We start from the raw sequence: 71338 nt of genomic DNA, 5'->3' as shown, positions 1-71338 counted from the left end.
GGAGGGCTCCACTCACTGTTAAATTAGGATCCCTAAAGGTTAAGGTGTTCCCGACATAAAAGGCACAGCATCATAAATGCACAACTAGCTGCTTTCTAAAAAGATTTATTTTTACTAAAACAATTTTTTTTATTATCTTAAGTTAGGTGCATGTGTGTCTCTGGGTGGCTATGTGCACCCAGGAGCCCACAGAGGCCAGAGAGGTTGGATCCCTGGAGCTGGAAGTATACAGGTAGTTGTGAGCTGCCTAACACAGAGGCAATACTCTTAACTGCTGCAGATCAGAATGTTTTGTGTTCTAATCTTCTGGCTCCTTCTCATTCTCTGGCTCATTCTGTGTCTGGCTTGCTCTCTCTCTCTTTCTCTTTCACCAACTGTCCCCCATCACATCCCACCTCTCTCTTCACTGCCCCTTATATAACTTCCCTTTCCTTTCTTTTCTCGTGAGAGTTGGGCTTATCCTGTTCTGTCAGATCTTTCTCTGATTCATCACTTTGTCTGCCACTCAATTAGACATCACTTTCAGACATGGGTGCTTCCTTCCACAAACTAACTTTGCCTTCATTATTTGGGATTAAAGGTGTGTACTAAGGGTGTATCTGTATTGCAGCCAGAGGGATTAAGGGTGTGTGTTAAGGCTGAGCTATACTGCAACTATAGACAAGTTTTTTTTTGTTTTTGTTTTTGTTTTTTTTTTGTTTTTTTTTTTCGAGACAGGGTTTCTCTGTGTAGCCCTGGCTGTCCTGGTACTCACTTTGTAGACCAGGCTGGCCTCGAACTCAGAAATCCGCCTGCCTCTGCCTCCCGAGTGCTGGGATTAAAGGCGTGCGCCACCACGCCCGGCTTTGTTTTTGTTTTTGTTTTTGTTTTTGTTGTTTGTTTTTTTGTTTTTTAAGTAAAGAAGACAATCTTGAGGCTAAGTGTGATCAAATATCATACAACACCCATAGGCTCATATTATTTGAGTCACCATGGAGTAGACTGTTTGAAAGGATTAAAAGGATTGGGAGGGGGTTGATCATGTTGGAGGGAGTGTGTCACTGGGGGTAGGCTTTGGAGTTTCAAAACACTCATAGAAGCCCCAGTCTCATATCTCTTCTTCTCTCTCTCTCTCTCTCTCTCTCTCTCTCTCTGTTTATGCATCATGATGTGGTTCTCAGTTGCTTTGTCAGTGCCTGCCTGCCTGCCACCCGTGCTTCCCACCACAGTGATAATGGAATAACCTCTAAAACTGTAAGCTCCCAACTAAATGTTTTCTTTTATAAGAGTTGCCCTTGCCCTGGTATCTGTTCATAGTAATAGAATGGTAACTAGAACACCATCTTTCATGAAAATCTTGCTCTTCGGGGAAGGACCTGGCTGTCCTCCATCCTTCCATCCCTCTTTTCCTCCCCCTCTTCTTTCTCCTCCTCTGCCCTTAAGGCAGTGAAGCCTCTGTCAGATGTTGGCATCTGGACTCTGTACTTCTCAGCCCTTAGAACTGTGGAAAAGGAGTTTTTGTTCATCATAGACCTGTGGCTGGTGTCATCCAGTGCCCTGTGCTCTAGGATCTGGCCCAGATCAGAAAAGGGAAGGGAACAGCTGCCTGGCTCCTGCCTTCTCTAGACCTTGAAGTCCCTTGCCCAAACTTCCTTTCCATTGAAAGTAGATGGTCCCTCTGCTGACCCAGGTGCTGGGGGTGGGGTGCTCAGAGGTATAGGAATGAACCGGGGCATGGAGAGACATAGACATGACAGCCAATGAGCCTAGATCTTGAGTGCAGCATGGGCAGGAGCCCTCCTCAGAGAGCCATCTCCTTCTTTGCCCAAGATCCACACTGTATTTTTTCTTTCTTCCTATGGCTTGCTGCTGGACCCCTTCCTCCAGTCACCTGGTCCCCTAACCGTGATAACTGACTGACTAGATGCAGGACCCCACACACCTTATTTCTGTTCTGGGCTACATAGGATTCTTGCTTTCCCAGGCTGGAGGGGCACTGTCTTCATTAAGGTTTCTTTCTATTCTTGCACAAACATCATGACCAAGAAGCAAGTTGGGGAGGAAAGGGTTTATTCAGCTTACACTTCCACACTGCTGTTCATCACCAAAGGAAGTCAGGACTGGAACTCAAGCAGGTCAGGAAGCAGGAGCAGATGCAGAGGCCATGGGGGGGGGGTGTTACTAAATGGCTTGCTTCCCCTGGCTTGCTCAGCTTGCTTTCTTATAGAACCCAAGACTACCAGCCCAGGGATGGCCCCGCCCACAATGGGCTGGCTCCATCCACTATGGGTCCTCCCACCCTTGATCACTAATTGAGAAAATGCCTTACAGCTAGCTGGATCTCATGGAGGCATTTCCTTAAGGGAGGCTCCTTTCTGTGTGATCACTCCATCTTCTTGTGTCAAGTTGATACACAAAACCACCAGTACAGGCACTAAGGCATAGTTTATGCCAGACTGAAGCCACCCAAGTGGACAATGGCAACCAGAGCAGGAAGCCAAGGGATGTTCTTCTTCCTTGGCAGAGCCAGTGCCAGGACACCTGCCTGCCTGGGTTGGCAAGGCTCACTATGGCAGATGGTATTCACGGACCTCAGCGCTCTGAGGGGAACAGTTAGATTAGGAGAAAGAAGTCCAGATGGGGACCCACATGCTCACCGGAGGCCGATCCTAGCAGGTCGGGTAGCCTCAGCAAACCTGCTCATTTTGTGTGGAACGAGGGTGATGGTGCTCTTCTGGGGGTACCGAGTGGATTTCTCCATTAGGAGGCAGTTATGGTGTCTCAGAGGAGAGGAACCCCACCCATGCCCTGGTCTTACTCAAAAACAGAACTGAGGAGACATCAGAAAGTCCAGTTTGCCACCGGGAGGCAAGAAAACTATTGTGGGAACAGTGACTGCCCCGCTCCCCCCCCCCCTCAGCAGCTGGCATTCATGTCCCATGTGACCTGTCCCACAGAAAGGCTTCTGAACAAGTCACAGGGCTGTTGCTTAGATTATACTGCTACACAAAATAAGGAGCTGAGGTAAGTAGGACTGACCAATGGGGACACAGATTCAGGTGCCCCCAAATTCCATGTTCCATTGGTGAAGTTTATAGTAAGAGAGCAAAGACATTAATAAAATTAGGCTACTTTTCAAATCCATTGGTAGAAACATTAGAAGCACTCGGTGGGCAGTTAGAGCAAAGCAGGCAAGTGGATTACGGCTCTCAGATCACATCTCTCCGCACCCAACCTTTTGGTTGGTAGAAGGTAGTGGTCTGTCTGTTAAATCAGTACATTCCAGAAGCACGTTTCACCTGCTAGTCACAAGGACATTAGGTCAGATTCAGACAGAGGTGGGCAGGAGGTCTATTTACAGGTCTTGAAGATAACCTAAGATCAATTGTAATTAAGCTCTGGACCAGCACCATTCCAACCTCCCACAATCACTGAAGGTCACGGTATGGTTCTTTCCAGGAACACTCACCTACATTTTGGCCCTTGGCACAAACTCCTAATCCCTTGCAGGTCTCCAAGGTTTAGCCTCGGCTTCTATCTTGAACCTCACTCACTGCATCCCACTCTCTGCCAGGGGGAGCTCTGCTGGGTCCTCTGTGAGACTTTTCTCACTGCCTCTCAGGCTTTACTATTCTGTTTCTCCGATGGCTCCCTGACCCCCTCTACCCGCCCCCAACCCCTCTCCTCGCCCCGCCCCACCCCTGCCCATCCCCACTCCATCCCAATCACTCCTCAGGGCTGTTTCCTGGTGGTCCAATCAGCGGAACACAGCTATTCAAACACCCTTGGCTGAAGATGGCCCTCCATCAAGGCGCACCACACTCTTTGATCTAAAGTGAAGTCGGGTTAGAGACTGCCTAGCTAGCCAGATCGCAGAATCAAGCCTGGTGAGCAGAGATGACAGATGTCACAGCCGGCTTGCTCCCACAGTCCCTCATCTACCATCCTTTACACACCAACCCTCCATGACGGAGTCAAATCAACTCCGTTGCTTTTGGTCATGGTGTGTGTCAAAGGAATAGAAAGCCAACTGGGACACCGTCCTTAGGGACCCTTTGGTCATCTACATCCTTTGAAGGAAGGCATCCCCTACCCCTGCAAATACCCTCAGAGCACCCGCCTGCTGTAATAGAATGAACCTAAGCCCGGGGCCTCATTTTTATTCACTATTGTAACCTGAGTGCCTAGCACAGAGCCAGGAAACCAGCGTTTTACTGCTGTGAACAGGCACCATGACCAAGGCAACTCTTTTTTTTTTTTTTTTTTGGTTTTTCGAGACAGGGTTTCTCTGTATAGCTCTGGCTGTCCTGGAACTCACTTTGTAGACCAGGCTGGCCTCGAACTCAGAAATCCGCCTGCCTCTGCCTCCCGAGTGCTGGGATTAAAGGCGTGCGCCACCACGCCCCCGGCTCCAAGGCAACTCTTACAAGGACAACATTTAATTGAGGGTGGCTTACAGGTTCAGAGGTTCAGTCCATTATCATCAAGGTAGGAACATGGCAGCATCCAGGCAGGCACAGTGAAGGAGGAGCTGAGAGTTCTACATCTTCATCTGAAGGCCGCTAGCAGAAGACTGACTTCCAGACAGCTAGGACGAGGGTCTTAAAGCCCGCACCCACAGTGACATACCTCCTCCAATAGGGCCACACCTCCTCCAATAAGGCCACGCCCACTCTAACAAGACCACACCTCCTAATAGTGCCACTCCCTGGGCCAAGCATATACAAACCATCAAAGTGCTCAATAAGCATCTACCGAAAGCACAGGTACTTAACACACCAGTCAGATTTATGCTCACGTTTGGTGCTTGAAGGTTGTGAATTTGTTCTGCTCGTCCCTCCTGATGCCTTTCACGGTCCCTCTGGAGTGTGGCATGGCCACATGCTTCTCTGAGGGTCTCTGCTGGGCGCTCCCTATATCCAAACTACAGCAGGTGTGTGCATGTGTGTATATGTGTGTGTATGTGTGTGTGTGTATGGAGGGACTTGGCTGAATGGCAGGACTGGGGGTGACAGAGAGAGGGCAGACTCAATGGTGGGACCCAAAAGCTTAAGCTGGGAGCAGGAAGGAGACAGAGCTGATTAGATGGGTGGAGTGCCGCTCCCACGCTGGCACAGAGGTGGGGTCATAACACATTCTTATTGAACTGCTTCCAGGGTCACTGTGACCCGAGGGTTACTGTGGCTAAGGACCCAGGCTCCGGACTCAGACAACCAGAACTTGAACCAGAACTCCTCCTGATGGAGAGACCTTGCCAGGCTTTGACCTCAGTACCCTCCATTGTCCGCAGCGGAAGAACAGTGCAGCTTGGGTCCTACACCCTGGGCTTCTTGTGGGAACTTGGAACTGGGAGCTGGGAAAAATCTAGAACTGGGCCAGCCACACAATGCTCAGGCATTGCTTGATAGATGTTGTCTCTTGTTTGTTTTTGACTTGGGTGACCAGCCTCATGCCACTATTACAGTCTTTATTCATTAGACATTGGTGAAGTGAAGCTGGTGAGAGATGGCTCAGTCTCAGTGAGCGAAGGCATTTGCCACCGAGAACTGGAGTTGCAGGTGGTTGTGAGCTGCCGTGTGGGTGCTGGTTCCTCTGAAGAGCAGCCAGTTCTTTCAACACTGAGTCTCTCTCAAGCCCCTTCATCCTATTACACATTTCGGAAGGATTTATTTATTTTTATGTGTGTGAGCGTTTGCCTGAGTGTGTGTGAACCATGCATGTGCCTGGTACCTAAAGACAGTTGTAAACCACCACATGGATGCTAGGGACAGAATCCAGGTCCTCTGCAAGAGAAGCAAGCTCTTTTAACCACTGAGCCATCTCTTCAGGGCCCTGCCTTAGTATTTTAAGATAAAAATCTCTCACTGAACCTGGAGCTCGGTTTTTTGCCTCTGCTGGCGCTTCAGTGAAGACTCAGGACCTGCCTGTCTCTGTCTTAGCCAGCACAGGGTTACAGGCATTTACTGTCATTACCTGGATTTTTATGTGGGGTCTGGGAATCTAGACTCAGAGTCTCGAGCTTCTACAACACACACTTTACCTATGGAGCCATTTCTGTAGCCCCTAACCCCTGCTTGTTGAAGGAGTTAACATGAGGGAAGTAGCTGGTGCTGTCCTGAACCGCCATCTTTCTCCACGTACCCAGAAGGGTGACTAGTGAAGCCCTCAGGGAGAAGGGGACTCAATTTCCTCTATAGCTCAAAACCAGGCCCATCTCCCACTGTGTCTCCCTGGCCTTGCAAGGATATGGGGCAAACACAAGACTCCTACAGTCAGTTGTCAGAGGACAGAGGGTGTGGCAGATGGCTGGAATGTCCTTACGGAGTATTTATGGGGCTGTTTACATGCTATTCTCCAGATTTTCTGGACCCAAGGTGAAGAGGCAATTTTGTACCAGCCATTAATCTTGCAAACAAATGCTGAGAACTGGTTCAGCTCCAGGGACGGGGCTGTGATCTGAGGTTCTGTCTGGGTTCTCGAGGCAGCTGCTGTTTGGCTCCCCATCACTGGTGTCTGGAACACCAACGGGGAGGGAACTGAAGCCATGGAGCTGGAGAAGGCAGGCTAGGGAGGCCCTAGAGTAGTCTGAGCACCTACCTGCTCAATCACCCATAAACCCATTCACTCACCCAGACAACTGAGGACCCAGTTAGAGAAACCAGCTGATTATTTAACGGCCAGCTGGCCAGTCGATCAATGGGCTGACTGTCCAACCTTAGTCAATTGCCCAGCCATCTACCTGAAGATCCAATGGAGCAATAGACCAAGTCTACCTCAATAGTCAGTCGAGTCAACTAGTCTCCTAAGAAGCAGACCCATCATTCCCCCACTGTTGCTAAAAAGAGACCTACAGCTGGGCAGTGGTGGCACACGCCTTTAATCCCAGCACTCGGGAGGCAGAGGCAGGAGGATTTCTAAGTCCAAGGCCAGCCTGGTCTACAGAGTGAGTTCCAGGACAGCCAGGGCTACACAGAGAAACCCTGTCTCCAAAAACCAGTGTGTGTGTGTGGTGGGGGGGAGGGGGGCGGGGCGGGCAGGGAGAGAGCGCTACAACCAGACTGGGCCTTGGCTGGAGACCAGTCTGTCTGTTAAGCAGGGGGTCTCAGAATGACATCCTTTACCCTTCCCTCCCTCCCTCCCTCCCTCCCTCCCTCCCTCCCTCCCTCCCTCCCTCCCTCCCTCCCTCCCTCCAGATTCTAGGACCAGGTGAGTTCTTTTCTGGGCCTGTTTTCCAGGTGTCTGGTACAGTGGTTTATAATATGGATTCTCTGGGGTTCTGTGGCTGCTTTGGGAGGTAAGAACAGAGTCATCTCAGACTGGGATTGTCACACTGTTTCTCTTCTTTATTGTTACATTGGGACTTTGAGAGAGATCTGGTTGGGGAATGATTTTGATACCTTAGTATCTAACTTAACCACCGGGGTTAGATTGGAAGTGTAGCTCAGTGGGTAGAGTGCTTGCCCAGCATGGGTAAGGCTCTGGGTTTGTGTAACTGGGTGTGATGGTAGCATTTGGAGTTCAAGGCTACCCTCTGCTTTATACTGAGTTCAAGTTCAAGGGCCATCTTGGGTTACATGAAAACACAAAACCAAACAAAAACACACAGCAAAGCCCCCACTTAGGTAAGTCTCTGTGATGGTTGGAATGTGAAGTGTCTACAGGTTCATATGTCTGGCTGCTGTGTCTCCAGTTGGTGACACTGTTCGGGAGGCTGTGGAACTCCCGGGAGCTATGGCCTGGCTGATGGAGGTTGGTCACTGGGGAGTCACTGAAGGCGATTCCTCCTTCTCTAGTCTCCATCGAAGTCCTTCTTTCTCTTTATCAGATGGACCAACTGCCTGGTGTTTAGGCCACTTCAGGATGAATCCCTCCCACAGCCATGCCACCGTGACTGGCTGAAATCCTCAGAGACCATGAGCTGAAAACCAACTCTCCCTTTCTTCGGGAGCTTTGTCAAACATTCTGTCAAAGATCACAGAGGCGCCTCCCTCTCAGCTGTGGTGGCCATGGCTACACCTGTGGGAATGGGGAGGCATGAAGGAACTGGACTATCTGGAGAGCCTAAAATAATGAGGGCTCAAGCAGTGATGTTTGTGTCTCGCTGGGATGCAGGCACATGGTGTCCTGAGGTGGGGTGAGGGAACACTTGCTCTGAGAGGCCCCCGGGGGACTGCTGTGTCTGTCTGGCATATCTCAAGACAGGCCTGCCCAGTTGGATTTCACCACTGGCTTCCAGGCAGAGACTTTAGAGCTTGCTCCTTGGAGACAGGTCCAGCTGGAGCCCCCAACTAGTCCTTGGCAGACCATTGGATGTGCTTGGACTCAGAACCCACCAGGCACCCTAGAGGGAATGTCCATCTGGGCTTGCTTAACTGCCTGTTTCCGGGAATCTCACAGAACAGAAGCAGAACCTGGGCACACACAGGAAGACGACATGAGTCACACACTCTTTGCAGTTCAGCCCACAGAAGGCCTGGGTGGGGCACATGCCTAGGACTTCCTCTCCAGTTCCTACGCGTGGTGGTTACATAGCCAACAGGACACAGGGGGTCAGCGCGTGGGAGAGAGAGCAGCATTGGAGTCCTGCCTTGTTGGCCTTAGTGTTTCCTCTGCAAGCCTCTATCTCTTGTGGATAGATGGAGTTGACTGATAGTCTCTAATGGCACATGGGAGGAGGCTCCACGTAGAAAACCTCTGAACTTCTACCTTACAAATGAAGAAAGGCGTGGAAAATGTAATTGTTTAAAAATGTTGGGATTATAATTGAGGTATTTGAGTCAATATCTATTTATTTTAGCACTGGGGTCTTCTTGTTCTCCCCACAACCCCACCCTGAAGGAGTGTGGGTCTGATTCTGTCCAAATTCCTGGCAGCTTTCTGCCTCTCAGTTCCCTGTTCCCACCCCTAGCAGGAAAGGGTTTCACTTTTTCCCAGGGTACATTAAACATCCTGCAGCCAGCCTGCCCACCGAGGTGAGCAGCCATCATTTATCCAGAAGTGTCTCTTGGAGTTTGTGATTTATTGGCGATGGGTCATCTCTGTTCTCTAGGCGGCTGATGGTTGTGCCATTACAGTTTCAGAGATTAAGAGAATCCAGAGTTTCAGTGGATCCTGGAGAGGATTTCTGGGGACGGGATCAGAGCACATTCATACTCACCTGGCAAGAACCCGGTCCCCAGATTGGGCTTTTGCGAAGGTTACTGTGTGAGTCTTCTGTAGTTATCTGGGGAGGAGCCCTGCTCCCAGGAGGGGGAATGCCAGGGGTATCCCCATACTAGAAAGACCAGATGATTGGGGTTGCTGAGATGACTCAGTGGGTAAAGGTGCTCACTGACAGGACTGGTCCCGGGATCCATGCCCTGTCCTATATGGTAGAGAGAACTGATTGTCACAAGCTGTCTTCTGCCCTCCACAGGCATGCATGGTATGCTTTTGTATGTGCACACACACACACACACACACACACACACACACACACACACATACACACACATATACACACACAGATGCAGACATACACCCAGATATATACACTCAGACACATACATTCACACACACATGCACACAGACACATATACAGATACACACACACATGCACACACATATGCATGCATACACAGATATGCACAGACACATATGATAAATATTGAAACATTAGGAAACAATTGTTTAATTGGAGTGTTGGATTGGCGACTACTAGAAGATGACGTCTTTGGAATCAGGCAGCCATGACTTACTCATTAAGAAACTGAAGGTCAGACTGGGTTAGAATACACACCCACACCCACCCACACACACAAATATACACACACAAACATACACAAACACATACAAACATACAGAAACACACATACACATGCATACACACACACACACACACACACACACATAAACATACAGAAACACACACAACCTAATGGTGGGGGTGATCAATGTACCTCTGTGCAGCTCTCCTTGTAGAAAAACGACCAGGGCATCAACCATATTTGATCTGGAGTTATACTTCAAAGCCATCATAATAGAAACAGCACGGTTCTGACACCAAATGAGACAGTAGAATAGAACCAAAGTCCCAAATGTAACTCCATGCAATTACGGGCACCTGGGCTTTTTACAGACAGCAAAAATACATTTTGGAGAAAAAAAAAAATCACCTCAACAAATGACACTGAGGAACTAGATGTCTACATGCAAGAACAAACCCAGATCTTTATCTTGCAACCCACAAAAACCAACCCCCAAAGCATCAAAGACCTCACCATAAAACGGGAAACTCTGAAAGCCCTGGAGGATGTGGGGAGCTGTGTGCACACAGGATCACCACAGTCTCTCTCAACGGGACTCCGACTGTCGAAGAAATAAGGCCAACAACTGACAAAGGGACCTCCTGAAACTAAGAAACTCTTGTACAGCAGAGGGATCCGTTGATAACAGGGGCTGGAGAGATAGCTCAGCGGTTAAGAGCACTGACTGCTCTTCCAGATGTCCTGAGTTCAAATCCCAACAACCACATGGTGACTCACAACCATCCGTAATGCGATTGTATGCCCTCTCGTGGGTCTCTGAAGACAGCTGCAGTGTATTCACATATATAAAATACATAAATCTTAAAAAAAAAATCAGATAACAAGTTCAGGAGAGGATTCAGGGAAATGAAGCCCACACTCACTGTTGGTGGGATTGCAAACTGATGAAGCCACTACGGAGTCAATGTGGAGAATTCTCAAAAATCTGTAAGTAGTAATGCCATGTGACCTAGCTATTCTACTCCTGGCATGCATCCAAAGGGTGTCCTGCTCGCTTACAGAAAAACTGCCCATTCATGGTGACTCCTGTTCCATTCACAGCAGCAATGGAAGAAGAATACATTTACACACTGCACTTTTTGCTCAGCTGTAAAGAAAAATAAAATTATGAAATTTGTAGATAAGTAGAAACGAAAAAAAACAACAATAAAAAAAAAAAAACAAAAAACAAATCGAGTCACCCAGGCTGACAAAGAGACAATGGCTGCATGTTCTCCCTCTTGTGTGGGGTCTGGTATTGTGTCTCTCCGTGTGGGTTCAATCTAGAGAATCAGTAGAAGCCAGAAAACTAGAGAGAGGCTGTGGTGGTGGTGGGGTTTGCTGGGAGGGAGGACAACAGAACACAGGGGATATGACAATCAAGAGGGTGACAGGATTAAGGAGGGAGGGGTGGAGGTGGGAAGTGAGAGACAGAAAGAAATATGAAAATTTACTACATGTAATATATATGTATATATATGTGTGTGTGTGTGTGTGTAATAACTGGATATATATACATACATATGTACATGTATGTATGTATATATATCCAGTTACCTACCTACATACCTACCTTTTGTCTATCAATCTATCATCTATGTATTTATTAATGTATCTATCAATCTATCAACTATCTATCATCTATCTATCATCTGTCTGTCTATCATCTATCTACCTATTTACCTATCTTTCATCTATCAATCTATCATCTATGTATCTACTAATGTATTTATCTATCAGTCAATCAATCTATCAGCTATCTATCATCTATTTATCTATCATTTGTCTATATATCATCTATCTATCTACCTACCTACTTACCTATCTTTCATCTATCAATCAATCTATCATCTATCTATGTATCTATCTATCTGTCAGCTATCAGCTATCTATCACCTATCTATTTATCATCTGTCTATCTATCTATCTATCTATCTATCTATCTATCTATCTATCTATCTATCTATCTATCTAATCTGTCTATTTAGAAGAGACTATGACAGGAGATTCCATGAAAAGCTTCTCCCAGAAGCTATGGATCATTAATCAAAATTCTCAGTGCCAAGGGTGGGATATATCCTTATGACTCATTGGCCAATGAGGCCCCAGAGGCCCCCAAATAATACAGGGTCCTGTCATTCCTCTAGGTTGCCTGTCAGAACTACATGGCAAGGTCTTACTCTAAAGACACTACACTTCTTGATTTGAAATATAGATTAAGTCAGATGAAACTTCTCATTGCTGCCTAACTGACTGGGTTTTATAGTTCTGGAAGATGTTATACAGGTTATAGGGGAGAAAAATCCTCCACAGTCATACCCACTGTCAGAACCTATGAATTATAATAAAAACACGACATGCAAGATTCGCACACTGGTGTGCTAGTGGCACGTCCGTTATGGGGCATGGAGGTAACCAATCACTCTCTTCTCTGATCAAGGCCCACAGCACAGGAGGGGATTAGAACTACTCTCGTACTGTAAATGCCTTGCACTGCATGTTGGTTAGTACCTAGCACTCGTGATGTGATCTTAGGAGCTTTATATCCGGGGCGTGCCACTCTAGTGAATGACATGGACATGCTTGTGCCCATGTGTCAAGCCCAAGGGACAGCATTCAGCATGGAACCTGGGGGCTAGTGGCTCAGTTCATGCTATCTGAGTGAATGGATTTGGTGTGTTCCTGAGGAGTCTGATGAGAAGTCTGTTTATTGTAGCTATAACAAAATACCCCAGGCAGAGCACTTTATAAGGAAAAGAAGGTTATTCAACTCATAGTTTTGTGGCCTGAAAGGCCAAGATTGAGCATCCTGATCAGTTTAGCCTCTGGTGAGGCCTCATTGGCTACATTACATGTGCTGACAGCATCCTGAGAGATTCAGGATCTAGGCTCCCTTTCTTCCTTCTTGTTTTAAACTCTAGATCTGCTTCCAGGTGAACGGGATTACACGAGTGTGCTACGTTGCCCAGCCGAGCTCTGCTCTTGTATAAAGATGCACATTTCTCTTTTTTTCAAATATTTTGGTTTTAATAGTGTGTGTGTGTGTGCGTGCACGTGCGCACGCATGTGCATGCACACTCATGTGGGTGCATGCGCACTCAAAGACCAGAGGCACTGGATCCCCTGGAGCCGCAGTCACAGGCAGCTCTGAGCAGTCCCAGGTGTACCTGGGACTGAAATCAGGTCTTCCATTGCCCCCAATTGCTGAGCATCTCCAGCCCCAAGACATACTCTATCAAAATCCAGCCCTCTGTGGGAGCAAAATACCAGTGACTGGTACCTGCACTAAGTTCCTCCTCCTCCTCCTCCTCCTTCTCCTCCTCCTCCTCTTCCTCTCTTCTTTCTTTCTTTCTTTCTTTCTTTCTTTCTTTCTTTCTTTCTTTCTTTCTTTCTTTCTTTCTTTCTTTCATGTATGCAAGTACACTGTTGCTGTGTTCAGACACACCAGAAGAGGGCATCCAATCCCATTACAGATGGTTGTGAGTCATCATGTGGTTGCTGGGAATTGAACCCAGGACCTCTGGAAGAGCAGTCAGTTCTCTTAACCACTAAGCCATCTCTCCAGCCCCCAAGTTCCACTTCTTAAATGTCACTGCACTGAGGTCCAGTGTTCAACACACTGACATCTTCTTTCAGGTCAATACAAGCTGTACCAGAGGTGCAGGGACTTAACACGAATAACTTGATTCTCCAGGCAGTTCCTCTAGTCTCCCATCTGGAGGCTCCACACTGCCACATTGGTGCTGTAGACCCCACACATGGCTCTCAGATGTATTTGGGTAGAAGGTGGAGGCTTTCAAAAACAATTTGAGCCACCTCCTTTAAGTCTAAGTTTAGTTTTTCCTTCTCCAGGCAGGATCTCAACTGTATAGCTCTGACTGGCCTTGAACTTCACTCTGAGACCAGGCTGGTCTCAAACTTGCAGAGATCTGCCTGCCTCTGCCTCCCAAGAGCTGGGATTAAAGGTGCATGCCGCCATGCATGCTAACATGTTTTAAAGATTATATTCTGAAGGATGGGAATGTGGCTCTGTGGGTACAGCCCTTGCTGAGCAAGCAGGAGGGCTGGAGTTTCAATTTCCAGCACTTGAATAAAAATAACCAGGAGTGCCGTGCTTGCCTGCAACCTCAGCATTGGGAAATAAGCATGCAGATCCCAGGAGCTTCCTGGCCAAGCTGGAAAAAAACCAAGCTTTGGTTCATTGAGAGAACAGGATTAGGTGATGAGGGTGGGAGAGGGACTCTCCTGGTGTCCTCTGGTGGCGTCTGCATGTGCACACCCACACACATGAGTGAATGTGCCACACACACAGCATGTACCATAGAAACCATACACATCCACATGACATAACTAAATAACATAAATTAAAATTTATTCACTCATTTACTCCTGTGTGTGTGTGTGTTTGAGTGTGTGTGTGAGACACCATACACATCCACATGACATAACTAAATGACATAAATTAAAATTTATTCATTCACTTACTCCTGTGTGCTTGTATGCATGTGTGTGATTGTATGTGGCTGTGTATGTGTTTGTGTGTGTCTGTATGTGTATATGAGTGTATGTGTGCTGGGAAGAGGGAGCTAGGCTCTGAGAGATTTCCTTTGGGATCCGGCTGCTCCGGTACAGTTTGGGTCCGGTGACTTTATGGATACCACCTTGGAGCTTGTCGGAGACGTAAACTCTTGAGTCCTGTGATGCTTTTAGCTTTATCACTTGGGCAGGGAGTCTCAATGAGGGACTGTCTAGGTCAAGTTGGCCTCTGGACATGTCTGTGAGGGTTGTCTTGATTACCCTAATTGAGGTGGGAAGACATGTACACTGTGGGTAGACCATCCCCTAGGAAGGGGGAATTTCAGTATAAGAGTGAAGGAAGCAGGTTGGAGAGAGGCTCAGCTGTTAAGAGAACTGGTCGTTCATCCAGAGGAACTAGGTTTGATTTCCAGCACTCACATGGTGGCTCAAAACCACCTGTAACTCCATTTTGAGGGGGGTCCAATGACCTCTTATGGCCTCAGTGGGCACCAGGCACTCATGTGGTGCACAGACATATATGCAGGCAAAACATCCGTACACTTAGAAATATAAGTAAATGTGTGTGTATGTGTATATGTATATATATATACACACACATTTACTTACACATACATACACATACATACATACACACACACACACACACCACCACCACCCATACATTATATATATGTGTGCATGTGTATTGAGTGTTGTCATACATATATCCATTCTATCTGTGCTTGGTTGTGGACGTGCCTGCTGCTTCCTGGCTCCACCACTTTGACTGCTTACAATCTTACAATGGTGGGCTGCCATCTGGAAGTGCTGGCTGACATAAACCCTTTCTAGGGCCTGTGAGATGGCACCTGGTGACCCAAGTTCAATGCCTGGAACCCACACAGTGGAGGGACAGAACTGACTCCTGCAAGCTGTCTGTCCTCCGACCTCCACATCTTTATGTAGTATGTGTGAAAGGTCCCCCCACTCCAAATGCATCAGCAAAATGTAAAAAATAGAAAACCTAAGCCCCGTTCTCCCCTTGCTGTTTGTCAGGGTGTTTTCAGGGTATTTTGTGATGTGATCAAGATGCGTGGTGATAATTTTCATTGTACATATTTACGTGTGCGTTGTGCTGTCTCCACACGTGAACACAGTGCGGTGGTCACATGTAGGTAATTAGTGAATACATTACTCTTTGTGGAGAGGTGAGGGCCCCCAAATCTTCCCTTTTAGCTGCTTTGAAATAAACGATATAAAATGGCTAATTACAGTCTTGGTTATGTAGCCAGTGGGTGACTTGGTCCTCTGGTTTGCTTGCTGCTTGTTTAAGGCAACTTCTCGCTGTGTAGTCCAGTCGGACTTCAAACTCTCCATGTAGCCTTGGCTGACCCTGAACTCATGTTCCTTCTGCCTCTGCCTCCCAAGTACCCATTATCCTAAAGCAACTGTCAACACAGCCAGCTTCTTCCTCTTGTCTGACTGCAGCTGAATGGAGCTGCTTCACTGGCCTTTCCCCATTCCTGGTCCTTCCCAGGCGGCTCAGTAACTGCCAGGGGTTTTCTCTACCTCAGTGTGACAGGTCACTTTAATTCCCAAAGTTAAGTGAATCTGTGTTGTCTTTCTGTGCCTGGCTTGCTGCACTTCACAGGTCGCACCCACATGGTCACCAACAGCAAGCAGACTTTAAGAGACCTCTGTGTGTGTCTGGGGCCTGGCCTGGCCTCTCTGACTAACTTGGAGTTGGGTGTGGCTAAGGCAGGAGGTGGGCGTGGCCTGGTTGTAAATAGGGCGGGGCTTACTTGAAGCTGGGCACGGCTAAGTCACAGCATGGGTGTGGCCCGGGTTGGACGTTTGGGAGTTCTGTGTTGACCTCAGTTGAAAGTCACTAACTAGGTCAGATCATGAGTGCCCCTGGCTGGACGGAGGTCGGTCGGCTGCAGACTCACTGTTGACTCTGGGGAGGTCCTGCCTGGTGGATGAGCAGGCCATGACTGGCTTGGGCTTGGTGGACGTGCATATGAATTACGGACTTGGAAGCCCAAGGACGATACTCTCCCGGGAAGATGCTGTTTCGGGTGGGGTTTCTGGGCGAAGCATCTACATTATCCCAGAAGTGTGTACTGTTCCTTGCTTCCTGTCCTCTCCCACCAGCTGTAGCTAAAAACTACTGGTTTTCTCAAGAGAAAGTCTCACTCTGTGGCTTTGGCAGTCTGGGAACATTTTTTTTTTTTTTAAATAAGTTGTTGAAAATTTCGGTGAGCAAGTGGATGGCTGGGTGGCTGAGTCCCGGAGGGTCTTGGAGATACCGGTAGGTCTCAGCACGGGTGCTTTCCTGAGTCCTTCACATAGATGTGGTTTGTTGAATCATCACAAGGGCTTTGGGCAACCCTCAGCGCACAGCGAAGTGCAGGTCTATGATTTTCCAGTAATTAGACATTCTTGCACATGTATCCTGTGGCTGCCTCGTGGTTCACTGTTACCCTTGCTGCTAAAGCAACAGCCTACGTAATCCACGAAAGCCCTCAGAAATCTTCCTCAGTCCACCTGGGCTGCTGTAAATGGCCCCTCTTTAGCCAACTCACAAACGACACCAAGAACATGCAATCCCTTGGCTGGGTTATTTTTAATTTCCTGGGGCTGTGTGGTTCGGGCTTCTTCCCTCCCAGAACCACCTCTCTCATCCTGCAGAGCCACCTCCTCTGTGACGTCACAAACGTAACGCTCCCCTCGAAACCCACTCACGTAAAATGGTAGTAAAAATAAGTTTTTTAAAAAGCCAGAAGGGTAGGCAGCCCTCATGGTCAATGTAAAATAGAGAACCAGTTGTCACTGCAAAAGAAAAAAAAAAAAATCAACCAATCAATCAAGCAAGCAAGCAAGCTGGGGCTGGAAAGGAGACTGGGCTCTTCTACAGGACCTGCATTCAGTTCCTGGCTCCCAATTACGAGAAACTCCAGCCTCAGGAGATCCAACACCTCTGGTCTCCAAGGGCGTCTGCAACTGTGTGTGTACACTTGACCATATAAACATTGTAGTAGAAATTACATCAATTGCGGCCCAGGGTTTCTACCCTACCTTTGGTTATTGAATTCTTGGATAAAAAACACACTTGCGGTACTTATATTTACAATAACTTTTAAGCAGCACAAGAGCTGCCTACCCTCCATGCTGTTAGAATCTACTTTCCTATCAATATCCCTGAGTTATCACTTACTATGGTTTATCTGGGCTTCTCTTAACTATAATTGGGCAGCCCTCAGGACAACACTCTCCTCTTAACCCATGGCTGCTCCTCTCTCTCCTCCTATACTTTCTTCTTTGTGGTCCTCTCTCCCCAAAGCCCATGAAACCTAAACCCCACCAGTGTGTGTCTTCTGCCCAGCTATTGACTGTTGGCATTGTTACTTACCAATCAACATTAACTTGGGGGCAGGGTCCAGGTCTTGAGGGCTTTACAATAGCCAGAAAATGACAAAACCTCAACCTCAACAAAACAACTAAAAGTAAAATGAATCTAAAAAAATAAAACAAGAAGAAAATAAAAACCCTAGACATTCCTTGAACAAAAAGTAGACACGAAACACCTACATCAGCATAAACAATGGTCTTAGAACAATTTACCAAATGTCTAGAGCATGCTTAGTGGGTTAGGGCACAGCAAGTGTGAGTGTGGGCCCCAGCACCCTCATAAAAAGCCAGTCATGGCTGCATAGGCCCCTGAAACCCCAGTGCTGTGAGGAGTGGAGATGGGTGTCACCGGGGTTTGCTGGCCACCAACCTAGCTCCAGATCACTTCAAAGGAGTCAGGTGAAGAATGGCAGAACAGGACACCCCATGTCCTCTGGCCTCCACCATGTGTGCACCTGCGCATACGCACATCCACCGACTGCACAAAGCGTGTTGCATTCTGTCCTGACATAGCAAGGTTTGAAGGCCTGCTCTACCCCATGGATATGCGTCCAAGAAAGTGTTTAAAACCTGCTAGCAAATCTAGAGTCAGAAGACCAGATGAGAGTAGGAAAGAACGACTTTTGCCTGCGGCGACGTCATATTTATTCAAAATCTTGTCCTTGTGGGAGCGTGATGTTTGGTCTCACAAACCCACGTGTGAGCTGCGGTAAGTTTGAGGCTTGGGCTTGGGTAGCAAGTGAGCTGCTTGGGCAATGGGCTTTCTGCTGTTTCTCTCCAGGGTTTATTTCTAGTAGCCAAATGCAAAGGGCAGAGATGGTTGGCTGCTTTACCACAGCCCAAATTGTGAAGGTAAGAGGTACTGACCAGCCTGGCGGGCTTCGGTCTTGTCCCAGTATATAGCCTAGGAAGCCCAATGAGAGCCTGCCTGGAAGTAAGTGAGAGAATGAATGAATGAATGAAATATACATAAATGGACTAGGGATGTGGCTCAGTTGCAGAGCTAGCCTGTCTGAGGCTTTGGATTCAATGTCTTGCTCTGTAAAGCAAACACATCAGAAAGAAAACTCAGAAACAAAACCACAAAAGGAACCAGAGACAAGTCCAGCCGTCTTTGTGGGGAGTCTGGCCAGAGCTCGATGGGTCTGGTTTCGACTCTTCTCTTTGTTTTATTTTGACCCTGTGCATAGTGTGTTCTCACCCCCGAGCCAACACCTAGGATGTCTCAGACTCAGACTGTGAGCGAGTGTCCACCTCACAGGGTGGGCACAAGGAAAGCGCTGCACCTGGTTGGCTTCTGCTTCTCGAAGAACAGGTAGGGCCTCCCTCCCTCATGGCTGGTCATTCCGAGAGCAGAAAGGAAGCTGCTGCTCTCCCACAGCCCCAGGAACCTGGCCGAGGCTCAAGGAGGCTCTTATGGTGGTGCTAAGGAGTGGGAGTGGACAGGAATTGGCTTCCCATACTGCCTTGCGCTACCCATACTGCCTTGCAGTTCTGTTTGTAGACCTCCTCGCGCCCAGTCTAGGTTGGCTTTAAACTCTGTGGCCTCCTGTCTCAGCCTCCTGCGGGCAGAGATCACAGGTGTGCATGGCCAGGCCTGGCTTGTGCTGCTTTCTGGAGAAATCGTCTGCTATTAGTTGAGGGGAATGAGCATCATCTTGTCAACACAGAGATTGGCTTTCGGGGGCGCATGGCCATTGAAGGTAGGATGGGGTTCCTAGCAGTCTCTGAAGAGCTTCAGACAGGTCTGTGGAGGGCGGAGCTGAAACAGCAGGTCCAGTACAGAGGATCATAGACATTACAGTAGGAGAGCTGTGGGGAATCTTTGTGTAGGGGAAACTGAGGCCTGGAGAGATAGCCGACCCAACTGATATAGTCCGTCTAGCTTGAAGCAGAGCAGAAACTATTTAGCCATGTTTTCTGGCTCTGTCCTGTCCCCTCACGCCTGGCAGTGTTCGCCTCCTCCAGCTGTGCTCCGAGCATCTGTATGGTTTTCTTCCATGAGCTTTGCGAAGGGTCTGTCTGGCTTCGTCTCCTCCTTGAGCACCTGCAGGAAGCAAGGCTGCTGGCAAGCTCTCGGGAATTGGGTGGGGGCGGCATGAGATCAGGGTGTGTGCGTCGGCCAGGGGACTTTGCCAAGCCATCTCCTCAAAGATTGGGAGGGCTCCGTTCTCCCTCCAGGGTCTCCAGCTGCAGAAAGCCATGTTTATTTTTAATGTTGTGCAACATTAGTGAGGGTTTTGGCAGCCGGACATCTCTCAGCTGAAGAAAATGTGAGACAGCAGCAGCCCCTTCTTCCCACAGTCCCTCCAGTTTCCTCTCTCTGAGCATCTATTCTCCTGGCGTCTACATTAAAATCCCATCCGTTCCTCTCTCACCCCCTGGTCGACTTCCGTTCTGCTCACAGGCGTTTTTTGCTTGACTTTCTCATTTGTCATCAAACGGAGGGGACTGCTTCTAATTTCATTAAATATTTTCTCCCCCCCCCGCCCCCAGCATCAATTTTATTCATGGGTTCGGAGAAAAAGAAAAAAAAAACCCATAAGATATTAAGGACTAAACTCATGATCTGGGTATGTCCGGCAAGCAGACCAAACACCGAGCCACACCCTTAGCCTGATCCATTATTTTTTAGATTAAAATGAACAAGGCCACACTTTGAAGTAGAAGGTAAATATACCTGGATTATGTAAATGGGCTACAAATGTGCCTGGATTATGTAAATGAGCTATAAGGCTTCAAAGAAAAATGTACCAGTGGTGTGGGCTATATCTCAGACACAAGATCTGGGGGGAGAAATCTCCCACATCAGAATGTCTCTTTCTATCACACTCACCAGGCAACGGGCACTGGAGAAAAGCCCACCTGCATGTTTTGATTAAAGATTTATTTTATTTTGAATTGTGTATGCACGCACAAAGGTGTCATGCCTGTGGAGGCCAGAAGAGGGTGTCAGATTCCCTGGAGTTACAGATGGTTGTGGGATGCCATGCGGTGCTGGGAACAGAGTTTGGGTCGTTTGGAAGAGCAGCCAGTAGGTGCTATTAATTGCTGAGCCATCTCTCTAGCCCCTGCCTTTATGCTTTGTAATAGGCAATACACTTCACACATCGTATAATAGCTTTACTGCCGTGTGATTGATGCATTTACACAATTTGCCCAAGGAAAGTACACAATTCAATTGTTTTTTTTATCGAGTTCTCAAAATTGTACAACCAGCATCGCAATCAATTTTACAACATTTGTATTATTTTAGAAAGAAACCTTGTATATATTAGCAGTCCATTCCCGAGTTCTCCCCAGCCCCAGGCAGCTGCAAACCTCTTTTCTTTCTTTATGAACCCACCCAATCTCTTCCCCTAAATAGAACTATACATTTCATGGCTGGCTAGTTTATTTATTTTGGAACATGCATCACTACTTTGTCACCCTTTATGCTCAAGTAATACTCTACCATATGGATATTTTGTCTATTCATCTATTGATAGTCATTTGCGTTCTTTCTTCCTTTTGACTATTTTTAGTAATTCAGCTGGAAACATTTGTTTGTTTGCCTGTTAGCCTGATCATATACTTTTTTAAAAAGAGTGCAATTGCTGGCCATTGTTATTTTGTTTTTGTTTATTATTTATCTTTATCTGCCTGAGGGGGTCACACCATTTTCCGGTTACTTTGACAGGGAGCGGGAGTTAAGTGACTTCGTTATTGTTGCCACAGCATCTTGGTGAGGTTGAGGTGGTGCCTCGCTCTGAAGAAGCCGATTGGCAATTCCCTGGTGACCCGTGACATGGAATGCCCGAATGCTAATGAGCTGTGAGCCCTTATTCCATCTTCCCAGCAGTCTGTTTCCAGTGTTTGCCCACTTGAAAACTGAGCTATTGGCATGTTCTATCCCTCCCCCCACTCTTGTTGAATTTTGAGCTATTATTGGCTTACTTATTCTATTGTTTCCCACCCCCCCATCCCCGTTGAGTTTTGAAAGACCTTTATACAGTCTCCGTAGGAGCCCCTTAACAGATATACAAATTGCAAATATGTTCTTCAAATCTATGGGTTGTCTTTTCTGTTTTTTTATTTTATGTTAATTAATTAATTAATTAATTAATTAATTTATTTATTTATTTATTAGTTCTCCAGGGTAATTTCAGGCATGGTTTTGAGCTCTTACTTCATATTTCCCAGAGGAATGGAGCTGGGACACAAAGATGCAGCCGAGATTTTACTAACGTTTGTCATTTACCACATCATTTCTGGAGTCTTTGCTATTATTTGCATATCAAGTAATAGATTAGTAATAGTTTCTAATAGCATAATAGGGTTCTATTGTGAATACATCTCTGTGAATCAGTCTTTTGAGGTGGGATGGAGGTCGTGGTGGGGGTCACACTGGACAAGCACTCCACTACTACGGATACCCCAGCCCTCCACAAATGAATCTCAACGCACCAATCTGGTGGCTTCCTCGGAATAGTGTTCTGGAAGTGTAGCTATACAGCCTGAGCGAGTGCTGGAAGATTCCTGGCCCCAGAGCCTCCTCCGTCCACCCACCTGGACTGTGGCAGGGATCGATGGCTGCCCCCTTTGGTGCTTCTGTTTACAAAAGAATATTCTTTAATGACCCTTCCTTCAGACCTTGGGTTTTATGTTTTCTGGCTGGGCTAGGCCCAGCTGTCATTATGGCATGGAGGAGACAACACAGGCTAATCACAGGCTCCTCTAGGCAGAGGCGCTGGCCGAGTGAGGTCCCAGGATTCCCTTTGAGAGATAGTTTTTTTGGTTTTTTTTTTTTTTTTTTTTTCTGCTAAGAAGCAATCCCCGGGAGTGAGGAAGCCCCAGGAGAGCCACATTCTGCAGGGAGCCTGCTTATCTCACAGGTCATGGATGTCAGGTGCACGCTCTCTCCTGCTGCCAAAGGGCGCCTTCAGCTCTGAGTGCTGCCCATTCTTGTCTGCAGCATTAATTTGCCTCTTGCATTCTAGCAATAGGAGGTATTTTGAGAAAAGTTTACTCCTAAATGCTGGCATGGAAGTGGCTGACCATACAGGGACTGTCCTGATCACTGCACAGGCAGAATTCCCATGCTATTATTGATGCATCCACCACTCAGTTATCTATTCATTCATCCATCCATCAATCCATCTACCCATCTGTCCATCTACTCATCCTTTTACCCAGCCAACCATCTAACCACCCACTCATTTATTTACCCATCCATCTACCCTCCAACCCACCCACTCATCCACAATCTACCCATCCATTTATCCATCCACTTATTACCTATACATACACACACCCATCTACCTACCCTTCATCTACCCACCAACCAACTCATCTGCCTACCCATCCATCCATCCATTTGCCCACCATCCATCCATCCATCCATCTATCCACTCATCTATTCGTTTACCCACCTACCCATCCACCCACCCACCTACCCATCCATTTGCCCACCATCCATCCATCCATCCATCCATCCATCCATCCATCCATCTATCCACTCATCTATTCATTTGTTTACCCACCTACCCATTCACCCACCCACCTACCCATCCACCCACCCATCCATCCATTCACCCATCCATCCATCCATCCACCCACCCACCCATCCTTTCATTCATCTACCCACCCACCCATCCTTTCATTCATCTACTCACCCACCCATCCATCCACCCACCTATCCACCCACCCACCCATTCATCCACCCACCCACCCACCTATCCACCCACCCATCCATCCATCCATCTATCCATCCATCCATCCATCCATCCACCCATCTACCCATCCACCCATCTATCCATACATATCCACTGCGTTAGGTAGGATTTCTTTTGCTATAATAAAGATCATAACCAAATCAACTTAGAGAGCAAAGAATTTATTTCACTTATTATAGCTCATCAAAGGCAGGTCAGAAACCTGGAGGCAGGAACTGTTGCAGAGGCCATGAAGGGGTGCTTCTTACTGGCTTGTTTGCTATGGCTTGTTCAACCTGATTTCTTTTAGAACCCAGGGTCACCAGCAAAGAAATGGCACTGTCCACAATGGCCTTGGCTCTCTCACATCAATCCTTAATTAAGAAAATGCCCTACAGGCTTGCCTACAGCTCAATCTTGTGGAGGCATTTCCTCAGTTGAGGCTCCCTCCTCTCAGATGACTCCAGCTTGTATCAAGCTGACGTATAATGAGCCACATACTCACCCACCCATTTACCCATCTATTTGTTTATCCATCTATCTACCCACCTACCCACCCATCCATTCATCGATCCACTCACATGACTACCCAAACATCCAACCGTCAAACCAAGCAATCAAAAAACCAAGAACCTGTGTAAAAGGCTGGACCTGACATCAGACACATGAGTCCCCAGTGTTGATAGGTAGAGGCAAAGGTGGGGTAGTCTTAGCTAGGAACCTGGATTGAATGAGTCTACCTGGGAACAAGTATCCTGGGAAAACTGAGTGTACAGTTCAACACAGAGCCTCACCAGGCAGCCCAGGCTAACCCATGAACTCCTGATCTTTCTGGTTCAGTCTCCAGAGTGCCAGGGGTTACAGGAACATGCCACCGGTTCCCCAGTGAGTGTGTTGGTCTACACAGGGGCTGGCTCTTCATCTATCTAAATACTTGGGGTTCTGACTCTCCCACAGGTCCCGAGGAAGCTCCCTATGCCTGTCTGTAAGCAATCTAAGACCACACAGTTCAATCATGGCTGGCAGAGGTTTTTATGAGAGGCAAGCATAAATTTGTATTGCTCATGAGGGGGATTTGGCGGGGGGAGGGGGGAATAGGTCATAAGGCTAGAATCCTGAAAACTGGAATTAGTGCTGTTTGTTATAAAGGAGGCCCCAGAGAGTCTTTTTAACACTATCTCCCATGAAGGCACAGATAGAAGCTAGGCATCTTTGGGAAAATGGCCTTCAGAGGACCCAGCATCTGCCAGCACTTGATCTGGGGCCTCTCAGCTTCCAGGGCTATGCTAAGACATGAGTGCAGTGTGTAAGCACCTAAGCCCACCGCTCATCATCCTAGCAGTCAATACAGCCCACAATTTGTTTGCTTTTATCATTACCGCCACAAAGGAACTCAGGCCCAGAGAGGTGAAGTCATTTGCCTAAGTTACACAGCTAACAATGTGGTGGGGCGAGATTTGAACCCATGCTCTAAATTGGGATTCTGGTCTTCCTGCTGCCAGCTTTGCCCTGTTAGCTCCCGGGTTTATACCAAAGGGGAGGAAGGTGCTGCTGGAGCAGTCTTTCTCAATGGCTAGGCCATTTTAAAATCAGTTCTTTCAGCAGGCCATCTGAGTGGGGTAGGTTAGAGTCAACATAGGCAGGCTAGGGGCCTGGGGTCTGCTCTCCTGGCCTCCAGCCGGTGTCCTGAAGGCCCCATCTCCTGAGCTCTGCCTTTGGCCAAGGCAAGAGAATTCACCCACTGTACCAAGGGCGAGAAGCAATCTGCTCAGTTTTCAAAAAATAGGAAAAGGCAGCCCGTTGCCATGAAGATACTTCATGCTTTCAAAGTTTAAAAAAATTTTTTTTAATGACTCACATAAAAGCTACACACAGCCTCTTTGTAAAATACACAGAAGAGCCTCTGGCTCATGCCCGTTTTGAATGGGGACCAGAAGGCCAGGGGCCAGGACGGCTTGTCTGTAGCCTTTGAAGGCTCTGGAGTGGCTGGCATTTGGGAACCACACCGCACGCACGTCACAGGAGAGTTTCCAAGATGCCCCTTACGTCAGCAGCAAAGGTGTGTTCTTACACACGAACGAACAGGAAAGGCTTTAAAAACGTAGGTACGCCTGTGCTCTAATGAGGATTAAATTATCCCCCCTGTCCCTGTGCTTTTGCATCTTTCTGCTTCTGAGGACGTGAATCAAAGCTGACTCACAGTAGGCATTGAATCGGACATCGATTAATTTGATCTGGCCACTTCCTCCTGTGTCCTGGTCTCAGTTTGTTCATGACTTATTCTCCCTCTCCCGCTTTCCCTCCCCTCCCCCTCCTTTCTCTCTCTCTCTCTTTCTCTCTCTCTCTCTCTCTCTCTCTCTCTCTCTCTCTCTCTCTCTCTCTCTCTCTCTCTCTCTCTCTCTCTCTCTCTCTCTCTCTTTGTCTCTGGCTGTCCTGGAACTCACTCTGTAGCCCAGGCTGGCCTTGAACTCAGAAATCCGCCTGCCTCTGCCTCCCAAGTGTTGGGATTAAAGGCCACCACTGCCCAGCTACGATTTCTGATTTCCATTTTTTAAGTAGCTTTTAGGGTCAGGTCTGACCTGTGGACCCTGCTCTGCGCTCCTGGGGGCGGAGCCTGGGCTCCTGGGAGGGCGGAGCCTGGGACGATCTGGGTATCTGCAGAATCCTTCACACAGGGGAAGCAAGGTAGCTCTACCACACGTGGCTGTGTGTCATTGGGGAACTGACTTCAGTCTCTGTGCTACTTCTCACTCGGGGATAGAAATGGTATTTGCCCCATGGCATCTGTGATACCAAAGTCCAACAGTGGGACAACGATGCCTGTTTCAGTGTTCGAAGGTCCTCTCCAGCTTCTACCTGCTCCAGCCTGATCTCCTCTCCCTCAGGAAGGCCTTGCCCCCCCAGGAACTGTGACTCTCAAATTAAATGCTTTCTCTTCTAACTCGCCTTGGTCATGGTGTCTCTTCACAGCGGTAGAACAGTAACTGAGACCGAAGGTGATACCAAGGAGGGAACTGTTGGTGAAAGGCCTGACCATGAGGAATTATGGGGGATGTGGGAAAGTTTGGGACTTTGGACTAAGAAAGTGGTTGAAAGCTGTTAAGCAGAACTTGATGGGCCGTCGTATTAGGAACGTGGAAGATCTCAGTGCTGAGAGCACTGTGGAGTCCCAGCTCCCGAAGTTTCCGAGGGGAGCAATATTAGCAGCTGGGTTAGAGATTAACCTTGTGATATTTTGGCAAAGAATATGTGGCTGATTTTTGTTTGTTGGTGGTTTTTTTGTTTGTTTTTGGTTTTTTGTTGTTATCGTTTTTGTTGTTACTCTTATCCTAAGAATCTGCCTGAAGAATTTTGGAGTAATTTCATTGGCAGAGATTTGGAGACAGCCTCCTAGTGACTGCGTCATGGGGTCATCAGCAATCACAATGTGCTACAATGAAAAAGAGCAAGCAGGATGAAAAGAAATCTAAAGCGTAGTTTGATGAGGAGAACAGCAGAGTGTAATATTGGAGGCGAGTCTTGCACTTCAGGAGTTGAGCCTTCTAAAGACTGGCCCGTGCTAAGTGGAATAAAGGGATTGATGCCTTCAGAGCAAGATCCCACACAGCTAAGCTGGCAGAATTTGGCAGCATTGAGCATGTAGTTCTGACTTTAGAGCCATGGAGGATACGGGAGTAAAGGCGTTGGGTGAAGGGTGTATGTCCGGGATGTCCTGCGTGGAGGGGGTCATTTCCTGAGAGTGAATACTAGGTTACGCTGGAGACCCCAAGATGTTGGAGATGCTGCAGACAAGGCGTGGAAGCAGCACAAGAGAGTGAGGTGTGTTGCAGTGTGTCAGTCAGTAAGGCTTGAAGGGCAGAGCCATCTAAGCTCTTTGACATTGGACATGGAGCTACAGGATTTGGAATTTGGGGTTTGGTCTTGCTCTGGTCCAGTTTTTCCCTCGCTACCTTTTCTCCCTTCCATAATGGTGCTGTATATTCTGTGTCATTGTGTACAATGTATATAACTATAATGTGTACATTGTATGCATTGGAAGTATGTGATCTGCTTTTTGAACTAGCAGAGGGGAAGAGAGAGATGTGGATTTAGATAAGCTGGTCCTCTAGGGTACTGTGTTGTATACAATGTATACAATTACAATGTATATATTGTGTGCATTGGAAGTATGTGATCTGCTTTTTGAACTAGCAGAGGGGAAGGGAGAGATGTGGACTCATACAGGCTGGTCCTCTAGGGTACTGTGTGACCCTGGGGAACTGACTTAATGGCTCTGGTTCAAGCAGTTATATGGGGAACGGAAAGGTCAGGGCAGTTCTGCCTTCTGTGTGCTAATGTCACTGACTGACCAATTGGGAATGGCACGTAGCGCTCTGAGGGGTCAGGCATTGTGGTGCTTTGAACCTGTCCCCATTGTGTAGCTGCTGGGAACTTTATCCCCCACCCCCACCCCGTGTTACAGTAAGGAGGGGTGGGGCCTTTAAGGGATGAATCTGTCTTAAGTGGTTTTAGCAGACTAAGGCCATTGCTGCTGACAGGCTGACAGACAGAGCTCAGCCCTCTTCTCCCTGCTCCTGTGTGGCTTCACCTCCTGTTTCCCACCACAGGCAACAGGAAGCCCACTAGACACCAGCTTCCGGGCCACTTCCCACCTCCAGAACCCAGATCTACAGAAACTCCCGCTTGTGAACTAATGTAGTCTTGGGTGTCCCGCTATAGCTGCAAAGACAAAGACAGGTGGTGACAGATACAGCCCAATTGTCTAAGACTTTGAGGCTGGGCTGAGAAGGTACCCCCTCCCTGCCTTTGTCTTTGACCTCCCCTTCCCCCGCTCCTCCTCCTCTTTATCCTTCCTCCATTCTTCTCTTGTCTTTATCCTCATCTCTCTATCTTTCTTCCCCTCCCTCCCCTCACTCTTCTTTCTCCTCCCCTCCTTCTTCTTCTCTCTCCTCCCACTTTCTTCCCCTCCCCTCCCTCTTCTCTCTCCTTTCCTTTCTCCCCCTCCCCTCCCTCCTCTTCTCTCTCCTCCTCTTCCTTCCCTTCCCTCCATTCTTCTCTCCTCCCTCTTTCTTCCCCTCCCTCTTCTCCTCCCCTCCCTTTGTTCTCTTCCCTCCTCTTCTTTCCTCCTCCCCTTTATTCCCTCTCTCCTCTCCTCTCCTCCCCCTTTTCCCCCCTCCCCTCCCTCCTTTTCTCTTTCCTCCTCTTCCTTCCCCTCCTCTCCCTCTTCTCTCTCCTCCCCCTTTCTTCCCCCCTTCTTCTCTCTTCTCCCCTTCTCCATTACCTTTCCCCTGCTTCCTTCCCTTCTTTCTCTCCCCTCTCCTCACCTGTAAGTAGCTTTAGGCAGCAGGGCTTCCAACCATGACAGACCTCAGCTGTGAGCCCGAGCCGGCTGCCTGGGCACAGATTCCGGTCCACGGCCTCAGCATCTCCATCCGCCGTGCGTGATCCAGCCCCGTTGCAGCAGGCATGGTGATGCATGACACTCTCAACCAAAGCACTTGCTATGGATCACACAGGCCAAGGACTGTTATGTCTTCCTTCTAGAGGCTGAGGACTGGGGTCTAGCCTGGTTGGGCCCCAGCTCTGCCATCTCTTAGCTGGGTAGCATTGGGCAAGAAACTTAACCTTTCTGTGCCCCAATTTCCTTACCAATAAACAAGGGTAATAAAAATACCTGTCCACAACCACCACTGTAGGGAGGATGTAGTATCAAGTTCCTAGCACTGTGAAGGTTGTGTACTGAGTGCCCAGTACCCTGCCTGGTTCTTGGCTACTTCAACAATTCTGTTGCTGTTGGTGCCAATAAACTAGGCAATATATCAGGTGGTGGGGACAGACTGGGGAAGACACGCAGCAGGCAGGACAGCCTGGTACCCCTGTCAGTGCTTGCTGTGATGTGGGAACCCAGAGTAGTCTGTCAGGGGAGGTTTCTTCATCACGGAGGAGCTGGAAGCCATCTGGCCACACCAGGGGCAGGAATAGCACTCAGAAGTAGGGAACAGCAGGCAAGAGGCCATAGGGCTTGCTACCGGCCCTACCGCGGGCAAAGATAACCAGCTGCGGGTGGGTCTTCAGGTCAGTCAGGAGTAACTTCCCCAGCAGCCTGGTTTCAAGGCTCCATTTGCGGCTCCAGCTGTGCGCCCAGCCAAGGGGCGGGTCTTTCCTAGTGGGCCGCTACCACCCAGGAGCCCAGCCTGGCTGGCAGGCGCAGCCTCTTCTGGGGGAGTGGCGGGGGGGGGGCCCACTCCACACAGCTGGCGCCCCCGCCCTCCCCAGGCTGCTTCCTGCTCCTCCCTCCCCTCCCCGCTCCCAGCTGTTTCTCAGGCTGAGTTCTATCCGTGTCCCCACACAGAACACAGGACAGAGCGAGGCTTTTAGGATGTTGCGCTCCGCGGGGCTCAGACGAAATCTTCTGTGAATGGAAGAAATGCTTCCAAGCAAACAGCCACTACCAGAACAACTGTGTGACCAGGAGAAAGAGGCCAGAGTGCGAGTTCTCAAACCCTGAAGTCGCAGGAGCCCGAGGGGGACATTGGAGAGAAGGTATAGCAATTGGCTCTGAGTCCTGCAGAGGGCGGGAAGGGAATCGCAGGCAGCTCCTCTTTGGGTGTGTGTCAAAGGAAAAGTTTCTAGCATAGAATCAGACCTAAAGAGCGACGCTGGTGTTTGTGAAAACCAGCGTGGCCACCGCAGGCCATTCGTGAGGATGAATCCTTCCTCGACTCAGCGCAAAGCCCACTTGTGCCGAGCCACAGACCACCCCCATCAGGCTCTCTGTGCGCCCCAGAGGACAGTTCAGTGGCTGCTGACAAAGGCTGGCCTTGGGGCATGTAACTGCTGTCAGGTCCACTTCTCTTTTTGTTTTTTATTATTCTGAGTGACCAGTGCTGCCATGAACACTTTGCGGGATAGTTTTGCTTTGTGTATTAGTCCCGTGGATATATTCCCATAGGTGACCCCATATCACTATGTGTGTGTGTGGTGCTCTGCGTGATGTCCAGATGTGCAGGCAGAGAACGTGGGGTGTCTTCTTCTGTCACTCTCTGATTATCATAAGCCTTGTCAAGGTCTCTCATAGACCCAGAGGGAGGCAGAGGCAGGAGGATCTCTGTGAGTTCAAGGCCAGCCTGGTCTACAGAGTGAGTTCCAGGAGAGCTAGGGCTATACGGAGAAACCATGTTTCAAAATTATTTTATTTTTAATTATATATATATATATGCATGCCAATATCAATGTGGGTCTGTGCATGTGAGTGCGTGTGAGTCCCGGACAAAAGAGGATCAACTTCCCCTACAGCTGGTGTTACATACAGATGCTGACAAAGCCATGTCAATGCTGGGAATTGAACCTGGGTCTTCTGGAAGAACAGCTGGTACTCTTAACCACCAAGCCATTGCTCCAGTTCTTCACTACCCTTTTTTAAAGAAATATGAGCTGTCTGGTCATGGCAATTTCTTCCTGCTGACGCTGTACATGGCATGGCATAGGGGTGCAATAGCCTTGAAGCCTTCTTAACACTAGGGCTGCCTGCCTCTGCCTGAGATGCTTCCGCTTGCAACTCTTTATGTGATGGGGCAGGGTCTCTGGCTGGGACCCTGAGCTCACTGACTAGGCTTAGCTGGCTGGGCAGTGAGCCCTAGGGATCTTCCTGCCTCTGCCTCTCCAGCTCTGGTATTACAAGGATGTACCATGTTGTATGGGTTTGTGTGTGTGTGTTCTAGGTATTTGAACTCTCTCACACTCAAGCCATCTCTCCCCACTGAGCCATCTCTCACTCACTGAGTCATCTCCCTGGTGGCCTCTGTGTGTCATTATTCATGCTGATATAGTTGGTCTGTGGTGCCCTTGCTCTCTCTGACTCTTCTGTGTAAATCTGCCCCCCGCCCCATATTTATGGTTTTTTTTTTTTTAAATATCTAAAAGTTCTTTCCATATGGAAGACCCTTTGGCCAGGCTGTCTGTTGAAAGCGTAACTCTCCTTCTGCTTCTATCCTAAGGCATTTAAGACTAGGGATCCTGGCATAGATAATCAATACCTACAGTGACTCTGGAGCGGCTACTTGAGAGTTTGACGTGATATGTATGTGGCTCAGAGAAGGCAGGCCACAGGTCTGAGGTCACACAGTGAGGAAGTGGAGGAGGAGGAGGTCTTGTGTTTGCTGTGTCTTAAGAAAGCCTTGATTTCCCTTTAACTCTCCCTCCTTCCTCTTTCCGAAGGGATCTGTGGTTCTGGCTTCTGTCAAGGGCAAGGCTGGCTTGTCTCAGGGCCTTGCTGCTGCCAGTGTGTGTGTGCCTGTTCACAGTTCACTCGGGCTGCAGAAGGGGCTGGCTCGGGACTCTCTTCTGAAAGGCTTGGCTTAAACTTGTGGGGTGTCTGGCACATGGGAGGTCGAGATGTCATCTGAGAGCCAGGGACAAGTGGCTCTGGACTCGCCCAACTCTTTGAGGAGCAGATGAACCCCATACGGGCTTCTATCTACCTCAACCCAGTAGAGAGGTCTCTGCACCCCCACATAGCTGCTCCCACATGGTCTTATAATCTGTCACTCATCTATTCTGTCTCCTGGCAACCTGGGGTTCACTGAGGCACAGCTTAGTGTTATGTCCCTGGGGACCTCCATCCCCTCCCTAAGAGCTTTGGGCCCCAGTTTTAGCATCTGCAGAATGGGCTGGGAGACTGGACTGTAGTCCTGCCTCTTAGACGCCTGATTACGAATGACATCTTGAGGTGGTTTTCTGGACTCTACCATGCCTCACGATGAGGGTTCTAGTAACGCCCCCAGTTTGCATATTAGAAACCCGAGGCCTTTTAGGGCTCCAGAGATAGACCACCACAGACTCCATAGGGCCCCGCAGCTCCAGATCTGGGTTTGTGCCTCAGTTTCCACATCTGTGAGACGGGGGTTCTGAACAGGAGCTACCCAGTAGGATTTTTACAAAGAAGAAATGAGATGGGACCTCCCTGGCAATAATGCTTGGCAGACAGTGGTCCACTAGGCTCTGAATGTCAGTTATATCCAGGGTACTGAGACCCTGCCTGTGTGCGTGTGTGTGTAGTGTGTGTGTGTGCAGTATATGTGTGTGCAGGTGTATGTGTGTGTGCATGCAAGTTCATAGGAGAACAGACCTCTGCCTCCCCAGCACTGGGGTCAAGTGTTCACTGCCACCTCCGGCTTTTACATGGTTGCCGAGGCTCAGACTCCAGTCCTTGTGCTGGCTTGGCAAACGCTTCAGCCATCTTCCCAGACCTTATCATGGGGTTTTCAGGTTATTAACGTGGGACTTCTTCCCTGAACCACAGACACCTGTGACATTGTGACTGTCAGCGACAGAGTTCCAGGGGAGACTCTGAGCTGGGATCTCTGTCTCTGTCTCTCCGTCTTAGAGAGACAGAGAGAAGCAGGGCCCTGGGTATCTTCCTCTGTCACTGTCTACCTCAGTGCCGTGAGACCAGGCCTCTTGCTGAATCAACAGCTCACTGTTTCTGCTATAGTCTGACCATCAAGCTCCCCAAATATACAAGTCTTCTCCCCTCAATGCTGGAGTTCCAGGCACACACACACTCATCCCCGGCCTTTAATGGGCAAGCTCTCTCACCCCCCAGCCACCTCCCCAGCCCTCGCAGGCATTTCTTAGAGTTCCAGTGTTTATGAATCACGCTGCCTGAAGGTGAGCCTAGGCCATCTCTGTGCCAATGGGCTCTTCAGAAGGTTCGATGCCCTTCCTACTTGAGAGCGGCTGACTGGCGCCCACGAGGATTTTCCTGTTTCCCTCTGCCCAGGCTCCTGATGCTTTGCTGTACACTTGAGTTTCTTTTTCCTTCCTAAGCAAGTATTGGTGGACCTCTGTGAAGCCACATGCCCTGTGTCAGCAGTTGAGGCCAGAAGGCTGCGTGGAGAAGTGAAACTGCCTTATGGGACACAGCATGTTCCATCTCACCAGGTTACCCCTGGGTGGGGGCTTTGCAGCTCCTTGAAGCTACAGAGTCTGTTTGTCAAAAAACAAAATGGCCCTGGTGGTTCATGCCTTTAATCCCAGCACTTAGGAGGCAGAGGCAGGCGTATTTCTGAGTTCGAGGCCAGCCTGGTCTACAGAGTGAGTTCCAGGACAGCCAGGGCTACACAGAAAAACCCTGTCTCAAAAACCAAAAAAGCAAAACAAAACAAATACGAAAAACAAAACAAAACAATAACAAAAAACCAGACAGAAAGATGCAACCTAAAACCAAAAAAAGAAAACAAAAAACAAAAAAAAAAAACCCTGCTCCTCCAGGAAACAGCAGGGCAGCCTACCAGACTCCCTTCCTAGAGTCTCCATAGCTTTAGGGTGGGCTGCAAACTGCAGACCTACTCCAAGATCTCAAGAGATGAATGTTCAAGACGTTTGTTGGACTTGAGCCATCGAAGGAGAGGCGTTCTGATTCTCCTGCTGTTCCCTGCAGTAGGAGGTTCGAGCTGCTGAAGACTGTGTGAGCTTCAGGAACAAATAGGCCCGAGAGAACTTACTTTCCCAAACATGAAAAAGGCAGGTCTTTATTTTATTTTTTTCGTGAGTCTTATACCATGTTTCCCAGGCTGTCTCTAAACTTCTGGGCTCAAGCAATTCTCCTGCCTCGGCTACCCATGTGCCTGGGGTTGAGGGTGCCCGGCACTGTTCCTGGCTTACAGAAGGTATTTCTAAGTGGCCGGTCCCTATGCCCTAGTGACTCAGTGACCCAGCTTGCAGTCTGATTCTCCCTCCTGGCAGAGTACCTGTGGGCTCAGAGGTAGATAGGAAAGTGGGAAGGCGGGCACTGGGCCTTGGTGGGGAAGCCCTGTGCATCTGGCGTGTGAGATACAGCCCTGTGGGCCAAAGAATTCTGGGATTTGTAGTCTGATGTGTTACAAAGGATGCGAGGATTCGGCATTTTGGTGTGGGCAGCTCTTGCCCAGCCACAGCTGTGTCTGGGTCAGAAGACAGGACCTTTACCGATAGTTAAGTGTCTCTGCCACAAATATGGTGGCCCCTCGGCCCTCTTATTGTCTTTAGTTGTTCTCACAGTGATGACTGACTGACCACTACACTCACTGCGACTCCCAGGTTCTCAACTTCTAAATGCAGATCCTTCTGGAATGCAGGCAATGGCTGTTCTTGTTCCCTTCCAGAAAAAAAGAGATAGGGATAACCATGTCACTCCATGCTATGTAAGAGTGGACCCGTTTCACATCCACACTCCCCTCCCACAATCTGTGTTAAAAAGCCCCAGGTTAGGACAACCACCTTGTAGTGGGGGAAGATGGAGTTCAGAGAGAGAGGCACAAGGTGTCTTTCCTGTGCAAGGTCACACATTTCACAAAAACTGGAACTCACGAAACCTTATTCATGTCCAGTGGTCCCATTGCACGTGGGAGCACTCACAGATGTGTGTGCATACATGCCAGTGTGTGTGGAAGTGTGGCTAGGGTGGAGATGTTTTTGGCTGGACTACCTCAGGACTCAGCATAGGGAAGTGACCATTGTTCCAAGTGTCCAGCACGACTGTCCCAGGCACTGGTCACGCAGAGATGGAGGTGTTGTGGCTGAGGCTGTGACTGGGCTGGGCTCATGGGGTGAAGAGAAGAAACCCTGGAAGATCGAGAAGCCAGAGCAAGTCAGGCCCAGTTCCTGTCCATCAGACCCTCAGGAAGGGGACAACTTGAAACATAGACTTGCCAGGCAGTGGTAGTGCACGCCTTTAATCCTAGCACTTTGGGAGGCAGAGGCAGGCAGATTTCTGAGTTCTAGGCCAGCCTGGTCTACAGAGTAAGTTCTAGGACAGCCAGGGCTACACAGAGAAACAATGTCTCAAAAAAACAAAGAAAGAGAGAAAGAAAGAGAGAAAAGAAACAGACTTTTGTTCATTAGCTCAACAAGCATTTTCTAGTACAAGCTCTGTGTCAGCAAGAGCAAAGCAACATTCTTCCCACTAGGAACCTCCATGACTTAGTGGAGTGCTGATCTGCAGAGGGACATTCCAGAGGTGCTTGATAGAACATTTCCCACAGGTGGATCTTTCTGTGCTACCTCTAAGAGGGAGCCCTAAGCCAGCCCCGGGATGCAGGGCAAGGACCTGTTCATGGCAGCCACTTGGTGGTACTTCCGGACTCTGGGGCCTCTCGATGTTTCTGGTTCCAGGCAATAGTGGGAAACCAGACAATTTGTTTCTCTTGGTAGCTCAGCATTTTGCAGGGAAGGTCTCAAGTAATATTGGAAAGAGTGGAGATTTTGGTGCTGTGGGGTGGAGCTGAGAGGCAATGGGTTTCCATGGGGCTGCCAATGAAAGAAATGTTCTCGACAGAAGAACAGCAGTTGGCAGTGGCCAGTGACCCCAAAGCCAGCTGCTCTGTCCAGGGAGTCGGCTCCCAGCCTTGCCCCTTGGCCTCCTCATCCCAGCCTCCTTCTATCTGCTTGGGCAGATCTGAGCAGCCTTTGGCTGCAGCCTGGGTCCTATGTCTTAGCTCTGGTGGGGGTGCCTGGGCATCCCCTGTCCATGTGCTGTGTAAATGTTGGAAGTACCCATTGCTGATTCAGCAGGGCCCAGGGTCACTTCTGCTTTCTCAGGATACAGGTTCTGAGATCTCATCCCAGGCTGGTGATGCAGTAGTTCTTGGGCAAGGAGGTGTGTGGTCAGGGAGACTGAGCGGAGGGCACACGCAGTGTTCCCTGGGTGGCAGGGGCAGTGAGCAGACACGGAGAGCCTGCTGAGTCACGTGGGACAAGCCCCGCAGCTGTGGTTCGGCTCCTGAGTCTCCTCAGTCCCTTCCTCTCTCAGAGTTGCGTAGGACGTTGTGGTCTTTGGCCTGTAGTCCGTGCCCAGTGAGTGTCAGGGTTGTGGTTAAGGACAGATGTTCAAAGCTCTATCCCTGTTGTATGACCTTGTCTGAGAGTCTGCGGAGTCTCCGAGTGTCTTGTGTGAGAGGGACAAGTTCACACTGGGCTAGTTTCCTTTCTGTCACTGTGGACCACAGCCTGACTAAAAGCCGAGGAGAGAGTTTGTTCAGCTCACAGTTCCCGTCACAGTCAATCACTGAGGAGAAGTCAAGGCAGAAACTCAAGCACCTAGTCATGTCACAGCCGCAGTCGGGAGCAAACAGTAAAGCTGTCCTTGCTGCCTGCAGGCTCCCGCAGTGGAGCTAGATGGTAAGATCCTACTGCTGAAAACAAAGCTCACTTTGGATGCAGAACTTAGAGAAATCAGGGTGGAAACTTCCTCCTTCCACCTAGCATCAATTACCAATCAGGACAATGGCCCACAGATGCGTTCACAAGACAGCCTGCCCTAGACAATCCCTCAGGAAGGTTTTCTTCTCAGGGCTGAAGAGATGGCTCAGTGCTTAGGAGTGCATCTGGGAAGACTCCCAGTATTCACCTGGATGTCTCAGAACCACCTATAACTACACACACACACACACACACACACACACACATGCTACTACAGCTTCAGGATTACATCCTCCCCACCCCCACGCAGTTCCCGTAATTTTCTCATTGATCACAAATATTGAGTGACTTTTCGCTGTGTAGATTCTGGGAGCCAGGATGCGGCCATCTTTGAGGGTCTGTCTATCATTGCAAGCTACAGTGAGGGCAAGTGCACGTGTTGAGAGGGTCAGACCATTTCTCTTCCTTGTGATTGGCTCTGAGGAACACAGTATAGACCAATGAGCACAGATGTGGGTGTGGCTAACCAGCTGCGGGCTGTGCCAGGCTTAAGAAGTCATCCGGTCTGGTCTCAGCCCTGCACGCTGGCATTGTGGAGGAGGGTTCAGGTACCTGATTTAGCGCGTCAGGGGGTTGCTGACAGCAAGTGACTGCGCTGCTGTGGAAGGGGATGGCGATAAGGCCCCACAGGGCTGTCGTGAGGATTACAGTGTGTAGAGCCGGGGTGGGGGGTCTGAAGAGGCTCAGCACGCTCACAAGAGGGCCCAGACAGCCTCATTCTCTAGACTGAGAGTCCCTCTGTGGCAGGCGTAGGTAACTTCCACGCACGAGATGCCCAGTGTCAGCTCCATGCTGGCAGCCAAAATTGCTGGTAGGTTTGCCGGTGAGGCCATGTGTGCCAGCTAGGGTGGGAACCAGCTGCCCAATCAGGCTTGTTCTCTGACTCTCAGATTCTGTCCTCTCGGTGCAAAAGCATGCAGCTCTAGGGTCTGCTACCTGCCACATTGGCTGTCTCCTCGTCCTGCCTCCCCAACCCCTAGGACTGGAGCCTAGGACATCTTAACGTGTAAGGCAATCACTAACGCTGAGTCACACCTCTGCCTCAGCCCTTGTTTTTCTTTCTCCCTTTATTTCAGGGGATTGGGTGGGGGTGGAGGCCCAGGCTGGCCTTGAACTTGAGATTCTCCTGCCTTAGCCTCCCAAGTAGCAGGGCTTACAGGCCGATGCCACAAGGGGCTCTTCACACCAGCACAGAATCACCCCTGCTACCTTCCGAGGGCTAAGGCTGGGTCAGGCAGGTCCAGATTCAGAAGGAGGGGAAATAGAATCGGCCTTTTAATTGGAGGATTGACTTGCCACACTGTCAGGGGCTATTATGGTGCCTTTAAGACTTTCTAACAGACTTACCCTTAAAAACCAATGGAGACAACACCAGATGGGGGTGACCACTTTACTACCCGAGATTCTCCACACTCCCATTTATCAGATGGGAAAAATAAGCCAGGGAGGCTGTGAGCGAGCTGAGAGGTAGCCTCTGTGCTTGGGCATCTATTAAAAACCTGCTTTGCTGTATGCTCATGGCAGAAGATTCTGAAGGAGTCAGCCCTGCCTGGAGAGCTCTTGGCTGCGCAGGAAGACAGCTGAGTGAGGAGACAGAGATTGGGCCCCGAGAGGTCAGAAGGCAGGCTTTCCCCCCTGGGATGCTTGAAGCACACCACTCCCAGGGCAGAAGCACTATCCACCCAGTTGGCAAAGCCAGTGGGTGCTTTTATTTTTTTTGACCAAGGGCAAATTGTCAAAGACACACACACACACACACACACACTCTAATGTCTTCCGGAGACACTGGGTGGCCGAGGGCTATAGGCACAAAGAGAAGATGGCTTTCATAGGAACGACTGGAAATAAATCCTCAGACAAGAAGCCTGCCTTTGAGCTGGGTTCAAAGCATGAGCTGGCCTCGAGTTGCCCAAAGGAAAGTTGGCAGGGATAGGAGCCGTGAAGCAGGGAAGAAAGCACGGATCAGGGGTCGAAGGCAGATGACTATGGGGTCTGTGGCACAGGGAGAGTCTGCAGGGCTCTGCAGGACCCCAAAGGCCACACCCAGTTTCCTGGGTGGCCGGACATGCTCCATTTTATCAGCGTGTGGTATACCCACCCTCTCCGGACTCAGCACTCAAGTGTGAAGTTTCGAAAGTGGAAGATTTCAAACAACCACAACTAGTTGAGTTTGTAATTCAAAGTCTGGGGCCTTATGTCCTGGGTTGTTTGGCCATTAAACCGGGTTGTCAGGAGGTCCCAGGAGCACGTTAGAGAGGGGCTTCAGGATTTGAACCCTGATCTTCCTCTGGCATGTGTGCTGATTCCTTCCTGCAGAGTCAGGCTCCACCACACATGCTACATGCAGTATACATGCCACATATACATGCCACATATACACTCCACATATACACTCCACATATACACGCCACATATACAGGCCACATATACACTCCACATATACAGGCCACATATACACTTCACATATGCACTCCACATATACGCAGACCCAGCAGGCACCACAGGATCCTATCGACGGGAAGGAAACCAAACCACAGGAGGTTCTTGAGGGGATGTGGGCGGGTTCAGTGTTTTGTGACAGGCCTGGGATCTGGGTCATGAAGAAAAGGGACTCTCTTTTCCATCCTGTCTGAAGGGACAGCAGCCTCCTGGTCCAGATCCTTCCCCAATCCCACTGCCTCCCCACAAGGTCACACCTTGGGGCCGTCCTGACAGTGTTGTCTTCTGACACCGGTGGATGGGAAGCCTGGGAGGGAGGGCATGCTCCTATTCTACAGCCAGGGAAACTGAGGCCCGGGTGGGGTGGGTGCTTTTCTGCCCTCCCTCTCTCCCTCCCTCTTAACTCATGGGGTCTTGATTACTCAGACCCAGAGTCTGTTCCGTGTCTACACTGACACCCACAGCCAGCCTCTCAGACAGAGCCTGGGGACCACGGTGGTTCTTCAGCAGCAGCCTGCCTGCCTTAGCAGGTGTGACAGTGGGCACTGGGGGGCAGGGGAGGTTCTCAGTGGGGCTGGTGTGAGGAGAAGAGAGCTCCAGCCATGCTGGGGTGTGGGAGAAGACAGATGAGGCACTTAGCCCTCACTGGGGAGTGTAGTCAGGCAGCCTCTTAGTGAGACAGCCTCAGTTTCCTCATCTGAGAAATGAGTTGTAACAATGGTTTTGAAGGATTTTTTTTTGGGGGGGGAAATGTTTTAAAAAATTAATTGGGCTGGAGAAATGGCTCGGCAGTTAAAGAGCACTGGCTGTTCTTGTGGAGGACCTGGGCTCAATTTCTAGCACCCACACAGCAGCCCACAGCTGTCTGTAACTCCAGTTCCAGAGATCAGACATTCTCTTAGACACACGGGCATAAAATAAATACATAGAATTTATTTAAAAATCAACTAATTATTTATTTATCTGTATTTCCAAAGCCCATTCAAAGAGGTTGGATCTGGGCCAGTGGGAATCGGGCTAATCATGTCAGCAGGAATGCAGGGTGCTGTCCCTGAGTGCTTGGCTCTGGCTGCTTTGGTGAAGGCCTACCTCAGAAGGGCTTAGTTTCAGCGTTGGCTTGGCCCTGCTCTTTGTATCCTGGTAACTGCCTGGTCCTTAGCCACAGGCATGGATTCAGTTAGACAGGATGTGGTGGGCAAACTGAACCACCTTTTTAAAAAAAGAGAGACACTTGCAGGCTGGGACAGTGCTCTGTGGCCTTAGGTGATAGGAAGGGGCTGGTTAGGGAGAAGGTGGCCGGTCCCCTAGATGCTCTGGAGCCCCCAGGATGGCTGGCCAACCCTGGGGAAGGGAGCACCCTGCTTGTTCTCCTTGGGATGCTGTGTGAAAGCACTGAAGCCCCCTGCAGATCTTGGGCTCCTTAGGGCTAGGGTTCTCTGGAGAAGGGTGCAGAGTGTGGAGTGCTTGCCTTTGTCTTGGTGCCCCTCCCCCATCGCCTACCCACTCTTGCTCTTTCTCTGCCTCCCTTCCTCTTCTCCCACCCTCCCCACCCCCCACCCCCCACCCCCACTCCTGGGAAAACCAGGGCTCATGTCTGACCACAGAGGAAGGGGTCTGGGTGGCTCCTCCTCTCTGGAGCTGACTGTGGTGAGCCCCTGCTACCAGGTTGTGGGAGGGAGTGTCTGGGCTGCCTAAATACACACACCCAGTAGCTCCACCTGGCAACCACCACATCCTAGTGCTCAATAGACCCTCGGGCTGAGTGAAGGAGCAAACCTAACAGCAGAGGGACAGTTGGGGGCAGGATCTGGAGAGTCACTCAAGCCCCTCCCTCCCCCATCTCTCTCAGGAAGAGCAAACTTAACCATAATTATTGTGAGGGCATGTGGTGTTTTATTTTGAAAGCACATAACGTTATTTTGAGGACGTGTGTGTGTGCAGGCCTGCATCGAACACTTTGCGAATCCTGTGTCCCTTGGCGCAAGTCTTTGTGCTTCAAACATTGACACGGCTCTTGGGCTGGGCACAATGGTACGTGCGTGTCACTCCAGTCCTCAGGAGGCTGAGACAGGAGGGTAAGGAGTTCACTTGAGGTCACTCAGGTTAGACTCTACCTCCGAAAACAAACAAAAAGGAACGGAAAATAACTTCAGGCCTCCGTAAGCCTCCGGGAGAGGTGGAGGCTGAGGTGGCCTCACATCACTATCACGTGGCTCGTGAGAAACTTGGAGAGTTGCCCTGTGGTCATACGGAGTCCCCAGCAGATAACAGGTGTCTTCCTTGTGCCTTTACCCCCCCGCCCCCCCCTCGAGGTAGCAGGGGCTAAGAGGTTAAATAACTTGCCCGAGACACACGGTCAGTTTTGCCCTGTGTCGGAGTTTGAAGCCTTAACCACAGGGTCACAAAGGTGTTACCACTCCCATCTGTCATCTCACACGTGTGGCAGGGCAGCTGAGATCAGTTTCCTGGACAGTGTGACAAATCCTTCCTTGCAGAGCCGAGGGAGGAACCTGATAGGGGATATAAGCGAGTTGGAGGATATTCTTGGAAGTTCTACTGAGGACTGTGGCTCAGATACCCATCTTGGATGACCCCAGAGGTAAAGACTGAGATGGGGGTTTAGGTGGTCTTGATGTGTTGAGAGGGTATGTCTCTCACTCAGGCTTGTGGCCAGGATACTTTAAAAGTGGGTACTTTTTGCATTGTGAATTTTTTTCCCTCTAAAATGTAAAGCTGGCTGAGAAATTGTTATGTTTGGTTAGAGAGTTTGGGGATACCCTTCTCCCCTAAATTTGTGGTCCAGGCCAGCATCTCGCTCTCCCAGCTCTGTGTGTGAAAGAGGAGAGCATCCTAGGATATTTTCTGTTGCTGATAACTCCATTCGGAGGTCTGCTGAGGGACAGGAGAGAAGACTTTTGGGGGGTCACTCTCAGCCAAGGCTCAGATCAGTGTGGTTGACAACCCTATTCAACAGTAACAGTGTTAGGGCTGGGAGATGGCTCAGTGGGTAGGAACAGTTCCTCTGGAAACAGGGGAATCTGAATACCCAACACCCATTTAAGAAGCTGGCCATGGATGCGCGCACCGGTGACGCTATCACTGGGGTCCGGAGGCAGGTAGGTCCTGGGAGTACGCTGTCTGGCCAGACTGCCCAAACCAGTGAGATTCTGATTCAGCGGGGGCCCTTCGTCACTAGGAGATGAGGTGAAAGGTGACAGAAGAAGGAACTTGGTGTCCTGCTTAAGCACGTGTGCAGGTGTGCAGACCACACGGTGCAACAACACGGGTGCTCATGGATTTGCAGGGCACCACCCTGGGCCATGGACTGGGTTCCACCACGGGCCATGCACTGGGCTCTCTGCCATGTGCACAGTTGCTCTAGGGTTTGTCTTCCTTTTCTCCCATCCTGATACCCACCCTGTGATGTATGCACTAACTATCACTATGTCACTTGGGGACACTGACACAGAATCCAAGCATCCAGTTCTCCTAGGGGCTGCACAGCAGATCTGGCCTTTAGCCCGGAGGCTGGGCTCTAGAGCCGTGACTGGCTGTTATCTCCACGGCACAAATACTGCTTTGGGGCTCTGTTCCTGACTTCTCCATCTTTTAGTTATGTGTTGTTGAGCAAGCTTGCCTGACCCTCCTAAACTTCAGTTTTCTCTCCTGAGGAGGTTACCAAGGAGTAACTGCTTGTTGGGCTGCTGAGGTCAAATGAGGAGTGAGGAGGAGTCTGAGGAGGACTAGGGAGCAGTGGGGAGGAGCTTCAGGGTCTGGCAGTAGGGTCCAGGGTTTCAAGGGTTTTCATTCCTGGCTACTGACCCCAGAGGCCTTAGAAACCTGAACCAGCAGAGAAGCCACAGCCAAGACTCTTGGCAGAAGGGCAAAGAACCAGAGAGGGGGACAAAGGTTCTTCTGTCAGCCACTCAGGACATGTAGGGAGGCCCTGATGGAAGAGCCATGAGTGTTCCAAAGAACAGTCCTCCTGCCCAGGGGCAGGCTGGCACTCCAGCCTGCCAGGGACCGCTCCTGGGCCAGGCTGGAAGATTCTTCCGGACCCTTCTTGAAGGGTTTGGGAGGTGGCTTCTTCCTCCCACTACCCCACACTCGGGGCTTTTGTTATTTTATTTTAGACCCCCCAAAAATGGAAATGCAACTTCAAAATGGCAACTGCCAGGGGTCCTCAGCATGCCAGGTCACCTCCAGACCATCTCCCCGCCCCTCCTCACACACACAGGCTCCAGCCTCAGTCTCAGGGATGATTCTGAGGATGTGCTCTGGGAAGAGCCTGCCTCTCTAGCTCCCTGGCTACTCTCTGAACCCCACCATCTGGATACACCCATAGGGTTGCCTAGAGAGCCAGCCAGCCAGTGCCCTGCAGAGCTCCTGTTTCCCTGCTCCCTGCAGCAGCCCCAGATGCAGCAGGTAGAGGTGGAAACAGAGGGACTAGCTCACACAACCAGAGCCAGAGCAGGTATTTCTGTGACTGTGCTGCAGGTGTGTAGCTGGGCTGGGTGAGGACAGTGTGGCATCAGAGGACGCTCTTCACTGCTTAAAACAGCCTGGGTCTGTGAAAACTGGTGGGCAGTGTTTCCCCATTATAGAAGCCCTTCAGGGGCAGAACATTTACCTAGCAGGCACAAGGAAAGCCCTGAGTACTCATCTCAGCCACCACATTCCAACAAAACAAACAAGAAGTTACAAAGGATAACACAAAGGGAAACTTAAAACAACAAACTCTGGTAAGCCGGACTGGAAGGCTAAGGATTCAGTTTTAACATTGTACCACATATAACAAGATTACTTACAACAGTGTTACATTAAGAAACTAGGCAGAGACCAAGTGCCCTGCCTGGTATCATCCTAACAGTAAGGAATTGGTAGCAAGAGCACATGCCCTGGGGGACTGGTTATTGAAAAGCTGGTAAGCGAACACTGAAATACTATGCAACTATCTGGAAGGGTGAGCTATGTCTCACCACCTCCCAAATCTACTACTGGGTAAGGAGGGCGCGTGTATATTTTCTTCTATGCAAAGTGGGAGGGAAATCAGGAAAATCCTTTGTTACTACCCAGAGGCTATAGAAAGACACCCAAAAACCTAGTAGAAGGAGTGGGGTGCCCTGGGATATGGACGGTGGTGTGGGAGGGGTAGTAGGGCTTCTCTTTATAGTTCGACAAAGTGTGAACATCTCTAGATAGAGGTTGTATCACCTAGTCAGAAACGTAATAACTAAAAATAGATCAAACTTGAGTCAGCAGTAGAGAGCCTCCCAGGAGACATCAATAGCAAACGTTCTGTTTTGAGCGTGTGCAGGAAACTCCTGGGCCTCCGTCATCTTCCTGGACAAGTCTGGGACTTTGAACCACCTCTACTTTCTTTTCCCTGTCACCGGGGAAGAGTCCTGTGGGGCTCATGTAGGAATCTGCTGAGTTCCGCATCCTCTGGGCAGCTGGGGTGGGCATCTGGCAGCTTCCTGTGGGCCAAGCTGGTGTTTCAGCACAGGTCTGCTGTCTCTCTCCCACGGCAATCTGGAAACCGAAGCTTTCAGGAGAACGATGGCTCTCCTCAATGCTCCCTTCCAACGGCGGTAGAAGTTTCTAGAGAAGCCACTGACCCCACGCTCAGTCCAGAAAGTGGCCTGAGATGTCTTAACCCTTCTGGACGCTGCCAGGACTTTCCCAACCACTGTCCCCCCACGTTGTCACCAAACAGCTTTGGTTGAGTAATGCCTCTTCCGAACAGGGCTGCAGGTCAGGGCAGAGCTCTTTGCTGGGGCGTGCAAAAGGCCCTGGGGTCTATCTCCAGCATTTTGTAAGTCAGTGAATAAAAAACAAACCTCAGCCTTTCTGTGAGGTCACCCAGAGCCCTAGATAAGCTCCCAGGGGCTCCTCCTCTGCTTAGCACAGGGGCTTCTCCATTGCCAGGGACTCAAACCCCCTAGAGCAGAGCTCAGGCTGGTCCTGTCAGGTCTCTAAGTCTTGGCTCTTTTCTCTGATCTTATAGCCTATCTCTTAGTCCCTCTCCCTCCACCATCTCTCTTCTTCCCCCTGAGTTTTCCCCATTATTTCTTTTGCCCCTCCATCTTTCTGTCCCTACCATGATGTTGCCTGTCCAACCCTTCCCCCAGACCTGTTTTAACTCCCTGGTGCCTCCTCCTAACTATGGTCTCCAGTTCCACCAGGCCCCACAGGGCAGTCTGAAACACAGAGGACTGGAGCCAAGGGCGGGCCAACCTTGAGGACAGTGGTCAGTGCAGGCACCTGGCCCAGGTGTGTGTGTGGGGTACACTTTTGGCTCTGCAAGCATCTGTCCTGAGTACCATGATGCTTTAGAGAGGAGGGGCTGTGTTTTCCTGTTGCACTGGGCCTGTCCACATCTCAGCTGGCTGTGTAAAGTTTGTGACCTTTCTAGAGGAAGTTCACCCCACTTGAGACAGATGAAGAGCCAGAAATGGCTATGATTCGGAAGGGTGGGGATTTGGTGGCACCTGCAAGCCTGGTCACAGGAGCCAGAGAGGTCATCTGCTCTCCTGTGATCCATGGTCGGGTCATTACAATTAGAACATACAGGCAAGTGGGAGCTATTTCTGTACAGAGCATCCATGAGGGTCCCGGGCATCTCCTGACCAGTGTGTGTCTGCCTCGGTGAGCAGCTGTCTGAGACTTAGTTTCCTTATCTCTCAGGTGTGGATCACAGCAAGGTTCCTCGGTTATCACTGGAACATCATGAGACAGGACGAGAACTTGGCTGGAGACTGAGGCTAGAGACCCAACCTGGGCACTGTGGGAAAGAAGGATGGACACAGTGTGGGCACAGGGATAACAGGTGTAACTCGAGACTATCTGTGGCAAGCAGGGACGCTACGTGGAAGCCCCAAGCCTTGTTGAGTTTGTATGGTAAACCTTATCAATAAACAAGGAGTGTAGGGATCACAGGGTTGGTCCAGGCCTGTTCCACACTGGAGCAGGGACTCAGTAGTGTCCCTTGGGAATAGTTTAGATATTTCTTTTAGTTTTCAGCCACATATATCCCCTTCCCCCCACCAGACTGAACAGCTAACCCGCCCTGGTACACCCAGAGGACATGCTTGGCTGAGCTGCTGTTTGGAACCCTGTTACCAACTCCGAATGGCCAGTCTCTCCTGAGATACCCCAGGCTGGGTGTGGCTAGGTCCCCAGGGACCCTGTCTCTGTAGCCCAGCAGGAATCCGCCTCACTGTGGTTTGGACTGTTCGGAACCAGGATCATGTGACCTGGAAGCTGGCACCTCCTCGCCTGCCAGGAGCCTGGGAGCAGTTCCGGCATTGTCTGGTCTGGTCTGTTTCCTTCTCAGCCAGCCCTTGGCTCGAGGTCTGTTCCTTCCAGGTCCCTTCCTCCTTTCACTCTTACTTGTTATTTATGTTCCTCCGATACAAACTTTCCCTTTGACCTCCCAGCTGCTTCTGGACCAAAGCAGTGCTCAAGCAAACAGACGAATGGATAAACCCATCACACCCACCGGGCAACTCACCCTGCATCCTGAGGGCTCAGGGTGGGCCAGCTGGCTGGGAGTTAGGAAGGATGCTGAGAAAGCACTGGCTGAGGTCAAAGGGGGAAGCGGGCACTACAGGGAGAGGGAGGTGACCGTGCATTCCTGGTGGCTCCAGGAGCCTGAACCAGGCCACTCAAGTTCAGTTAGTAAATGGAGAAGAACTCCCCGTGACACAGGAGTCTTACTAGAAGTTCTGCTGACTGGGGACTGTTCACCCAGCCTGAAGTACCTCTCTGCAAACTACAGGCCAACGGGCTTGTGCATTGCACTGTTACAAAGGTGGGGTGACCTTCAGGGACATTCCTCGTTCACACACTGAATCCTGTGCCCTAAGATAACCTTCAGCTCTTGCAAGGGACAGGTGATGTAATGCCCTCTGTGTGTGTGTGAGGTTCATGAGGTCCTAAGTACATCCAGTCTGCAGATGTGGGCCTGGGGTCCTATGACACAGGATAACAGTAATTGAAACTCAGGTCACAGCTAGATAAGGTTTTGCGCTCTCTCTCTGTCTCTCTGTCTCTGTCTCTGTCTCTCTCTGTCTCTGTCTCTGTCTCTCTCTCCCTCTCTCTCTCTCTCTCTTTCTCTGTGTGTATGTACTCTCTTTTGAAACATGATCCTTCCCCAGAAGGCAAGGATATTATAGATTACAGGCTTGGACTACCAAGTATAGTTTATGAGGTGTTGCAGATAAGATCCCGAGATTCGTGCATAGCTGGCAAGCACTCTGACAGCCGAACAGCACCCCCCCAGTCCTGGGTCAGATTTACTGCCATTAAATGAGGCTAAAGCTCAGGACACTGAGCCTGGTGACCCCCTTCCCCAACCTGAGGTGGCAGTCTTTCACCCCAAAGCTCTCTGACAATGACCTGACTTTTCTTTGGTCCTCAGCCAGCATCTTGTCCCCTGCTGGCGGCAGGGCAGGGCAAAGGAGCCACTTCCTTGGCCAGACCCCTCCCAGGTCAAAGTGTGGGCTTTGCCTTGGAAGAGGTAGCAGTGTCGATGGAGTGGACAGTGGCGGGGCAGACTGACCCCACCCCTCCTCCCCAGAGCCTGGGAACAGGGTGGGACCTCACACTCCACCATCCTGGCAGCATCTATGGCCCATTCATCACTGCCTGAGCCAAGGCTGTGGAATTCTCATGGGTTAGACTGTAGCTGGGTGCTTGGGGCAGGTCAGGGTCCTGTTCCTCTCGAGTTCCCCTGGGTTGTATAGGTTCCTGCAGCCCCCTGCTTGCCTTGGAGCCAGTTTTGTGTCTGGAGACAGTTTTGTGAAGAGATGGGAAGTTGGGAGGGGGGGGTCACTGGAAGTTCTTGCGATGCCGGAGGCCTGTTGTGATGGCAGACAGACCGAGGCCAGTCGGGGGGCAGGGCAGCAGCCAGCAGATGACCCACAGGAAAGGCTAGTAGATGAGAGGATCCCTGCAGGTGTCAGACAGGGAGGCAAACCCTGGGATGAGAGAAGGATGAAAACCCAGTGCGGTCTGACTTGGTCAACCTGGATCAGATGTCGGGGAGCCTGGTACCAGGTGGTTTATCCCCAGTGTAATTTGGGGGGAAAATGTTTCCTGGAGTAACACAGTCCCCAGTGCACACGGAGACATAATTGCATCAAAACTCAACTCAGGGTAGTGTCATTTCTTCCAAGAAAATGGGTTGTAGAAATAAGCTTCCTGTACTAGCTTAAGGACCTAAGAGTCACGGGTCATACAGACAGCAAAGAGGTCATTTGGAGTATTATGGTCTGGCCCAACAGATAACGCAGATCACGGGCTCTTAATCACTTCCAAGCCCCAGCTTCCTGGATGGAAGAACAGGTTTTTCATCTTTCCCATTGGAAAGATGCTTCACACTCCTGGTTTCTCTGGAGACCTATGGCCTCCAGGACCTTCAGGCTCCGGGCAAGTGGACAGGTGTTGTCATGGACAGTGTAGGTCCTAAGAGTCTGGCTGCCCGAATCCCAGGCCCACTGCTGGTCCTTCCTGGAGCTGTGGTCTCTGGCTGGAGCCATTGCTACTCAGTGCCTCAGTTTCCCCTGCAGCCTCCTCTCTTCCAGCACAGACCCCGTGTCATCCACCCAGGTCTATCTCTTTGGGAAGACAGACACCTCTGCTTGCAAGCCTCCACCGCTCCTTGCTGCCTGCTTGACACAGCCTCAGGCCCCTTGGGGTGTTGTGGGTGTCTCCTCCCATCTCCTCTCTCTTTAACTACCTGTTATCAGGCCTCTGTGACCGGTACACAGGAGCCCCCATTCCCCCACCGGGATACCCTCTTCATCTATCTGGCAAAGGATTTATGCCCTCCCTCCAGAGATCAGGTCAAGTGTTATCTCCCACAGAAGTTTCATCTTGTCCCCAGCCTCCAGCCTCCAACCCCTCGCTATGTGCAGAGCCAGGACTCATGGTGACCAGCAGGGACAGGCATTTTTTTCAGATCCCCATGCCTTCCCATGACAGAGGAGGCCTGGGGTGTCTCTGTCCCTCTCTCTTACCTTCCCTTGCTCTTCCTTGCACTATGGCAGAGATGCAGAGCACGCGGCGTGGTAAATTGCAGCTGACTTAGTGTCCCCGAATTAAGGAACAACAGGAAGGAGTCTGGGCTTCGGCCAGCTCCACCCTGATAGTGGAGGCCAGGAGGACTGGACTTAGGGCAATATCTTATGACCCTGACCATGCTGTTTGTCTCTGAGGGTAGGGACTGGGCCATCCCACTCCGCGGCACCTCGCAGGGAGGGTGGCAGGCAGGAGATGCTCACTTGGAGTATTTTCCTAGAAAAGGTGGATGCACACAAGGGTGCTGGGCCCACTCCTGCCTCCGGACCTTTGCACTTCCTGTTCCCACTTCCCAGAATGCACTGCTACCACATGGCTTCCTATCCCTGCGCGAACGTCTACACGCAAACATTAGCTCCTCAGAGCGGCTTTCCAGAGGCAGCGTCGGACCCTGCTGCGTTCCTGCGCCCGCTGCTCCTACTTAAAAGCACAGCTTTGTCTGCGGTGCTTCTTGAGGTCAGTCTTGCTTCTGAAACACTCAGCACAACCCCATCCTCGTGGGCATCCCGGGGGCCGGGAGCTTCCATCTCTCTCAGTCTTCAGGTATAGGACCAGAGGCACGGAGAGACGTGGGGCTTGCCCTGGTGACGCAGCAGAACTGGGCCTCCGGGGTGTTTACTCTCCCTTGCATCGTCTCAGGTGTTTGTCACCCACACCCTTTCCCACGGGTAGCCATGTTCTGTTCTGTATTATCCCAGCATCCGGGGTTGGCCTGGCCCACACGTGCTTGGTTAGTGTTTCCTGGAAAGGAGGAGGGAGCAGGGATTTGGGGAAGGAGAACGGTTGCTCCTCAGAGCCCAGTCCAAGGTCAAGGTCACCTGACTGGAAGTATCTCCATCTCTTGGAGGCTTGAGCCTATCTGGGTGAGGCTCATCCTGCCCCCTCCCCCAAGGAGGACCTCTGTCTCCTGACCCCATCCCTGGCAGAGATGCCAAATGGAGCTTTGCCCTTTACCACCATCATCTGGGGGGGGGGTCCTTCCCAGTCCACTTCCTGCCACAAAGGAGCCAGGGGTCTCTGATGCACAGTGGGTGGTAGTGGTCACTATTGAGCAGTGGACAAGGACCCCTAATGTGTGCTTTGACCAGACCACTCAGACAGCTGACAAGGACTGGGGGTGGGGTGGGGTGGGGGAGTAGACCCTGGACCCTAAAGCACTGAGCCCCCAAGGAGCTGGTTGGAAATGTGTGGCAGCTGACCCATAGGTGACACCTCTTTGCTGTCAAAGCTACACAATGCTGGAACCGGGAAGTTCCTTCCCACTGTCCACAGCCTGGTGATGGAGACGAAGGGCCTGCGGCTCAGAGATGTGAGGCAATTGTTCCCTGTCAGCTCACCCAAAAGGGCTGGGGCCAGGATGCTTCAGATTCCTGTGAAACTCAAGGGAGGAGCCAACCACAGGGTGGGAGCACCCATTCTGCCCACTCACCCGTGGCCGGCAGATCCAAGAAAGGTCAGCTTGTGTGAGTCTCAGTTTTTCAGCTGTGGAGTAGGGCTGAGGAGCTAGTGGTGTCTCCAGACAGCCACAGAGGCTGGCTGTTCCGCTGAGCCACAGCCTGGCCGTTGTCCTTAAGTTAGCAGTATGTCTGAAATGGGGAACTGAGTCTCAGGTTCAGGATAGATTGTCTGGCCAGCCTCCCCTTATCCCCATGGAAGGCAAACTAGCAGCACAGTGACCCGTTCTGTGGTCTGTGTGCTGAGTTCCTACTGTGTGCTCTCACGAGTGTTTCCTCCCCTGCCCGTGAGCACCCTCAGAGGGATGGAGACATGGACCCCATTTACACAGTCAGCTCAAAGAACGGAGGTGGCTAGTCCACGTGAGAGCTACAGAGAGCCTTTGGCCCTACCTGGTCTGGCTGGCTCCCAGTTACAGCCTCCTATTCGTTCCTGCAGCTAGGAATACCCATTCTAGTCAGCCAGAGCCCAGTGTGGCATTTGGCAAACTCATCTTGAATGTCTGTCACTGGCCTGAAGACATTGTAGCTTCAGAAGAGTCCCCAAGGATCCCTTTCTCTGCATACCCTCATTTCTTGTAAATTTTTTAATCATTATTATTTATTTTGTGAGTGATTAACTCAGGAGTTCAGAGAGGCAAAGTAACTTGCCTAGGATCACACAGCAGGGAGTGAAAGCATGCTGGCTTTCCAGGAGCCATACCACTAAGCTGGGAAGAGACACTTGGCCCAAATATAGTATTGAGCTGGACAAGAGCCTATGAAATCATTGAGACTCCAAGGAGTCAGGCATATTTGTGGGTTTTTATTTTATTTTCTATTTTTTTATTTTTTTGAGCCAGTGTCTCGCTAGGCAGCCTATACTCTACCACACCCAGCTAAGTTATTTCTAAGCACATTTACTAAGTGAGGCCAAGGATGGAAAATCCTAAGCACCAGCTGGGGCTGGAAAGTGGCCGCAGGCATGGTCACCATCCCGCAGCCTGCGCCAAATGCTCACAGTGCCTGCCTCTCAGTGTCCCAGCACATAGTAGGCATACAATAAAATGGACCCAGCAGGGCCACTGTTATTCGTATTGAATCTTGGTGTCCTGGGTGCCAGCGTCTTTCCAGAGGGTGGCACAGGGGTCTCGCACACACCCGAGTGGGCTCTGATGGGCGCTAAGGCGGAGCCCAGCCTGGAGGCTCACCCTCTGTCTCCTGAGGGTGGGTGTGGAAGCTGCTTCCGTTAGCTGCCCTCTCCAGCCCGTCCCTGGTGTGGGAACCCAGGGCTACAGAAGCATCTCTCCTGGGGTACCAAGGTCCCCTCAGCTCTTAACAGTGCATCCAGTGTAGGTCGTAGGCTGGATCCTAGGGTGGATGAGGCTGATGCCATCGTGAGAAGCCCCCATGAGTGCCCCATGCTTTCCAATAACACAGTGGGAGCATGGGAAGGCTTTTACTTAGATGGGGGCAGTGGGGAGATGTCTCACTAGGTTATCCTTAGTCTAGAGCTCACTATATAGCCCCAGGTTGATATTAAACATGTGATGTTCTTCCTGCCTCTGCCTCTTAAGCTGGGATTACAGCTGTGCACCCCCCATGCCTAGCAGAGAAACCTTTTGAGGATTACATCTGGGACACCCTGAAGGTACGTCAGTCCTGATGGGAGTGTGTCAGAGACCCCGTGCTCTAAGAAAGGCTACTGGGCTCATAGAGTGAGTCACGGATACTCTAGGAGGAGATGCAGATAGTGGTGTGGGTGTTTGAAGACTTCTCCCTTCATTCTTTCCCCACCAACAGACACAAGAGGTGTCCTGGGGTCTGCTGCCCTCTGGGTGTGTAAGCTCCTTACTTCTGCCGATCCTCACAGAGTCCTGGGTTCAGACATAGTACCTCCAAGCAGAGAGCACATGGGGCCAGTCTTCTGGTGACTCAGAGGGAGCTAGGCGCGGGGGTGTGGGACCAGGGAGGAAACTCTCTCCCCGACTGAGCTAATTCTGTCTGGGGCTGGGAGCCAGGCACGCAGCTGGAACAGCTGTATGGTTTCCAGACACCTGGGGCCCCATGGACTGTAGCCCCCTACGTGATTCTAGAACCATCCACAGAGCTAGGAGGCCCCGTCTCTGCTCTGAGTGAATGGGACTAACTCTCAAAGACCTCCCAGTTTGGAGTTGTTCTCTGGGAGCCTGGAAAAGAAATGCTGAGTGAGCCGGTGCTGATCACATGACCTCTCTGAACCTGTGTGTGCAAATCTATGATACAGGGACAAGGTATCCCACTAAAGCATGTGTGTGAACTCCTGCGCCCTAGGCTCTAGGGAACATAGAGCACAGGATGGCCCAACTCTCCTTGTTGTTTGGCTTACAGAGGGCTGCTCACCCTCCCTGGACCTCAGTTTCCAGCCCAGGACACTCTCAGTTCCCAAAGGCCCTCTGAGAGAACTGCAGAAGTGGCTGAGCCATCACCCAGCTGGGCTGTCAGCTGGAGGGTTTTGAGAAGAGGACAGGAGCCAGATCAAACAAACGGGCCATTTGGAGGTGGGAAAGGTTTTAAGTTTCCTCCTGGGCTCCTACCATCACGGCCACGCCCACTGCCCTGATAAGACCCTTGTGATTATTGTTCTGAGGCTGCTGGACAGGCATCTACAGGGATGAGGAGAGAGAGAGAGAGAGAGAGAGAGAGAGAGAGAGAGAGAGAGAGAGAGAGAGAGAGAGAGAGAGAGAGAGAGAAGCAGCTGCTGGGAGGACCAGGTGCTCGCAAAGGTGAGAGATGATATAGGTGAAGGGCCATGACTGGGACAGGGAGGGGGATTGCAGAGAAAGACAAAAAGAGGCAGAGAGAGGGAGTGAGGTCCAGAAGCCAGTGGGAGGGACAGTCAGGGAATAGGGCCCATGCGGCCCAGGGGCACAGAAGGCACAGAAGCAGAGCTGAAGACAGACAGACATATGCTGCTCAGATGTCTCCTGCACTATACTCTGCCCATGGGGGTGGGGGGCACAGGCCAGTGAGGGGGAGTGGCAGAGGCGGATCCGTGTCTTCACAGGCAGCACAGGCTTGTACTCCCTCTCACCAGGTAAGATGTGGGTGACCTTGGGCAAGCATCAGGCCCCAGCCTCAGGTGCCTCTCCAGAGAGATGGGGACCATTATTACATGGGTTGAGGATGGAAAAGGCATGTCCTGTCTGCCTGTGGCTAGGGCTATGCCAGGGTCTACACCAGTTTCAGGGAGCTGCTTCCCCCCCTGTCCCCCATGCATCTTTGAAAGATGGGGATAGATGAGCCCTCTCCAGAAGGTGTGTCTGTAATGGGTGATCAGAGGTATCCCTCACACGGCCACTCACTGGAGGCAGAGTGGCCAGAGAGAACCACAAGACAGAGAACAGCATCCATCTTGTGGGGTTCCAGGAGGCTCCTCTAAAGCAAAAGACAATGGGTCTTGGTGTGTCTTGGGGAGGCACTGGGTGAAAGCGCCTGCCTGCCACCTGCCCATTTCTTCCCAAGGCTAAGCGGCCAGTCTGATGCACCTTTCTTGGCTGAGCTTGCTGTGTGAGCCTGGACACATGACTTAGTTTCTCTGAACCTCAGCTCTTTGTAACAGTGTGTGGGGATGGTGGCCAGAATGTAGCAAGATGGCCAGAATGTAGCAAGAATGCACACGTGTTAGTTTAATGAGGAAGAAGGTGATGACAGCTGCCTTAGGGCTTTGTTCTCTGTGGCTGGTAAAACCAGATGCATTATCTGCCCCGGGCATACTTGGTCCTGCAAATGTTGGCTTGCTGAGGACCTTCTGATGTGGGGACATTGACCAGCGACCTTCCACTGAACTGCCTCTGTTCCTTACCTCAGGTCACCCAGCCTGGCAGAGAAGGCTGTTGGGTGTGGCCCTAAGGGGGGCTTGTTTGGTTTTCGATTTGCTAGCATAGCTTGGTTGTGGAGCCGATGACCTGGGTGTCATGTCACCCAGGTGTGAACCCTAGGCAAGGGTTTAGGGTATTTGTTTGTTCTTATGAGGTTTTTGTCTTTTGTTTTTGTTTTCCCTCAAGAAGGAGATGAGGAAGGCAATATCCATCTGCCTTCATACCCAAGCCTATTGCCTGCAGCCTCAGGCTCTGATCTAAGTGGTCTTCTTCAGGGTTCTGGGCCTGACTTCCTTGGAGTACTTGTCCCCTAGTGCTTCTCCATGGGTGCTCCTCCTTGAGTGCTCCTCCAATGGCTACTCCTTCCTGGGTGCTCCTCCCTGAGTGCTCCTCCATGGGTACTCCTCCCTGAGTGCTGCTCCTTGAGTGCTCTTCCCTGAGTGCTCCTACTCAAATGTTTCCCTCTGAGTTTTTCTCCCAGAGTCCTCCTCTTCCAACTGCTCCCCTGAGTGTTCATCTATGAGTGCTCTTCCTTGAGTGTTCCCCCCTGAGTATTCATCCTTGAGTACTCCTCCCTGACCGTTCCTCCCCATGTTCCTCCCATGCTGCTGGTCCAGTGTGGCTCTGTAGGTCACAGGGTCCCTGCTGTGCACTGCTTCTTTGCATGAGTTTTCCATGTACGTCATCCCTGCACTGTGGGGCTCCATGCACAACAGCTCCTGACAGTGGCTCAATATCCCAGGGTGGGACCTGGCCCCTCTTCATCCCTCCCCCTCTCCCATGATGGACATTCAAGAGCTCTAGCACCCAGCCTTTGGCAGAGGCACCTGTGCCCCACCTGTGTCCTCAGAACCTTGACTATTTTTAAGTATTAATCTCCCCACGGGCTCTTTTTTACTCCCAGCACCTCAGACCTGGGGCTCTGTGGGAGGACTAACAGGTGGGGAGCACCTAGGATGCTGGCAGCAGGAAGGGCAGGGGGTGGACATATGCAACCTTCTGGGGCATGGAGAGTGGCCTGCCTTGTTCCCACAGTGTGGTATGTCACACTCTGTGGGCGTGACTGAGCCCAGGTCACCGTTTGGATGACGCCACACCTGGTCTTCTCCTCTGGCTGGCTCCCAGCTCTTCTGCACCTATCCAACTTTCCCAGACTGCTTGGCAGCCATCCCTGCTTGTATGAACCCACCTCACTCACTCAAACATTTGCTTGTGAGGAAGACATGCTTCCCGTAGTGCAAGTGGACTCTGTGTGTGCCAGGCTGTGGAGGGCTGCCTGGCCATTCTCCCAGGAGCCTTCCCTGGTCACCTCAGCTCTCTAGACTCTCCAGCTCCTGAGAACTCACTGCAGCGTGCCTGTGTGTGCTGTTCCTTGCTCGTCAGCTTGCATGTGTATGGTTTAGGAATATCACCTGTTTCCATCCTGTGGCTCTTTCCTGGGCTTGCCATCTCCCTTTGGATTATCTGGGGGTTCCTTGGCCACTCTAGATGGCTGCTCCTCTTCGGTTCTTCTGTTTATGCCTGGGGTTGCATGGGTCACTCACTTCCTAGCGCCGGGAATTTCTCAAGGTTAGAAGCAACTTGAAATGGGTCTACTTCAGCTCACGTTTTTGAGGGGATAGTCCTTGTCGGCAGGGAAAGCATAGCATCCAGGGGTTCCTTGGAGGCGGTGGAGGCTCGAGGCAGAACCTGGGCCCACGGAGCCTCCCAGCTCTCCACATGCAACCCGGGTAAGGGTCCAAATTAAAAACGAGACGCCTCACACCAGGTGCAGGCAGTCAACCACACAGACATCCCTGGAGCCTCTTGGCCCTCATCTTTAAAGTGGGAACAGATGGCACTGCTGACTGGCCAGACATGCTTGCTCATAGAAAGTGCGTGACAAGCACGACAGATTCTGATGCCGCAAGTGGAAGTGGTACATTTACTGAGTACCTACTGTTGTGCTGGGGACAGAGCAGGGCTGATGGGGAAGGAGCCTGCATTAGGCAGTAGACCTACTATGTGTGTGGTGGCCTTGGGTAAGCAGTGATAGGGCACAGTCAGTAAGAGGAAGGGTCTAAGGACAATCCCTCAGTTAAGACTCCCTTCTCAGATGACTAGCTCACAGTTAAAGCTTAGGTAGAGTGCCACTACCCCCCCTCGGGGGTGGGGGTGGGGGGAGACCAGTGTTGAACCTCAGATCAGCAGCAGACACTAATGGGATTAAGCAGTAGGGTATGAGAGTTCTACAGCTTGTGGATAAGAGGCCAATTACTGCTTTTCCATCAAGTAAGCCAACCTAAAGATTCCTGAAGGCGCCTGTTCATCCACCTGATTGTTCACCCGGTCGTCCTTTCACTAGACGATGCAGCTTCTTCTACTTTAGAGCCCTGGGCAATGCACCATGGGAGAAATGGAAGAGCTTCATGGGATGCCCTCGGGCTGTGAGGCCATGACTGTCTTAAATAGACACAAGAAGTGAGCAAGAAGCCATGCCCAGATGTGTTCCCTCCGGGAACATAGGGCTGTGATGTAGAACCCACTGCTCCTCCGAGGTCACCACGCTGAGAGGACGGACGCTCCCATGCATCCACGAGATCGATACTTGATTGCATTAGGAAGACAGAATAGATCAGAAGGAACACGGGTTGGGTTGGTGTCCGGTGTTGTCGGACTGACCTGAGGGGTCAAAGCAGAGCCAAACCCCACTGTCCTCAGGGAACCGGCTGTCTGCACTTTTCTTTAAGGCAACCACAGCCTTCTGATTCTACCGGGACAAATGGCCCCACCTAAGGGTGAAAACAATAGGAGATTGTTTCCTACAAGCTCTGGGGGCAGAAGCCATGGTCTAAGGGGTCAGATGTGATCCACCCAGGGGGTCTCCTCCTGCTGGCCTGTCTCAGGCGGCTCCAGGTGTCCATGTGGCCTCACCTTCTAATGTCAAGTTTCTCTATCCCTTCTTTCTTTCTGTCTCTTTGTCTTTGACTGCTTTTCCCTTCCCCCTTTCCCTCTCTCCCTCCTTCTCTCTCTCCCTCCTCCTCTCTGTGCATGTCTGTCTTATCTCTGTCCTTGTTTTTCCCTTCCCCCTCTCTCCTTCTCTCCTCCTCTTTCCCTCCCCCTCTCCATTTCCATCTGTCTCCCTCTCTCTCCCCCTCTTCCTCTCCCTCCCTCCCTCCCTCCCTCTCTCCCTCTCTCCCTCTCTCCTTCTGTCTCCCTTTCTCATTTCTCTCTCTTCCTCTCCCTCTCTCCCTGTCTCCCTTTCCTCTCTCTCCCTGTTTTCTTTCTCTCCCCCTCCCTGTCCCTCTGTCCCTCCTCCTGCCCTTCCTCCTCTCCTTCTCAGATAAGTTCTGCCCTGCAGCTCTGGCCAGCTCTTGCTGTGAGGATCACAGACATAGGCTACCTACCTTTTCTTTTTCTGTCACCTCATTTAGGACCCATTCAGGACAGTCTTACAGTAATTACTTTGCAAAGAACGCCCCCCCCCCCATTAGCTCTGCTTCACAGACTCCAGGGGACACACTTCTCTGAGAGAACATCTGTAAGGCACCTGCTGGGACCTGCTCTCCAGGGTTGCCTTTGAACGTGGAGAGGAGATGTTGTTTTGCATCATGGTGCCTGATGCCAGTACTGGCTTTGGTCCAAAAAGATGTCCCATACCCAACTTCTCACCAGGTCCCCTGTCACAACTGGAGGCCTCTGGAGCCTGGGCTTGGTTTTTCTAGGTCTCCTCCATTAAGTTCACTGGGACTGAGATAAACTAGGGGGAGCCTTGGTCAAATGCATGCAGGGTATCTGGGGCCTCAGAGAGGTCTAGGGACTGCTGCTCTGTCCCTGCTATAGCAGCCATTTGGCCTTAGCAGGTCCAGGTCCTGATAAATCCCAGCAGGAGTGGGTGTTGCCATCTTCCCATTTTCCTGAATGTACCACCTAAGGTCCAGGAATGGGGGCTGGCTTCAGAGGCCTCCCTCATGGACACCCTTGGCTGCACCCTCTTCCTTGTGTCTATGTCTTTCCCTAGAGACCCACAGGACTGTCCAGGGAAGGGACAGTCTAAGGTTTTGTTGAGCAGGCCGGCCACTGTAGGCTCCTGTGTCAGATGGATGGGAGCTGGAGGACTCTGGCTGCCTCGGGCAGGCAGGATAATTGTGTCCCTGGGCTTTGAGGGGAACTGAGGACAGGAGAGGCATGTCATGCTGGCTTCATCTGCAACCCCATGTGTGTCCCTGACCTCAGCTAGATGGTTCTGGAAACAGGGGAGGGTGAGCTCCTTGGCTGGAAGGGGCAGGGCTCATAAAAATGGGACAAGAGGAAGTGTCTTAGTCACGGTTCTCTAACTGTGAGGAGACACCATGACCATGGCAACTCTTTTATTTATTTCTTTATTTAAAGATTTATTTATTATTATATCTGAGTACACTATCACTGTCTTCAGACACACCAGAAGAGGGTGTCCGATCTCATTACGGATGGTTGTGAGCCACCATGTGGTTGCTGGGATTTGAACTCAGGACCTTCAGAAGAGCAGTCAGTGTTCTTACCCACTGAGCCATCTCGCTAGCCCCCTGGCAACTCTTATATAAGAAAACATTTAATTGGATGCTTGCTTACCGTTTCAGAGGGTCAGTCTATTATGGTCATGACAGGGAGCATGGTGGCATGCAGTTAGGTGCTGGAACAGTATCTGAGAGACACATTCAGATCCATGGGCACAGAGACAGACTCTGGGCTTGACATAGGCTTCTGAAACCCCAAAGCCCACGGCACCAGGGACACACACTCTCCAACAAGGCCACACTGTGGTGACCAAGCCTTCAAATATATGAGCCCATGGGGGCCATTCTTATTGCAGTCACCCCAACGAGAATGTTTTGTTAGAGGGGAGGGCACCCCGGGGCACCAGGAAGGGTGTGGGCAGGCTCAAATAGTGCTTGCTGTGTCCTACAACCAAGGGTAGAGGTCAGAGTGATCTGGACACGAAGCAGTCACTGGCTGAGCATCTCCATAGTGGTCAGCGGTATTGTCCCTGAGGACAGTAGAGCCCAGCAGGTATCGAGGGTAATGGGGTTTAGACGAGCATCTGGGTGACTGAGTAACTCAGCCATTATCACAAGGAACTGAAACCGGTACAGAGTAGGGTTAGATACACGAGGACCCGCAGAGGCAAGCACGGACAGCTGCAGGACCCCGGAGGTAAGGGAGTCACTGCCGGGATCTGCAAATGTGACCTCGAGCTTCCTTGTGGCCACATGGAAAGGGGGGAGAGGTGATTAATTCAGATCGCAGGTTATCAAGATAGAGGAAGTAACAGTTCAAGGGGGAGCCAGGTTGCTCTTAACCACAATTTCCTCAAGGGTGTTTCTCTGTGGGTGCCTTCTTCTAGTGCTACCGGAGAGCATACATCTCTGCAGGTATGGCTTTCACAGAATGCTGCTTACAGCCAGTGACCTTAAGGGGCCCCCTGGGAAGGAGGCTCAGAGAGGGCACATTTGTAGGGTCAGAACAGGGGAGAGCTGAGCGCTCAGGATGCAAGCTCAGAGGCTCGGAGAGGTGAGACTGGGGGCTGCCCACTCTTCAGAGAAGTGGGGTGTGTGTGTGAGCCTTTCCTTTGAGTCCTGAGAAGCAAACTTCACTCACACTTTCCAGCTGTGTGGCTACGGAAAGAGGCTTCACCTCTCTCTCTTTTTTTTTTTCTTTTTCTTCTTCTTTTTCTTTTTCTTTTTCTCTTTCTTTCTTTCTTTCTCTTTATTTCTCTCTCTCTCTCTCTCTCTCTCTCTCTCTCTCTCTCTCTCTCTCTCTCTCTCTCTCTCTCTCTCTCTCTCCCTCCCTCCCTCCCTTCCTTCCTTTCTTTCTTTCTTTTTTTTTTTTTGGTTTTTCAAGACAGGGTTTCTTTGTATAGTCCTGCCTGTCCTGGAATTCACTCTGTAGACCAGGCTGGCCTCGAACTCAGAAATCCACCTGCCTCTACCTCCCAAGTGCTGGGATTAAAGGCGTGTGCCACCACGCCCGGCCAGCTTCACCTCTCTTAACCCATTTTCTCATCTACCAAGCGGATTTCTTTGCGGGGCCATCCGAACACTGCAGAGGTGTGTCCGGCATGGAGCCAGCATGCTGGGTCTGGGTTAGCTACGTATGTAGACATGGGATGCATGTCTTTATTCCATGAACATTGTGGTGGTGGTAGTAGGGGTGTGAGGAATGTGAGGGACAGGAATATTATATCTCCTTGGAGTTGACAGAGGCCAGGCATCCATTGTGAGCTTACAGTGTTCTGGGCAGCAGGAGAGAGGCTTGTCATGATTGACAGCACCTGGGAGTCAGGAGCAGCCAGCCCTGCACCCATGTCCTGGTCCTGAACCCAAGCAGGAGACAGATGGACTGGAACACGCCATTCTTCAGGCCACCCTGGCTGGCCTTTCCCCATCTGCCTTGACAAAGGCCACGGGAGGTGGGGGGTGGCGGAGGGGGTGTTAGGAAGGTCAATCACAGCACAGTGTGCCAGGTCAGTTCCGAGCACAGCCAGCCCTCCTTTTGAATGGATTGTTTTATCCCCTGGATCTGACCAGCCATAGATGAAGAGAATTTTGGGAAGCTGGTTATGAAGGCAGACGCCCATAATCCCAGCTCTCGGAGGCAGGGGATCACTAGTTTGAAGACCACTTGATCTACAAAACAAAAATTTTCTGTCTCTCAAAACAAACAAACACCAAGTAGAAAAGACAAGCAAAAAAATTTTTTTTTGTTGCTTTTTGAGACAGGGTTTCTCTGTGTAGCCCTGGCTGTCCTGGAACTCACTCTGTAGACCAGGCTGGCCTTGAACTCAGAAATTCATCTGCCTCTGCCTCCCAAGCCTGGCTAGCAAAAATTTTAAAGAGAGAGAGAGAGAGAGAGAGAGAGAGAGAGAGAGAGAGAGAGAGAGAGAGAAGGAAGGAACCTATTTAGGCTGAAATTGCTTGTGCTCTGAGCACGTGTGGCCTTTTCTTGTCATTTCTTGTCACAACATTCTGCTGTACAAAGACTATGCTCACAGTGTGCCCATGACATTAGACATTAAACTGAATCCCCAGGAAGGTTAAAGTATCCAGCAGGACCCGTGTGGTTTTATATGCAGATATTACACTGTTTCAGAAATGGATGCTAGGATTTGGCGATTCAAGAGGCGTGTGGGAGTCAGTCCCTACTTTATATTGGATGTTAGTCCTTGTAGACTCTTACAACACAGGACCTGGCACCCCTTTCCCTGCACATCCCCTTATAGACAAGGCAGCTAAGGTGACTTCCCTCTAGGTCCCCAGAAACAGAGAGAGGCTTCCCCCACCTCTGTGGAGAGCTGGGGGGCAGGGAGGCAAAGGCTAAACCATCAGAGGAACCTATTCTGCTGGCCCTGGCTCAGACCCTGACCCCAGCTACTCCCAGCCCAGCCTACAAACCAGACATGACATCATCTGGGTCATCTTCCTATGGCCAGCAACGAGCTTCTCTCAGTCCTCTGTGCTACAGTTGGGGCCAGTGAGTTGAGCTTCCTCCCTCTTCTCTCAGCTTTCACATCCTGGTTCCTGCTTGGCCTTTACTAACTCAGAGGTCCCTTTTCCCAGAAAACTAGATGCCAGCTCTTCTTACTTCTTGGGATATCTGGGGCTCACCTGGCCCAGCACTACCTCTCTGTCTATGCATGTGTGTCCACCATGGGGAGAGACCCTAAGGAAATTGTTTTCTATCTTCCATGCCTGGGACTGTGGAGATACACACAGACACACACACACAGACACACACAGACACAGACACACAGACACACAGACACACACACATGCACACACGGCAGATGTCCTGAAGTCCCATGGCATGGCAGTTAAGTTCTGGGTTCTGCCAGCTTCAGGTGGCTTTCTCGCCCATCTGTGAGCTTGTTCAGAGCCTTCTGCTCCCCAAGCCACATGGTAGCCCTTCCAGGGATAAAGGGGGGGCAACAGAGAAGCTGGGGAGATGGCAAGCTCTTCCATCACGAGGACTACGTTCATTCCCCAGAACAACAGCAACAAACAGATAAGGGATAGAGGAAGACATATGTGTCCTCCACAAGCATGCTTACACACATGCTCACCCACAATGTACACACATACATACAAACATGCTTACATACATGCTTGTACAATGCATACCCACGTGCTTACACACATGCTTACATGCACGTGTACTACATACATGCTTACACAATGCATACATCCATGTGTACACACATGCACACACACTTGCTTACAAACATGCTTACATGAACACATATTACATACATGCTTACACACATGCATACGCACATTCATACACACTTGCTCACAGATGACATGATCATACACATGTGTACACATGCATGTACACACATGCTCATACAGGTGTACACGCTTGCATACAAACATGCTTACATGCATGCGTACACACTTGCTCACAGACATGCTTATACACCTGTGTACACATGTATGTATATACATGCTCACACAGGTGTATACATATACATTTGCTTACACACATACACACATGTTCACCCATCCATGCACACATATGAATACACATGCAGTGAGGCCTTTGTGAATTTCCATTACCCACACTTTGCAGACTGGGAGCCTATTCCAAGGGGCCCAGCCCCTGAACACATAAGAGTTGAAAATGGTACCTCATATTGTCATGGACAGTAAGTCTTCTCCAACATCAGGGCCTCTCTCTTTTCCTCCCTCTTTCCTTCCTTCTTTCTCTCTCACCCTCCCTGCCCCCCAGCACTAGGGATGTGAATCTGCAGGTGCCATCTGAGCACCCACCCACTGCACTGTATCCCTGCGGTGTCTGTCCATTCCACCCTCCCCATACCTTGGATACCCTTGTACTAGGCTCCCAGTATGCAAAGTGTGGGTGTGTGCAAGCTCACATCTATGTCTCTTGATCTCAGAGTCCCAGTGAAAAATGGCTTTCACTTAAAAAAGTGCTTTCCTGTAATGCGAGGTGAGCCCAGGTCGCACAGGAGCAGCAAGGCTAGTCACAAGGGAGGCTTTAGCTGGCAGTCCCACTGGAATTAATACTAAGGGTTTCACTCCTAAGTATTGATGGCTCTTTGTGTGTATTCGTGCCAAGCTAAGCATTCCTGTGCCCATTGCCCTCTAACACATGAACACATTCTGGGATCTGAACACGCCTGTTTTATCAGTGGGGAGCCTGAAGCTCAGAGAGAAGTCATATGCCCCAGAAGTGCACAGCTTGCAGGTGACAGATTTGAACCCTGCAGATTTGAACCTACTGCTTCAGGCATCTCCAAGTTCATAAACTCTACTGACATGGCATGGAAACCCAGCAGGGTGCTGTGGGGCCAATTCAGGACCAGCTGTCTGCCTTGTAAATGTTTGGGTGCTATGTGGGTCAGTGTCCCCACACAGGGTATGGGACAGGGAGGTCCATATCTAACTCATGGTGACCAGCAAGCCCAAAGAAAGCTTTCTGAGCCTCAGTTTTCATACTTTTTGCCACAAGCACTCATTATCCCCCTGCCTCAGCCTCCCCAAGAGCCAGAATTATAAACATGAGATATTTTATTCTCCACATTTCTATTTTCCAAGTATGTATATATGTATGTATGTATGTATGTACTCGTTTGTTTGGCACATGTGTGCAGGCATGAACGTGCCCATATTCATGTATGGAGGTCAGAGGACAATCCTGAAGACTTGCTTCCCTTCCACTATGTGGGTGCCCAGAACCGAACTCAGGTTGCCAGTCTCAGCAGCAAGTGTCTTCACCCGCTGAGCTGTCTCACCAGCCCAGTTTCCGCACTTCTTAAGCATAAGCAGCAATGCCTGCTGGGAAGAGGTCCTGGAAAGATGAGATGGCATGGAGGGATGTGTCCTAAGTGCCTGGCAGATACTAGAGCGACCGACCGGTCCACTCAGCCCCTGTCCCGGCCCCCAATCTGCACAGCATCTGCACTGCATCCCCAGTCTTCAGCCCCTTATGCAGGTGCTGAGGAGTTGTGGCAACTGATCCGGGTAGAGCCAGTTGGTTCTAGGTTCTGAGCCCCTCCCCCTCCCCCTCTCCCAGCAGGAAAACTTTGGCTGAGTGACTCTTAACTTCTCTGAGTTCTATTACCTCCTTGTTGGGCTCTGAGTTCACCGCCTGCCTTGTCTTCCCTCCCTGCAGGTATTTCCAGTCTCTCTAAGTGACAGACCAGCCAAGGACCAGGACTAGAGTTCTGTTCTACAACAGTGAACAGTGAAGGTCTCCAAAGGTAGGGACTCATGTCTCCAAAGAGGGCTAGTTGCCACCAGTGGGGCGGGGTCAGGGGAGGATGCTAGGATGGCGGTCCCCGGGCTTTGGACATGTGAGTGGACAGTCACAGCAACAGGCTCCCTTCTCCATTGCATGTCAAGCTGGTGTGATAGTTTATACCCTAAGGGATGTTGAGTGACTGTCTCCCACACAGAGTATATGGGAGGAAAGGAAGGGTCCTTCAGAGGCAGGTGAGACTTGGGTTGGAACCCTGTCTTTTCCTGTGGTTGGGGAGGAGGGCAACATCACTGTTCTTTTTTTCTTTTTTTAAGATTTATTTATTTATTATATGTACATATACTGTAGCTGTCTTAATACACACCAGAAGAGGGGATCCGATCTCATTAGGGATGGTTGTGAGCCACCATATGGTTGCTGGGACTTGAACTCAGGACCTCTGAAAGAGCAGTCACTGCTCTTAACCATGGAGCCATCTCTCCAGTCCACATCACTGTTCTTATTTAGCTTCCTATCAGTCAGTTGTTCTATTGCTTTAATGAAAAAACACGACCAAGGCAACTCATAAAAGAAAGCATTTAACTGGGCTCACCGATCAGAAGAAGGTTACGGTCTATACTGGTGAAGCAAAGGCACGGGTCAGCAGGTAGCAGAACAGTGACTGAGTATCCACATCTCAGTAGCAGGAGGCACCTGACCCCAGGGACACACCTCCTCCAATGAGGCCACACCTCTGAATCCTTCCCAAATGGTTCCACCAAATGGGGACATAGTCTTCAAACATATGAGTCCATGGGGGGCCATTCTCACTCAAACCACAAGTGTCCGAACCCATTCCACCTCTACAGCTTCAGCTTGTTTGGGGCTGGGTCTCTGTCTGGCCTCATGTTCCTACCTGGACCTGTGGAGTCCAGCTGTTACACTCTCTACCCGCTGACCCTTAATAGCCCCTGCCTTGCAAGATGGTGGCAGGTGTTTGTAAAAGAAATAAAGATGGATTCCAGCACCTAAGAGGCCGAGAAAGATGGATCGAGGCCAGCCTGGTCTATATAGTGAGTTCCAGGTCAACTAGTGGGACCCTTTCTCAGAAGGAGGAGGAAAAGGAGCAAGAGGAAGAGCAGGAGGAGGAGCAGGAAAAGGAAAAGGAGCAGAAGCAGGAGAAGGAGGAACAGAAGGAGGAGGAACAGGAGGAGGAGGAGGAGGAAGAAGAGAGGAGCAAGAGGAGGAGGGGCAGGAGAAGGAGGAGGAGGAGCAAGAACAGAAGGAGGAGCAGGAAACACAATGGGGCTGAGAAGATGGATAGATGAAGTAATTAACCTTCATGTTCAGTGAGAGACCCAGTCTTCTCTGACATTCCCCTCTGCCCTCCACATGCACTTGCCTATGTGAGCATATGTACACACACATACACACACAGGTGTACAAGCACATATACAAACAGGCATACGAATGCAAAATAAAGACAAGAAATGGCAAAAGGGGAGATTGTTCACAACCCAGGCCTTGATCAGATGAGGAGGTGCCAGGTGGTGCCTCAGCACCTGTCCTTGGAGGTCCTCAGCCTGTGACCCTGTCTTCCCTCACAGAGATGGAGTACGACGCTTACAACGACTCCGGCATCTATGATGACGAGTACTCTGATGGCTTTGACTACTTTGTGGACTTGGAGGAGGCGAGTCTGTGGGAGGCCAAGGTGGCCCCGGTCTTCCTGGTGGTGATCTACAGCTTGGTGTGCTTCCTCGGTCTCCTAGGCAACGGCCTGGTGATTGTCATCGCCACCTTCAAGATGAAGAAGACCGTGAACACCGTGTGGTTTGTCAACCTGGCTGTGGCCGACTTCCTGTTCAACATCTTCTTGCCGATGCACATCACCTACGCAGCCATGGACTACCACTGGGTGTTTGGGAAGGCCATGTGCAAGATCAGCAACTTCTTGCTCAGCCACAACATGTACACCAGCGTCTTCCTGCTGACCGTCATCAGCTTTGACCGCTGCATCTCCGTGCTGCTCCCTGTCTGGTCCCAGAACCACCGCAGCATCCGCCTGGCCTACATGACCTGCGCGGCCGTCTGGGTCCTGGCTTTCTTCTTGAGCTCCCCATCCCTCGTCTTCCGGGACACTGCCGACATGCACGGGAAGATAACCTGCTTCAACAACTTCAGCTTGGCTGCAGCTGAGTCCTCCCTACATCCCGCCCACTCGCAAGTAGTTTCCACAGGGTACAGCAGACATGTGGCGGTCACCGTCACCCGCTTCCTTTGCGGCTTCCTGATCCCCGTCTTCATCATCACAGCCTGCTACCTCACCATCGTCGTCAAGCTGCAGCGCAACCGCCTGGCCAAGAACAAGAAGCCCTTCAAGATCATCATCACCATCATCATCACCTTCTTCCTCTGCTGGTGCCCCTACCACACCCTCTACCTGCTGGAGCTCCACCACACAGCTGTGCCGAGCTCTGTCTTCAGCCTGGGGCTGCCCCTGGCCACGGCCGTCGCCATCGCCAACAGCTGCATGAACCCCATTCTGTACGTCTTCATGGGCCACGACTTCAGAAAATTCAAGGTGGCCCTCTTCTCCCGCCTGGCCAACGCCCTGAGTGAGGATACAGGCCCCTCCTCCTACCCCAGTCACAGGAGCTTCACCAAGATGTCGTCTTTGAATGAGAAGGCTTCGGTGAATGAGAAGGAGACCAGTACCCTCTGAACCTCACCTGGGAATGTCCCCCAAGGGCGCCATGGCCCAGGGACGCCTAGGGACTTGTCTCCGGAAGTGGGAGACATGCCGGGAGTCTTTGGGAATGCTCCAGTACCCACTGAATTTTGCACAAGGTGGCTCATGTTTTAAGTGGGGTTCCCAAGTGTGGACACTCTTCCAGTAAAATGGCAGGCAAGCAACCTGAGCCTCCACAACAGGAGTAGCGGACCGACTGTGACTGACTCAGAAGAGGGAGCATCTCTGAAGCCAAGACCTGAGCCGTGACCAACATACAGGCCAACATACACGATTTCACAGTGCGTGCCCTGAACATGCTGTGCCGTCTCCGGCATGGGTGAGGAAGTTACCGCAAACTCATTGCAGACCTGTTATGGCAACATGACAGTCAAACCAACAAAGTCCACCACGTCCCCAACATCCTCCAAGACCTTGACTTTGGATTTCAGAAGAACGGGGAGGACCAGGACCTGAGGGGCTTCATGGAACTTTGCAAGGGCAACACAGGGTCCTGTGTGTGTGTGTGTGTGGTGAAGAGGTGGAGACAGAGAGCAGAGAATCCCAAAGGATGTGGGTAGAGGATATCTCACACCATCATGCCATGGGGAGACAGAGCTATAGCGGTGGTTGCTTCGGGGTTCCGGTGGTGGCAGCTCTTTGCTTCAGTGTGTATACTCACTTAGCACTGAACCCTGAGGCTGGGTGGAGGCCTCTTCACAGAAGCCTCCATCCCATCCCATCCCATCCCATCCCATCCCATCCCATCCCATCCCATCCCATCCCAGGGTCTCTCCTCCCCTAATCCCCTCAATGATGGCCGGAAGAAAGGCTTAGAATGTCCGGGAGACTGGTCTAGAATGGAGTTTTGGGACTCCATCTTCAGAGTGTCTTCCCAAGGCTGTCTGGTGGCTTGTCTGGGCAGCTGACCAGCTTGAATCCTCCTTGAATGCATTAACAGCCCCGTGGGTAGCCCAGGATCAGGCTTTCCTCCCCTGGCAGGAAAATGGCTCACTCAACCCCCCCCCCCCCCCACTGTTCATCAGTAGCAAAAGACCAGAGCCCGGCTCCGCCTGGCTTGACATCATTCCCTCACGGAGGAGGGGCGGTGTGCACTTCTTTAGCGTGTCCCATGCATGTTAAGTATTTCACACGCACCTTCTCACTTATTCTTCACAGAAACCTCTATCTATGTATGAGGAAAAGCAGAGGCTCAGAGAGGTTAAGCAACTGGCCCAAGGGGACCCAGTTAGATGTTGGTAGAGACTGGATTTGAACTCCAGTGGGCCTGGCTCGAAGGAAGATGAAGAATCTGGGGGAACTAATAGGTTGGGGTTTTAGCCATAAATGCTGTTTTGTTTTGTTTTTTCCATGTAAACATCTTAATGGTCTTTTTGACGGCTTGCTTGTTTTGACGGCTTGTTTTCAGAGTAATACAATATGCAAAGAAAAGGCATAATCTCCAGCCCCAGCCTCCCTGGCTCCCATCACACACACCCTGAAATCTGCTAGGCAAGCAGAGGGAGGGAGCCTGGTAGGTCAGCCTCTCCAGTCCAAGGTCTTCTGGCCCACAGTGTCCTCGGTTCCCTTCCAAGCCACTTTTCCACTGGGGCGGAACACACAGATGTGTGTCCTCTGGCCCCGGCCAGTTCCCGTATTCTAGACTGCTGGGAGTCACACTTCATCAGGGGGACAGACTGTTCTTCCCTGGTTGGGTCTTAAGATGAGGCAGTTCTGAACAGATCCAAGCTGGAACCTCTGGCTTCTGAGAGAGCCCGAACAACCAGGGATTGGGAGCAGTAAGGGTGGTTTAAAAATAGCCTTATGTTCCCATTGTCACCCTCTCCACAACTCCCCAGGGCTACAGATGTGCAACTGAGGCGTGCCACGGTATGGGATTCATCATGTCAATGGAGGCGCCTGTCTATGACTGACACCACATGGTGTCTTGGACAGTGCACTTCCTGGACATTGGGGCTGACCAGGCCAGGCAGGGGACCAGGAAATCTTGTCACCGTTGGAAAAGCTGACCAACAGGAGTGTTACACCAGTCAATGTCCACTCCCTAGAGTCTACCCTCTTCCTCCTGGCTGCCACAACACCCCTGTTCTGACTTCCGTTCGTGCCAAGCGCTGAGTGAAACCTTCAGTCTTGTCCTTCTCATAGCCTCACCCCCTCGTTCTTCCCGCTTTCTCTTATGTATAATCCCAGCAGCCAGCAGAGTGTGGTGACTCCCTCCAAAGACCAACAGGGGCAGCATCTTCTCTGGAGCTGGAACCCGGCAGACTGCCTCACAGCTGCCCCCCCCCCCCCCGAGTGGGCGATGAGCTGAGGGAACATGGGAGCAGGACAAGATGTGAAGGGACAAGAAGGGGAGACCACTGGAGTGTGGGGGAGGGGAGCGGAGTGTGCTTCTGAGCATCCAGATGCCGAGGGGCACCCCAATCTGTGCTTGGGCCTGGGGGAGGAGGACGCTGTGTCCCTGTGAGTCACACAGAAGCTCAAGTAAGGGCCAAAAGCTAGGAAGTGATGTAGGGCTCAGGGGCTTGGAACCAACTCTGCTGCCTGAGACTTCACCTTTGTCAGCCTATGGAAGCAGGATGGGAGGGAGGAGGGAGGGCAGGAGGGAGGAGGGAGGGGAAGAGGGAGGAAGGAGGGCAGGAGGGAGGAGGGAGGGCAAGAGGGAGGGCAGGAGGGAGGAGGGAGGGCAGGAGAGAGGAGGGAGGACAGGAAGGAGTGAGAACAGGAGGGAGGAGGGAAGACAGGAGAGAGGAGGGAGGATAGAGGGAGGAAGGAAAACAGGAGGGAGGAGGGAGTAATGCCACCCCACCTCAGAACCTCCATCTCTGCCAAGCCATCTCTTTCCCACATCCTAGGCTCTCTTGAAACATCATCCCCAGGGACCCCCTGTCAAGAGAGAGACCTTGGGGTCTGTGGTTATGAGGTTCAAGTAGATCTGTCTACCCCCATGGGGAGGGTCAGACTTTGCCAAGGCTGGGGATTTGAAGACTGGTGCTGTCCCAGGAGAGAGGGCTGTTGTTGAGTGGGTGGCCCTGCATGGGCGACAGGACAGGACAGGACTCCCAGGGAGGGAGAGAGCTATGTGAGGGCTCTGAGGGATGGGCTGCAGGGAGCAGGAGGTGGGCAGAAGGCCAGGGCTGGGGGTCACGGGTGCAGACTGATCTGCTCAGGCCTGCATGTTGGATCCCTCCGCATCTCTGCTGGTGAGAGGGAGCCAGGAGGCTCCAGCATTGAGCGGGTAGCCCTAGAGAGCTGGAGAGAGCTCTGGGCTTTCTCAGGGGAGCGGTTAGTGGGAAGGCAACCCCGGGCCCATCTGTGCGGCACAGAGGTCCTGCTGTGTTAGTCTGCTGATGGAAATTAATTGTAAATATTATTCAAACGTACCTCCCTGTGCACAATTATACTTCTCAGGGGAGTTCTCTGAGTACATCAGGAAACTCGGTAAATAATACATACATTAGCCCGTGCTAATGCTGCTGTGGTGGCCGTGGCTGTGAGATTTACTCCAAGTGTTTGTGCCTTGGACACTCAGAAGTATCTCCTCCAGAGGATGGGGGCAACCCTAGGCATGCCACCTAGATGCCTGGTCACTGGGCAGGTGGGGACACAGAGCTGGCAGGAGAGGAAGACATACAGGTCCAGAGAGTCCCCAGCTGGGTTGAGAGGCAGCACTTCTGTCTCATGATCTCGTTGAGTCATTACGGAAGCCTCTGCGGTCAGACCCAGCACCATGTCTGTAGATGGACAAAGAGGTAGAGAGATCCAGAAAGGTGAGGGTAGTGAGAGCTGAGAGCCAAACCCTGTTATCTGTCTGTCTGTCTGTTGGAAAGTTCTTGCTTTCCCAAGAAGTTAGTCCATCTCTGTCCTCCACCCCCATTCCCCACTACCAACTCCTGTCAACTTTCAAGTCATGTGGTCATGAGTCCAGGGA

The 71338-nt window shown here is 50.8% G+C and overlaps 1 protein-coding gene across 1 annotated transcript; it reads left to right on the top strand.

Moving 5' to 3' along the window:
- The first annotated feature begins 29711 nt into the window (after positions 1-29711).
- Cmklr1 (chemerin chemokine-like receptor 1) lies at positions 29712-69981 on the top strand. The gene is made up of 3 exons (XM_021163580.3): positions 29712-29929; positions 64590-64677; positions 66263-69981. The coding sequence occupies exon 3, from the start codon at positions 66265-66267 to the stop codon at positions 67378-67380; it is 1116 nt and encodes a 371-aa protein (XP_021019239.1). The 5' UTR covers positions 29712-29929; positions 64590-64677; positions 66263-66264; the 3' UTR covers positions 67381-69981.
- The last annotated feature ends 1357 nt before the right edge of the window (positions 69982-71338 follow it).

Source organism: Mus caroli, unplaced genomic scaffold (genome assembly GCF_978045245.1).
Source record: "Mus caroli unplaced genomic scaffold, Mus_caroli_1 scaffold_4, whole genome shotgun sequence".
Taxonomy (NCBI): Eukaryota; Metazoa; Chordata; class Mammalia; order Rodentia; family Muridae; genus Mus; species Mus caroli.
Note: the sequence above shows the minus strand (reverse complement) of the source record. Positions and strands in the feature narration are given on the sequence as shown.

What these genes read in the sequence shown, in the direction of transcription:
- Cmklr1 (XM_021163580.3), top strand. Translation starts at nt 66,265, where the DNA reads ATGGAGTACGACGCTTACAACGACTCCGGCATCTATGATGACGAGTAC.